At 43.5% G+C, this 72,089-nt stretch overlaps 2 protein-coding genes across 3 annotated transcripts; one reads left to right on the top strand and one right to left on the bottom strand.

The window, feature by feature from the left end:
- Positions 1–3,342: 3,342 nt before the first annotated feature.
- chrna4b (cholinergic receptor, nicotinic, alpha 4b) lies at positions 3,343–40,269 on the top strand (the record flags this gene model as incomplete). The annotated part of the gene is made up of 5 exons (XM_084332571.1): positions 3,343–3,474; positions 18,765–18,809; positions 18,949–19,058; positions 23,628–25,092; positions 40,144–40,269. Exons 2-5 carry the CDS (start codon positions 18,780–18,782, stop codon positions 40,267–40,269), a joined length of 1,731 nt encoding a protein of 576 aa, XP_084188697.1. The 5' UTR covers positions 3,343–3,474; positions 18,765–18,779.
- A 9,885-nt stretch (positions 40,270–50,154) lies between these two features.
- Positions 50,155–64,366, bottom strand: zgpat (zinc finger, CCCH-type with G patch domain). 2 transcript variants are annotated; one of them, XM_084333067.1, is made up of 8 exons: positions 64,231–64,366; positions 63,683–63,804; positions 62,913–63,560; positions 60,347–60,480; positions 55,460–55,621; positions 52,863–52,985; positions 51,445–51,880; positions 50,155–51,016 (listed from the first exon to the last, which is right to left on the bottom strand). In XM_084333067.1, exons 3-8 carry the CDS (start codon positions 63,500–63,502, stop codon positions 50,878–50,880), a joined length of 1,584 nt encoding a protein of 527 aa, XP_084189193.1. In that variant the 5' UTR covers positions 63,503–63,560; positions 63,683–63,804; positions 64,231–64,366; the 3' UTR covers positions 50,155–50,877. The 2 variants fall into 2 exon arrangements, with proteins under 2 accessions (XP_084189193.1, XP_084189194.1); XM_084333068.1 differs by lacking the exon at positions 63,683–63,804.
- Positions 64,367–72,089: the final 7,723 nt, after the last annotated feature.

Genomic DNA, 72,089 nt, shown 5'->3' on the forward strand with positions numbered 1-72,089 from the left:
TTTAGATATCTTCACACGCGCATACAAGGTCTTACTAACTATGGCGATTGTGGCTGCAATTATGAATGGCTTGTTTCAAAAGGGAGGGTTTTTGTCACAGCTGAACTGCAGAAAGGGCACAATGAACATATTTAAAGGTCCCATGCATTATAAATGGCCTTTTCCAGTGTTTAGCATTGTATCCTAGCAATTGGGAATTATATCAATGTGGTCTGTGTCGTTAATTATCATATTGACTCATCAGTCTAGTCTCGAGTTCACGAGATCTTCCCTCACTCAACTAAGCTGTTCTGATTTGACGTATTGCTGACGTGAATAAGGTACTGATTTGCAGTAACGCCCCCTCTATGGTTGTAGCGCATAGTGTAACCTGACACTTCCTCAAACAGAGCGAGGGAGAGAACGAACGAGTGAGCGAGAGAGAGAGAGAGAGAGAGAGAGAGGGAGAGAGAGAGAGAGAGAGAGGGAGAGAGAGAGGGAGAGAGAGAGAGAGAGAGGAGCTGTCTGTCGGGAAACAAACCGCGTGGCACACACGCATTTACACACACAACCTGGACTGCGTGGGGAAGCAGTGGCACACACACATTTACACACACAACCTGGACCCGCGGGGAAGCAGTGGCACACACGGATTTACACTCACAACCTGGACCGCGCAGGGAAAGCAGTGAAGAGATAACTTTATGCTCCGTGACCCTCTCCCTCTCTCTCTCTCTCTCTATCTCTCTCTCTCTCTCTATCTCTATCTCTCTCTCTGTCTGCCAGTCGCAGACTGTGGGTGACTGTCACCTAAAGCGCTTATGGGCGGAGCCCATCCAGAAATAGCCTGAAATCCTGAGGCTGAAAAATTATGCTTTTGAGTATTTTTTTTTAAGCCTTACAGAGGTGTTCCATAGACTCACAGGAATTGTGTAAAGTTGCCCAAATAGTGCAAGGAATAGCAATGCATGTCCCCTTTAAAATTTTCTCAGTGTTGGCGGCTGGGTGGCGCAGCGGACTAAGCGCTCGTCACCAGAGACACTGGTATCGAATCCAGCTGTCAGCATTGCCTCCGGCTTGGCCGGCCGTCATACTGGCTCAATTGGCAGAGTCAGCGGGAGGGAAGCCAGTGGGGTGGTATTCTGGTCGTTGTAAACAGCAACTCCTACAGGTCGGTCAGGGTGCCTGCACAGTGAGGAAGGGAGATGGTGAGGGTAGTGTGAGCCTCCCACACGTTACACCTCAACAATGAGAATCCGCGCTGGCAGGTGAAAAGAAGTGGCTGGCTGACTCCGCATGTATCGGAGGGGACATGAGATAGTATCTATCAACCCTCCCTAAACCGACCAGTGGGGGGCACACGCGAGCAACAACCAGGAAGGGGAGGGGGGAATTGGCATGACTAAATTGGGATGGGAGAAAAACACAGAAAAACAGGAGGAGAAAAGTGGATAAAAAAAAAAACATTTTCTCAGTGTTGAGACAACCCCTCATTCTGTTAAAAACAATGCAACACAACAAAACTCTGAGAGGTGTTTTTGGCCAACAGATAGGCTAGCTCAGGGGTGGCCAACCCGCATAAAAATGTAAATTTAAATTAAAAAAGATTTACTTTACTTTTTTTTTTTTTTTTTTATGTCACTCATTCCATAAGGACGTAGAATAAACATTTAAAATGGTCCATTTGCATGTTCTTGGTATCTGAATCTAGGGACATATATGGATCAGTGTCAGAAATAGTGTGTCTGTTACTAGGCTTGAGTAAATTGTAATGAACCAAAGGAGAATATCAATTCTATTTAAATATATATATATCTTTGACTGTGAATAACACCATGCTAAAATTTACCAGACCTGAAAAATCTAAGCAAATGAATAAAGGGAAGATGATTAAACAGATGGTTTTGTAGATACAGTACTGAATTCTGCCATCTTTTTTATAATGTAAATTTCTCCACCATTTTTCATCGTATTGCAACACCGTTTTTTGCAAGACGTTCACAGAAAGGTAGAGAAACTAACTGCGTTATGTTTTATGTCAATAATGTTCAGGTTTGTGGGAGATAATCCCAAAAAATAAGAGAAATAAAAAAGTTAATCCAGAAGTCAGATGATTGACAGGGGCTGGTGTGAGCTGGGTAAGGTAGTTTTTAAAAATTTGAAAGCCCTGAGTCTCTTCCTTCAAAAGACTACACTCGCTTTTGGCTGTGCCACTTCCTCTTGTCAATATGCGCCGGTTTCCGACTCAATGCCCTGAGATTTCTATAATCTTATATTTCACTAATAACAGTTAAAATAATTGGTAAACAAACGTAATGCTGAAAATATACACTTTTACTGTATTTCTCTGGCTTAAGAGGTTAACCCTGTGAGGCCCAAATTAAAAAGACATTAGCAACTTCAGAGGCCAGAGGGTGGGACATATAAACACATTTACTATCAAATAGCATTGTGAGGCTGAACAACAGGACCAATTGACTATACATGTGCTTAAATTTTTTTAAATAAACTTTTTTTTTTTAAATGGCTAAAAGTGATTTTGTAATTTTGCAACCGTGGGTCTCACAGGGTACTTTTAACCCTGTGAGGCCCAAATAAAAAAGACATTAGCAACTTCAGAGGCCAGAGGGTGAGACCTATAAACACATAAACACAGAGGGTGCCGTGACTGAAAAAAAAGGTTGAGAAACGCTGGTATATGGTGTGGCTCTTTGTGGTACCACAGTAATTTTTGTGGTTCTTAGTCTCTGACTGGTTGGCCACCCCTGGGCTAGCTGGTCTATATCCACTTCCATTAATTTGCGGTTAGTTAGGCTAGCTTGCAGAGTATTGTTTGTGTATATGTTGTGTTACGGTGTGTGTGTGTGTGTGTGTGTGTGTGTGTGTGTGTGTGTGTGTGTGTGTGTGTGTGTGTGTGTGTGTGTGTGTGTGTGTGTGTGTGTGTGTGTGTGTGTGTGTGTGTGTGTGTGTGTGTGTGTGGTAAATGGACTGCATTTACTGTATGTAGCTCTTTTATCCAAACGTTTGCCTCACATTCACCCATTCACACACCGATGGCAGAGGCAACCATTCTCAGTTAAGTGTCTTGCTCAGGGACACTGCCCGGGAGGAGCCGGAAATCTAACCAGGAACCTTCAGATTACTAGATGACAGCTCTACCTCCTGTGTGATGTAGCAGAGAGTGAGGGATTAGGGAGGATGCATGGCAGCGGGGAGAGTTCATGTGGACGCTCGGTGTGTGTGTGTGTGTGTGTGTGGGGGGGGGGGGGTATTGTTCCTCTTCATGTAATATTGGGAAAGTGTGAACAAAATACCTATAACAAACACATTCTTTTGTCCTCAGTCTGTCCTCAAGGTGCACCCCGTGCCCATGCCGAGGAGCGACTGCTCAGGGATCTGTTTGTCCGCTACAACAAGCTGTCCCGGCCCGCCGCCAATACCTCAGATGTGGTGCTGGTCCATTTTGGCCTCTCCATTGCCCAACTTATTGATGTGGTGAGTAGAGCTTCAGTTCTTTAGCTCCTCACAGCAGTACGTGTTGATCAGTTCTTTAGCTCCTCACAGCAGTACGTGTAACTGAGGGGTACAATTCCCTGACTGTATTACTAGATATGATACTTACTACCACTACCTTTGTACTTAATATTCGGCCACCCAGTACACGGCATAAATATATTATGATGAACACTGTCACGTAGATGAAACGGATCCAACACAAATGTACGAATTAGAAATAGGTCTTTATTTCTACACAGCGATGGTGTGTAGAGCAAGCACTTAATCAAATCAATCACATTTATGAATGGAATTAGTATGCACTTTTATGGCAAGAGTATTCGTCGGTATATCAATAGAGAATGTCCAATCTCTGAAGGCGCAGGTGGTACATATACGACCTGGAATAGTTAAGGAATAACAGCAATGATACTTTAATGATTATATACTGGATACACTAGAGGGGGTTAATCCGGTCGCTTGTAAGCCGACAGGAGTAGGAAGGGGGGGGGGGGTAGAATCCGACTGCCTCATCCGGCCAAGGGTATCCCAGGTGAACCCACTGTAGTGCCGTTCAATGCGCCGGCGATCCTTGGACCACAGATGAAAGCAGGTGGACTCTTTGTGGGCCGGCGTCATCCGGTCCACGGAGGAGAGACGTGAAGCGACCTCGTCTTGCAGAGCGTCTCCGCACCTTGCGTCCTCTCCAGGGGGGGGGGTTCCAACACACGGCAGTGTCGGGGGTCTTTATCCATGGAATAATCAATGTGTACAAAGCATAATCCGTGCCTGGGAAGGCGGGCTGTCGTCGGTAGAATAATCCGGTATACAGGTCCACTCGCTCGTCGGCTCTGGGGCTCCTCGGGTGCAGCTTCACGTGGGGTCAACCACCCTGGGTAAGCAGCCAGTTCTCTGCCCGAAACGATGGGGTACTGACTACGGTAGTATTCTCACCGCACGAAGCACTATATATTAACAGACTATTATTAGCTTAATAGACTACGTCCAACTCGACGATATAGTGCCAAATATGACTATTCAAATATTAATATACACGATGTCTCAATACCGATGGTAGGCGAACTTGGCCTTACTCCCACACGTGGCGTCGCGGGGAGGCTTTACGTCTGTGACTCTATTGGAGGGTAAGAAACTGGACTGAAAAGAAAGTCCTACTTTAGTAGCGCAGTATATATACGCACTATGAACAAATAGTCCCATTAGTGGTGCGGTAGCCAGATTCCTACGCGGAACTAGGACTTGTTCGTACATGTGGAGCGGTACGTTTGAACTGGGTCTGAGGGGTATGGCAGCCTGGCACCAAGGTCTCGACCAATAGTAGAATGGAGACTATTATGGGATGTTCAGTAGGCTAGAATGGATATTCAATGCATATTGTACAAGGAATATACAAGGGATATCAGGGAATATTAGAGAATATACAAATACAATTAAATATATATATATAAATAAATATATATATTCGGTTTAATCTGGCCCTTCACAACAGCCACCCCCTGATTGGTCCCAGACCTAATCAGTTAAACAGAGACAGATTAATCGCGTTGTCTATTTACACATAAGGGTTTGCTGTAGGGGTCAGTCAACTTCACAAAGTCATAGGGTTGTAGGGTCATGGTCATCATCGATTGTGTCTGGGAGTCGAGGCAGTCACGGGACGGGTGTAAGTGCGACCCTGGACGAGCACTTCAGCTGCTCGGACCTTGCCGTCGGCACCGGTGATCACTTTGCTTACGCGGCCGGCCGGCCACATAGCTCTGGGCAGTGATTGATCAATAATCATGACGACTGTTCCTTCTGTCAAATTGTCTCTCTCCTTTACCCACTTCTGGCGGGTCTGTAGAGACGGTAGGTAGTGCAGTAGGAAACTGTTCCAAAACTTGTCGGCTAATACTTGGCTGTACCTCCACATTCGTCGGCCGTTCGCTTCTTCAGGCCGGTACATTGTCTGTGGTAATGCAGGATCTAGCCGCCCCATCAGGAGTGTGTTGGGGGTAACTGGGTCGATATCCGCCACATCACTGGAGACATATCCGAGGGGCTTCGAGTTAAGTACTCCCTCAATCTCCGTGAGGACTGTCATTAGGACTTCTTCCGCCACAGTCTGGGCCCCAAGTACTGCGTACAGGGCTGTCTTTATGGAGCGCACTTCTCGTTCCCAAGTGCCACCGAAGTGGGGTGCGTTTGGGGGGTTGAATTGGAAATCAACCTGTGCTGGAGCGAGGTGGGTCTTAAGTTCTGGGCCCATAGCTTGGAAGCTCTCTCTCAGCTCTCTTTTGAAGTTTGTCCCATGATCGGACAATAGGGTAGACGGTCTTCCTTTCCGTGATGTGAATCTACGGAAGGCCATAAGGAATGAGTCTGTGCTCATGGTCGGGAGAAGCTCGATGTGTATCGCTCTGGTGGTCATGCATTTGAATACAATACCCCACCGCTTCTCGGTTCCTCTTCCTTTCTTTATGTGCAGCGGGCCAAAGCAGTCCATACCCGTTGAGTGGAATGGCTTGTCACCGATTCGGAGGCGACATGGAGGAAGGTCAGCCATCCTTGGTATGCTGGGCTGCGCGCGCCACTTGCGGCAGTCTAGACATGTTCGCTGGAAGCGTCGTACCGCCTCTCTTCCTTGTAGGATCCAGTAACGACGTCTGATTTCCGCGAAGACTCTTTCTGCTCCTGCGTGATGTACATCCTCATCGTATTTCTTTATAATCAGCTCTGTGACCTTGTGTCGGCTGTTCAATACGATCGGGTATTTAATGTCATCCGGTAGATTGGGGGCTCTGCGTAGGCGACCACCCACTCTGATGAGGGTATGAGCGTCGCTCTCGGGGGCCAGATGAATTAATCTGCTGTCGGATGGGACGGGCTTTCCTCCCTGTAGACAGGCCAATTCATCGGGGAACGAGTCTCTCTGGGCTCGCTGCAGTAGAAGCAATTCTGCTTCCTCGTAGTTAGCTGCTGACATATCAGCGGGGGACTTGCACTCCGGGTGGTACCGCAGGAATGTTCTTTGTTGTGCACTCTCTATGGACGTGCAATCGTCTATGTTAGGGTCGGTGGAGGCTACGGTGCTCAATCCACAGAACACAGACTTCTTATTTTCCACCTCCTCTGGACTTGCTTCCCTCGGGATAGGCATGGGCCACTGTCCTTCCGGGAGTCTTAGGAATGCGGGGCCGTCACTGTAGACATTGCGACGGGTGAGGTCATCCAGGGGCATCCCCCGGGTGATGACGTCAGCTGGGTTCTGTTTTGTATCAACGTAGCGCCACTCTGTTTCTCCGGTTAACTCTTCGGTTAAGTCTTGAATCTCGGTGACTCTGACTCCCACGAAGACTTTGTACTTGCATGAGTCCGATTTGATCCAGGCGAGTACCGTCGTGGAATCTGACCACAGGATTGTTCTAGACACCGGTATGGTGAGCTCACGTTGGATGAGCGTGGCTAGGTGCGCTCCGGCTAGGGCTGCGCAGAGCTCTAGACGTGGGATAGATTGTTGCTTGCGTGGGGCTATTCTCGAGCGGGCGAGGACAAATGCTGTGTAGATCTCTCCCCCCTTCTCTTGGGCCCGTAAGTAGGCTACTGATCCGTATGCGACCTCTGAGGCGTCACTGAAGACGTGTAAGTCCATTTTACATGTCTCTGGCCTCACCGTGGGTGGGAAGTAGCTTCGGCGCATATTAACGCCTGGGAGTGAGTGGAGCTCCATCTCCCACTCTCTCCAGGTGGATGCAAGGTGTGCGGGAATGGGGTCGTCCCAGCCCTGGTCCTTGTCCCACAATGCTCGTACAATCATTTTTGCCCTGGTGGTGTACGGTAGAATACATCCTAGCGGGTCATATTGTCGGGCGAGTGTTGTGTACACACTCCGTCTGGTGGTCGGCGCCGCCGCCGGCCTTCCCTGCTCCGTAGTCAGGGGCTTGTGTCTGTAGTGAAGCGAATCTGTTTTGAATCGCCACACCAATCCCAGGGTCATCTCCTGGGCTTCTCCCGGGATTGTAGCCATCCAGGTCTCGCTGCTGGCTGCCTTGTCCTCGGAGGAGAGGCTGCGCAGTACTTGCGGATCGCTGCTGGCCCACTGCCTGAGATCAAAGCCGCCTTTGATCAATGAGGCGCGGAGTTTAATCAGGAGAGCCTCGGCTTCTTCCTGGGTTGAAAGGCTTTGTAGACAGTTGTCTACGTAGAAGCTGTTCTTTACGCTGTGTCGGACCTCTTCGTCCGCTGCTGGGTCCTCTGCTACATGTTTCTGTAGTGCAAATGTAGCACAGCAGGGGCTGCACGTCGTTCCGAAGGGGAGGACTTCCCATTGGTAGATGGCTGGGTGCTCATCTCCTGGCTTCTCTCTCCATAGGAACCGTAGCAGGGGCTTGTCCGCCTCTACTAATCTCACCTGCAGGAACATTCCTTTAATGTCCCCGCTGATGGCCACCTTTTCCTGGCGGAAGCGGAGTAGAACGCCGAGTAGGGAGGGGCCGAGTGTGGGACCGGGCAGTAACTCTTTATTCAGATTTTGGGATCCGATCTGGTAGCTGCAGTTAAATACTATGCGGTCTTTACCGTTGTGATGGACCTTGTGGTGAGGCACGTACCACGATTCAGTGGTCTGGTCAGCCTCTTTAATGTCCATCTTTGTGACGTGTCCCGCTGTGATGAGCTTCTCAATCTCAGCGCGGTATACACTCTCTTGGGCGGGGTTCTTGGCTAAGCGCCGCTCCGTGTTCAGCAGGTACCGTTCTGTGGCGTCTGTCTTGGCGTGGAAAGTAGGCATTCCTTCTCGCCGCAGGAGTGGCGTGGCGTATCTCAACACGCCGTTGACCGGGACTCTCTTGGTCCCTGTCTCGAGGAGGTGAATGGCGTAAATGTCATCTTTAGAGCGAATGTCTTTCTTTCCGTTCTTAAAGGGCATTTGTTCCAAGGTCCATAGCCGCTCTACGTGTTGCAGGAGTGCGGTTTCTCCCTCTGTGACTCGGGAGTGGAGACATCTAGTGGCTGTACTTCGGTTGAGAGATTTGGCGAGCGGGCCTTGGAGAGTCCATCCCAAACGGGTCTCGACTGCTGCAGGACAGCCTCGGGGTCCGGTATGAACCCGGTCTATCGGGACAATGAGGTCTGCATGGTCGGAGCCTATCAACAGGGTCGGCATAGCATTGTCTATGAGCGGGATCGGTAACTTGCGCAGATGTACATATTTCTCCATCAGCTTGGCGACGGGGTATGTGTACCGCGACAGTCCTATTTCTTGGCTGGTGAAAGCGTCTGCAATCTGGTACCGTCGCTCAGGCTGGCCGCTTGCTGCGATAGAGAATGAGACATTCTCGCCCTTTATCGTCTTCAAATCTCGTCTTATTGTCCGAATTGTCATTTGGGTTTCGCTTCCCCGCAGCCCTAGCTGGGCCGCAGCGGAGGCGAGCAGCAGGGTCTTCTCTGACCCGTCATCGAGGACGGCGTAAGTGTCCAGGACTTTATTCTGGTAGCTTAGTGTCACACGCACTACTTTTAGGAGTACTCGGGCTCCACTGCTGCTGGCGGGATCGATGTACATGACGCTCGCTTTGCGGCTGGATGGTGCGGGTGAAGGGCGCCGTCTGTTACTGTCGTGAAGTATGTCCAGATGGGCTCCATCGCACTTGGTGCACCTTTTCTTTAAGCGGCATTCGGCTGCCATGTGTGAGCGCGCACAGCGAAAACAGCGCTTGTTGGACTTTATCCATTGACCTGCTTCCTCCGCGTTCAGCTTGGGGAAGGAGTCACATTGCGCTAGCCAGTGTTCTTTCTCACAGTAGGGGCACACTATCTTCCACTTCTCCGTTCTGGAGGGGGTACTGTGGCTCCTGCTGCTCGGTACTGACTCCGATTGGTGCATCACAGTCACCGATCTTCTTCCATCATTTAGTCGTCTGGTTCCTTCTCTGGAGCCAGGGGTGCTCCGTCCGAATGTATCTAGCCGTAGGCTGCTGACTTCTCTCGCCAGGAAGTCTGCTAGATCGAGGAGGTTCGGTTCGGGGCCATTCGGGTCTCTGTGGTCCCTCTGCCGCCTAAAGCGCTCCTGACGAGCGGGCGGCAGCTTCTCCAGAATCCTTTCCACATTTGAGTTGGCGTAAAGTTCATGCCTCCCCTTCTCTCTTTGCGCTCCCAACATCCCTACCAGGGACTGCACTCTGATGGACAGGTCGTCCAGTGCTCGATTGTCTATTGCTGGGGATAAGCGGTCGATGTGTCGGATCTCCTGGATCACGTAATCCCATATGCGCCCATACCTCTGGTCCAATGCTACCAGCGCTGCTGTGTATGGGGTGGTGGAAGTCGCGTAGGCGAGCGCTATATTATGTGCGCGGGGTACCTTTAAGTGCTTCAGTAGGATGGCGTATTTGTGGCGTTCATCCAATACATCCACCAACATGGTCTCCAGACACATGCGGAGTTCTGTATACTGGGCCCGGTTCTCTTGGGTGAAGTCGGGTACCATAGGCGTGCCAATGTATGACGCTGACTGTGGATACATCGGCGAGCGTTGGGGGAGAGGCCTCCTAGGCGAGTCTCCTCCCGCTCCTTGGTATGGGCTGGTACCGGCAGTGTACCATGGCCCGCTTGTCCAGGTGCTGTTCCTCGGTGCGGGTCGTGCGTCGTGCTCACCCGTGTATAGAGTCGGGGGTCTGTAGCGCAGCTCCGCGGGAGTATAGCCTGGGCTGTACCGGACCTCCTGGTCCGGTAGAGTACTGTGCTGTCTTCGGGCGTGGTTCTCCTCCTCTTCCTCTTCGTCTTCAGTTAGGTCATCCAGTGCTTGTAGTCTCTGGTTTAGCCTCTCCACAGGATATGCTGCTCCTTCCCGGTTGCTAGGTCTCGCTTGGACCGGTGGGGGGAGGTGGTCTGTGGGGGGTATAGACCTCGTCTGTTGGTCAAGTTCAGGGTTGTTTACTCGGCTAGGGGATGCCGCCCTGGAGGTGTGTCTAGACGAGTTCCTGGAGCCTCTGGCGGAGGGAGAGGGTGTTGTCCGTCTGATCAGCTGTTCCATTAGTTGCGACTGCTGTCTGTCGCGCGCTGCGTCCCGTTGAGCACCGGCTCGTTCTCGGGCCACATTCTCTTCCATCTGAATGCGTCTTATTTCTAGACGTATCTGCTCGTGTTCGCTTCGCTGCTGGATCTGCAGTCGGTCGCGTTCAGCAGCGGCGTTCAGGCTGATGAGGAAGGCCTGCTGTAGGGTCCTCTCTGCCTCGCTGGGAGAAGGCGGTTGTATAGGGGAGCCTTCCCTCGGGGTACTCCTTGCGGAGCCTTGGAGCTCTATCTCCACGGTGCTCTCCCCGTCTTCTTCCGTGCCGAGTTCTCTCTCGGTAGCGTTGTATTCCTCCCGGGACTCATCGGGGACTACTTCTTCAGTACTGGCGGGGTGTGAAGTCATGTCTGGTTCCCACTGGTCCCCACCGTGAACTTGGTCAGTTACATTAGAGCCCGTAGGGGCCTCTATGGTCGGGGTAGTCTGGGCGTTGGGGTTAGACATACTTTTACTTTCTAGTTTTACCGCGTTTACTGTTAGTAGAAGACTAGGTTGTTGACTGACAGCGTAAGCCTCTAAGTACTGAGGGAGCCGTCGTTCGCGCTGCAGGCGTTGGTTAGGAGGATCGTTTCGTGGAGTGTTCATCATAGGCCATTTCAATATTAATAACACTATATTAATATTACACTAATTACCCTCCGGCTCGAAGGACCAATTGTAACTGAGGGGTACAATTCCCTGACTGTATTACTAGATATGATACTTACTACCACTACCTTTGTACTTAATATTCGGCCACCCAGTACACGGCATAAATATATTATCATAAACACTCTCACGTAGATGAAACGGATCCAACACAAATGTACAAATTAGAAATAGGTCTTTATTTCTACACAGCGATGGTGTGTAGAGCAAGCACTTAATCAAATCAATCACATTTATGAATGGAATTAGTATGCACTTTTATGGCAAGAGTATTCGTCGGTATATCAATAGAGAATGTCCAATCTCTGAAGGCGCAGGTGGTACATATACGACCTGGAATAGTTAAGGAATAACAGCAATGATACTTTAATGATTATATACTGGATACACTAGAGGGGGTTAATCCGGTCGCTTGTAAGCCGACAGGAGTAGGAAGGGGGGGGGGGGGTAGAATCCGACTGCCTCATCCGGCCAAGGGTATCCCAGGTGAACCCACTGTAGTGCCGTTCAATGCGCCGGCGATCCTTGGACCACAGATGAAAGCAGGTGGACTCTTTGTGGGCCGGCGTCATCCGGTCCACGGAGGAGAGACGTGAAGCGACCTCGTCTTGCAGAGCGTCTCCTCACCTTGCGTCCTCTCCAGGGGGGGGGGGGTTCCAACACACGGCAGTGTCGGGGGTCTTTATCCATGGAATAATCAATGTGTACAAAGCATAATCCGTGCCTGGGAAGGCGGGCTGTCGTCGGTAGAATAATCCGGTATACAGGTCCACTCGCTCGTCGGCTCTGGGGCTCCTCGGGTGCAGCTTCACGTGGGGTCAACCACCCTGGGTAAGCAGCCAGTTCTCTGCCCGAAACGATGGGGTACTGACTACGGTAGTATTCTCACCGCACGAAGCACTATATATTAACAGACTATTATTAGCTTAATAGACTACGTCCAACTCGACGATATAGTGCCAAATATGACTATTCAAATATTAATATACACGATGTCTCAATACCGATGGTAGGCGAACTTGGCCTTACTCCCACACGTGGCGTCGCGGGGAGGCTTTACGTCTGTGACTCTATTGGAGGGTAAGAAACTGGACTGAAAAGAAAGTCCTACTTTAGTAGCGCAGTATATATACGCACTATGAACAAATAGTCCCATTAGTGGTGCGGTAGCCAGATTCCTACGCGGAACTAGGACTTGTTCGTACATGTGGAGCGGTACGTTTGAACTGGGTCTGAGGGGTATGGCAGCCTGGCACCAAGGTCTCGACCAATAGTAGAATGGAGACTATTATGGGATGTTCAGTAGGCTAGAATGGATATTCAATGCATATTGTACAAGGAATATACAAGGGATATCAGGGAATATTAGAGAATATACAAATACAATTAAATATATATAAATAAATATATATATTCGGTTTAATCTGGCCCTTCACAACAGTACGTGTTGATCAGTTATTTAGCTACTCACAGCAGTACGTGTTGATCAGTTATTTAGCTACTCACAGCAGTACGTGTTGATCAGTTATTTAGCTACTCACAGCAGTACGTGTTGATCAGTTATTTAGCTCCTCACAGCAGTACGTGTTGATCAGTTATTTAGCTCCTCACAGCAGTACGTGTTGATCAGTTATTTAGCTCCTCACAGCAGTACGTGTTGATCAGTTATTTAGCTCCTCACAGCCAGGGGCGGAGCTTCCTACAGGCGATATAGGCGGTTGCCTAGGGCAGTGGTTCCCAAAGTCGGGGTCGCGACCCAAAGGTGGGCCGCGAGCAGCCACGGGTGGGCCGCGAGATGATTTAAAAAAAAAAAAAAAAAAAAAAAAAACTTTTTATTATTATATTTTTTTGTCAGGCCACTGAACTTAGAAGCAGGCCAGGACAGTGTTTCTAGTTGTATTCTAAAATTCTATTCTATTGTATTCTAAAATGTGACTATATGGTTTTATATTAACTTAGTAAATAAACAAAAACGAAAAATCTACTTATTTCAACGAACATTTCAAACTAAATAACAGATTATGCACATAAAACGCTGAAAACAGCCGAAGCAACAATAGTATTTTAATGAGGCTATTATTATTATCATTATCATTTTGCAACAAGTTAGCCCTCTCATAAATAGCACATATAAATGAATAACTAACTTGAACTAACTTAATAGGATTGAAGTGATATTTGGCTTAAAAAATCGGTCGCCTGGCAAAAAAAAAAAAAAAAAAAGCCTGACGATGTGCATTGGGCCACGGCTCTCTGACGCCTTATTTTCTGGGCCCTGGCCTGAAAAGTTTGGGAACCCCTGGCCTAGGGTGCCACCCAGAGGGGGGCGCCAAAATAAAAATTAAAAATTAAATGTAATTTTTTTATTTCATTTTTAATTTCTTTATAATATTTTTTGTTTTGCTTGGCGCAGTTTTGGTGCCCCCCTCTATATCTGCAATCATTATTTTTACATAAAAAAAATTTCTAACATAAGGGAAAATGTGCCAAAAATCTAAAACAGTCAGTCGATCTGAGCCTCGGCTTCAGGTGTTCACAGTCAGAACATGCTAGAGCGCTGTGCATTGATGGGTATCAATCAAGTGTTTATAGAATTGAGCGTCGAGGAAAGAAATACTAACGTTAGAGACAAAAGCCATCCGGGTCGCAGTATAAAAAGAGAAGAAAAGAAGAAGAGAAACATGCCAATACCCCATCATATGTATATTTAGGCTGTCAAAGTTAACACGGTATTAACGCGTTATCGCCCGATTCTATTAACGCCACTATTTTTTTTTACTCACGATTAACTTTTAAGAAAAGAAAAAAAACGTTTAAATTTTTTTATTATTATTTTTTTACTAGACTTCACTCAGGTGTATTATTGATGCTCTCATTGATACTATTTTTGTTTCTGAAGTGTGTATGTGTGTGTGAGATATAGAGAGAGAGAGAGGGGGGTGAGAGAGATGAGGAAGGGGCAAGAGAGAGAGAGAGATGGGAGAGTGTGTGTGTGAGAGAGAGAGAGGGGGGGGGGGTGTGTGATTACTCAGCCCTTGTGTGGGTGAATGTAACAAGTTCCTAACGTTTTCTTTCCCCTATTATTTCATGCACACTTTATTCATTGTTTTAAATTATTATTTTATTTTAAGTTATTTTGTGCATCACTCTGTTTTGAATTTGATGGAAAATTGCAATGCATGAGGGTCATCCTTTTGTGTTAAATGGCTGCATAAAGCAAGCATTTGTTGACTCGCATGTTGATAAGAGTATTAAAACTTGGAACTTGAAAAAGATCTGTTTAAGGTAAAAAAAAATGTGATTAATTTGCGATTAATCGCGAGTTAACTATGGACAATCATACGATTAATCAAGTTAAATATTTTAATCGATTGACAGCACTAGTCACTGTTAGGATCTATGGGTAACAGTACTGTATATTTGCATATCGTATATGTCACAAATGTACTATATACCTGTATGTCCCTATGCCATAAATGTCATGATGTCATGTATGTTGTGTATGTCATAAATGTCACTATGAAATGAAAATGGGGGACCCTGATGTAAACAAGACAAACGTCTTTCTCTGGTCTGCATCCCCTTAACAATTGTGTGTATTGAGCCGTACTGTATTGTACCCATTCTGCAATCTGTTAAATAAAATGTTCATTCATTCATTCATTCATTCATTCATTCATTCATTCATTCATTCATTCATTCAAGCAGTATGCAATTTTGTACAACTTCCAAGACCTGCCACACCAAGAGCTGATGAAGCAAGCAGAGGCACTTGTACACACCTTAAACCATGGAGGGCAATCTGATTTGGATGGGAAGGAGCTGGCTCAGGAGTTGAAAAATGTACCTGACTTGCCATCAAAGAGCATGACAACTCTTGAGTTGTTGAAATTCATACACACAAAGCAGCTCACAGAAATATATCCCAACTTGTGTATTGCTCTGCGGATCAGTGCAACGCTACCAGTAACAGTAGGTTCAGCCGAGAGGAGTTTTTCCAAATTAAAACTCTTGAAAACATACCTGAGGTCAACCATGGCTCAAGAACGCCTCAGTGGTCTGGCTGTAATCAGTATTAAACATGAGGTTGGTGGTCAGATTTCATATGATGATGTGATTGATGACTTTGCAGCGAGGAAGGCCAGAAGGATTGCACTGTAAATGGAAACCAGTAGGAGCTACAGGCTAACCTTGAAGTGTGATGATAGGGAGTGGAATGTAAATAGTTCTTGAGACAAAGTGAATTTGTAATTTTTATTTATTTGTTTTTTTATTTAGCATTTTTTTACATAAAGATTATATATGTATAACATATTTTACAATACATAATTTTATTTTAAAGCAAATTTGCACATTATTTTATTGTTTGTTATTGTTATTATTATTATTGTGTGTTAGCTAAGTTGTTTATTTGTTTTAATTCTTTAGTGTGCACTTTACATTTATTCTTAGCTCTTGTTCTTGCTTGTAAAAAATAAAGGTGCAGTACTTTACTGTATAAGTTCAAGTTCTTTAATAGTTGTCATACAGAAGTACAGAATACTTTCATACAAAATGCTTCTTACTGTTACGCTCCAGAGACTGTGCTAGACAAGATAGTATCAAATAACATAATAACATAATATAGCATGAATTTAGAAGAAGAAAATGAGGTCACAGTGTTCGGTATAGACATATGTACAATGTTCTGAGTTACCATATAATATACAATACACAATACTATGCAGTGTACTAATGTACAGTACTATCTAGTGCAAAGCAGAAATGGGATGAGGTACAATTTTAGGTACAATTTACAGTAAGGTGTACGAGTTGTAGTGCAATCCTTCATCCATAAATATAAAGTGTGGGGAGTGGGTGCTACAGTGTGTTTGTTTAAAGTGGGTGTGTGCTATAAAGTGTGTGGAGTGGGTGCTACAGTGTGTTTGTTTAAAGTGAGTGTGTGCGTGTGGATGTGTGTGCTATGTGTGTTTGGTGGTTGTTGTTGTGTAGTGTTCATTCATTGTTCGTTTAGCAGCCTGATGGCCTGGGGATAGAAGCTACTTCCGAGTCTTTCTGTGCTCGCCTTGAGACTCCTGTATCGCTTGCCTGATGGCAGCAGTTCAAAGAGGCAGTTGTTCGGGTGGCTCGAGTCCTTAATAATTCTCTTAGCCTTCCCCTTGCAACGCTTGTAGTAAATGTTCTGGAGGGTGGGGAGCCCCCCTCCAATTGTGCGTTCGGCTGAACGTGTCACTCTTTGTAGTCTGCTTTGGTCTTTTGCAGTGCTATTCCCAAACCAGGAGGTGATGTTGCCGGTCAAGATGCTCTCTATTGTACATGAGTAGAAGTTCTTAAGGATCTTCTGGCTGACTTGGAACTTCCTTAGGCGCCTGAGGAAGTAGAGGCGTTGTCGTGCCTTCTTCACCACACTGTTAATGTGTGTGGTCCATGTCAAGTCCTCGGATATGTAGGCTCCGAGGTACTTGAAGCTGTTGACTCTCTCAACCGGTGCCCCGTCGATGCTGAGGGGGCTGTAGTCCTTGACCCCCGACCTCCTGAAGTCCACAATCATCTCCTTTGTTTTGCTGACGTTCAGGGAGAGGCTGTTTTCCTGGCACCATCCCGCCAGGACCTTGACCTCTTCCAGGTAGGCCCTCTCGTCGTTGGCAGAGATCAGGCCCACCACCACTGTGTCGTCAGCAAATTTGACGATTGTATTGCTACTCCGCTGAGCCACACAGTCGTGTGTGTACAGGGAGTAGAGGAGGGGACTCAGAACACAGCCCTGGGGGGCCCCTATGTTGAGGGTGATGGATGAGGAGGTGCAGTTGCCTGCTCTCACCACCTGGGGTCTGCCAGTCAGGAAGTCCAAGACCCACTGGCAGAGGTCATAGCCCAAGCCCAGGTCCCTGAGCTTGGCTATGAGTATGGAGGGGACTATGGTATTGAATGCCGAGCTGTAGTCGATGAATAGCATTCTCACATAGTTCCCCTGCCTCTTGTCCAGGTGTGATGCTGCTGTGTGCAGCGCATGGGATATGGCGTCCTCCGTGGACCTGTTGGGGCGGTATGCAAATTGCAGGGGGTCCATGTTGATGGGGAGGGAGGAGCAGATGTAGCCCTTTACTAGCTTCTCGAAGCACTTCATGGCTATGGAGGTGAGAGCTACAGGGCGGTAGTCGTTGAGGCAAGCAGGCTTGGATAACTGTTAAGATGTTTTGATTTTGGGGGGGGGGGGGGGGGGGCGCAGTGGTGAAGCTCGCCCAGGGCGCCAAATGTGCTAGGTCCGCCCCTGCTCACAGCAGTACGTGTTGATCAGTTATTTAGCTCCTCACAGCAGTATGTGTTGATCAGTTCTTTAGCTCCTCACAGCAGTATGTGTTGATCAGTTATTTAGCTCCTCACAGCAGTACGTGTTGATCAGTTATTTAGCTCCTCACAGCAGTACGTGTTGATCAGTTATTTAGCTCCTCACAGCAGTACGTGTTGATCAGTTATTTAGCTCCTCACAGCAGTACGTGTTGATCAGTTATTTAGCTCCTCACAGCAGTACGTGTTGATCAGTTATTTAGCTCCTCACAGCAGTACGTGTTGATCAGTTATTTAGCTCCTCACAGCAGTACGTGTTGATCAGTTATTTAGCTACTCACAGCAGTACGTGTTGATCAGTTATTTAGCTCCTCACAGCAGTACGTGTTGATCAGTTATTTAGCTCCTCACAGCAGTACGTGTTGATCAGTTATTTAGCTACTCACAGCAGTACGTGTTGATCAGTTATTTAGCTACTCACAGCAGTACGTGTTGATCAGTTATTTAGCTCCTCACAGCAGTACGTGTTGATCAGTTATTTAGCTCCTCACAGCAGTACGTGTTGATCAGTTATTTAGCTCCTCACAGCAGTACGTGTTGATCAGTTATTTAGCTACTCACAGCGGTACATGTTGAACACAGTTCGCTTCATCAATGTAGAGCAGCATAGCATAGCATATATATCCCTCCTGTGAATAAACTTTTGAAATGTTTTATGGCTACAAGGTCAAATGGGCACAAAGCAGCAGTGAAACTGTATGTAATGTAAATGAGCACCGCTGGTTTAATAGCCCCTTACTCATTAAGTTCAGTGTTCAACATGCTTGCTCTGCATCCCTATGGGGGTCAGCCTCAACGTTCTGACACACAAGTAGATGCCTTTCCCCAGCACCAAATGTCTGCTTGTGGTTTCCAGAACCACTCAACTCTGGCCGGACATAGCAGCCTATTGCTCCCGAGGGCTTCCCAGACTGTAGTGTGTCTGACTGGCCCATGTTGGCTGCTGGAGAGTTGGTCGGGGAGAGTGAGCTGTGGCAGATTCAGCAGGGACTGTTGTGCACGGAGCGCAGCACGTGTAATTACACAATGAATCAATCTTTGTAAATGGAGGATATGTGTGTTGATTTGTCCGATACATTATTCATGAATGGAGTTGGCATGTTTAAAGTTATTGGGACGTGATTTGCTGGGATGCTATCGTGTATTTTATTGCTGTGACAAATGAAGGGAAGACTTTCTGTCTTTATCATGATGACTTTCCTCTCTGCTTTTATGAAAACAGGATGAGAAGAACCAGATGATGACAACAAATGTCTGGGTCAAACAGGTATGTAATGATCAAAATGAATACAGCACACAATAGACACTATCCAGCATAAATAAAGATTGGATTTTGTTGTTGTTGCTGTTACTGCTGCTGCTGCTGTTGTTGTGACTCATTCCACAACATGAATGTTCTCCTACAGGAATGGAACGATTACAAACTTCGCTGGAACCCAGAGGACTATGAGAACGTCACCTCCATTCGCATTCCCTCTGAGATCATCTGGAGGCCTGACATAGTGCTCTACAACAAGTGAGGACTTGAGTCATATCAAGTACTGTGATTCATGCACCGCTACTGGCCATATTCCAGTTAAAGGGTAACGTCACCCATTTTAAGAGTTCATATAACAGGGCAGCGGTCTAAGCGCTCGTCACCAACGCATGAGACACCGGTATAGAATCCGGCTGTCAGCGTTGCCTCCGGCTTGGGCCGGCCATCATACTGACTCAATTGGCAGAGTCAGCGGGAGGGGAGTTGATGGGTGGTAATCTGGTCATTGTAAACAGCGACTCCTACAGGTCGGTCAGGGTGCCTGCACAGCAAGGACAAGAGATGTCGAGGGTAGTGTGAGCCTCCCACACGTTACACCTCGCCAATGAGAGTCCGTGCCGGCAGGTAAAACGAAGTGGCTGGCTGACTCCGCATGTATCGGAGGGGACATGCGATAGATTCTTCAACCCTCCCTACGACCGACCAGTGGGGGGCACATGCGAGCAACGATCAAGACAGGGGAGGGGGGAATTGGCACGACTAAATTGGGATGGGAGAAAAACAGAAAAAGAAGGAGAAAAAGTGGATAAAAAAAAGAGTTCATATAACATTCTTCCAGTTCAATCAGTATTTGTGAACACCACTCTCCTCTAAAGGAAAAAGAGAGAACCTTCCAATCGGTGATGTAACTGGGATGTAAAATCTGGGTTTCTGAAAATGAAACGAGAGCTCTGACTTTAGGAGGCCATAAAATGTGAAGGCCATAAAGAGTGGTACGTGTTCACAAATATGTACTAAACTGTACTGGGGCACAGGAAGAATTCTTAAAATGGGTGGCATTCCCCTTTAAAGTCTTACACTGTATGGGTAAAGCTGTTCACGTGTACCTTCGATACTCTGCCCAGTATAGTATCCATGAGAAAACCCATTAACAGAATATTTCCATCCACTTGAAGCTGGTCTGGTGTGCTCGTCAGCTAACCTCTCTCTCTTTGACTGACCAATAGTATGTTACTTTTTAAAAGTTTGCACAGATTCAGAAAACGAAATATGAGAGTATGGGTACAGAGTGGCTGCGCTCGCCACTGGGTTCATGGCACATCTGACTTGATGTCACGGAGGAGGAAACTTGGGTGGCTGGTTTTCAGAAGAAGAGCAGTACAATTGATAATACGATCATCTACATTGCATTGGCAACACACCTGGGATTATGTGGGAAATCGTGCCATAATCAACTTTTCTTCCTTTGCCTGACCGGCTGCCTTTTGTTTCTATTGGGGGTGTGGTGATTAGTCACGCAGCTAGTCCAACCTTGGGTATGACTACGAGCTCGCAGAGTGGCAGGCTTTGTTCTGCGCAGAAGGAAGCGATCTGAACTGCTCACATCTGACAAGATATGACAGAGGAGAGAGCAAAATGGGCAGGGTTTTCAGGAGAGTAAGAGATCGATAGATAACATAATCTAATGGGCAGGGTTTTCAGGATAGTAGAACGATAGATGACATAATCTAATCAAATGGGCAGGGTTTTCAGGATTGATTGATTGATTGATTGATTGAAAACTTTATTAACAGATTGCAGAATGGGTACAATACAGTACAGCTCAATACACACAATTGCAGGTGCAGACCAGAGAAAGACTTTCGTCTTGTTTACATCAGGGTCCCCCATTTTCAATTAATCAGGACATACAGTATATGACATACATGACATACAGATAGACAGTACTGCTACATCTATACATTTATGACATACCAGATTTGCAAATACAGTACTGTTTGTGATACAAAAAGAGTCCAGAAAAGAGAGTATATACATTTGACGTAAAAACTGTACATTGGGGGAGGTTGGATAGGTGGGGTGGGGTTTGGCGGGTGGGGGCTGGGGGGCTGTACATTGGAGGTGGTTGGGTGGGTGGGGTGGGGTGGGGTTGTTGGGTAGGAGGGGTGGGGTGGGGGAAGGGGGCTGTACATTGGAGGTGGTTGCCTGGGTGGGGTGGGGGGGTAGGAGGGGTGGGTGGGGAACACTGTACAACTGTACAAACAAAACTGTACATTGGAATATTGACAAACCATACTTGGTCATTTACTGTACATTGGAGGGGGTTGGGTTAGGACATTTACAGGGGCCAGTTTCTAAATGCAGTCCTCCGTAGGTGTTCTTTGAGAGTGGTTTTGAAAGTGGTTTTGAAAGTGGGTAGTGATTCACATTCCTTTACAGCTTTGGGTAGGGCGTTCCACATTGACGTGGCATAATTGCTAAACGTGTTTAGTCCCTTGTTTGAGCCGAATCTGGGTTTAACATGATTTGTGGAACGTAGAACGATATAACATAATCGAATGGGCAGGGTTTTCAGGACAGTAGGAGAATGATAGATAACATAATCTAATGGCCGGGTTTTCAGGACAGTAGGAGAATGATAGATAACATTGACATTGCCGATGCCATGTCCTTTTTTTTTTTATTATTATTGATCTTTTTCCTCCGATTTTCTCCCATCCCAATGTTAGTCGTATGCCAATTCCCAATCCCCTTCCTGGTCGCTGCGCACTTACCCCCCACAGTCAGATCATCTGGGAGAGTGGAGGCTATCACGTGCTTCCTCCGACACACGTCCAGCCAATCAACCGCTTCTTTTCACCTGGCAGCGCGGATCCTCCCTGAGAGGGCGTAGCGTGTGGAAGGATCACACTATCCCACTCAGGTCCTATCCGCGCTTAGCAGGCGCCCCGACCGAACTGTAGGAGTCGCTGTTTACAACGACCCGGACCCACCCCGCCAGCTTCTCCCACCCTCTAATACAGCCAATTGTATTAGTGTGAACGGACAGCTCCGGGGTTGGTGACGAACGCAATCTCCGCTACGCCACCTAACCGCCCCACCGATGCCATGTCCTATGTGAAAGGCACAATAAGCTGTCGTCATGTGGCACAAGCCATGGGAAATAATGGGTTTCAGAGCGCAGCAGTGCCCTTGCCACATCATATCTGTAAGGGCTATGAGTCAGGTCATTTTATCCACGTTTCTCATAATTGAAATGCAAGCCAGGTAACCAATTGTATTCATTAATAGTGATTTGAAAATGATTACATGGTGTGTCATTGTCATTCAAATGACAGATGACAAGTCATTCAAACCATTAACATCCCAAGTTTGATGGTTTAATTCCAACAAAAGGGGTGCCTGAAGATTCTGCAGTTGTGCCAAATATATTCTGTCCTTTGACAATGTCATAAAGTAATTTAGCTGAGATTAATGGGAACATTGTCAGCTGTAATGTGCTTAGTCATAAACAAAACCTACCACAAAGTACAAAGCAATACATTAGGCAGGGAATTAAAGGTATATTTCACTTTAGTAGAACTTGTCAAACATTGGCAGTCTAACCTCTGTCTGGTTGCTAGCTTCCTTATAGATGACTCTAGAGTCACTGCTGTCCCTGTCGTCCACTGACAACACCACCATTCATCCCAGGTGCCAGGCTCCTCATTCACTTCCATTCATTTTGAGGACCAAGTCTAAAATATCATTCTTCTGAAGTAAAAACAATCTGTATCAATATCATTTTGGAATTGAATGAGGAACCTGATACCTGGGAGGAATGGTGGTGTTGACAGCAGACAACAGGCACAGCAGTGGTCGCTAGCTTACTTGTAGAGGGCCTTACATAGACTGCTGAAATATGACAAGCTCTACCAAAGGGAAATATCCCTTTAAGAGGATGAACTATAATTAGATGTATTTGTAGTGTCCAGGACAAACATGTATTATGTTTGACTGATTCAAAATGGGTAGGCCTATATATTACATCCTCAGTAAGGAAAGTATGCCGATAAGCCAGACAAACATAAAACTGGATTTTCCATCATGAATAATTGAAATGTTCCGTTCCCCTTTTCATCACCATTCATGAAACATCACACACATGATTGTGTTCGCTCATCGTGATGAAATACACAACATTGAGGTTGAGTGCAAAACTCTGTCAATTATTTGTGTAGACTAATTAGAATTGTAGCCGCAGATTGGCACAGTACTATAGGGAAACGTTTCTTATTGACCACTGAGCTGAGGGAAATATAAATACACGCATTGTTAATTCGATGATAAGCTGCTGCTCATTAAAATGGCATTATTTATGCATATCAGATTATGTATTGAACTGAAATACTGACCTGAGAAATGCACACTCATCTTTTACAGTGATTGATTTTTTTAAACACCTTGTGTCTCAGGACTAAAGCCTTAAAGTAATTTAATGTTTGTAGAAAATTGTCACTTTTGAGCACATACACCTTTCATTTGAGTTCATGGACATCACACCATTTGCATTGGCTGCCCCAGTAATAACTCGTTACCGAGAATTAAAAACAGGCAAAATTGTGAATTGAAAATTGTGGCCATGGACACAAAATATAACCAAGGCCAACATTGCTGTAGTTCATATAAATGTATGTATTAGGAGACAAAATAAATCCCATTCTTCTTGACTGCCAATTCCATCAAGAAAGTTTTAAAATGTGCAAACATTCTTGCAAAAGCACCTTCTGCCATGAACAGGTTTCCCCTCATGTCCTCCTCCCCTTATATCCTGTGTGTCCTCTGCAGTGCTGATGGGGACTTTGCAGTAACCCACCTGACCAAGGCCCACCTGTTCCACGACGGTCGGATCAAGTGGATGCCCCCAGCAATCTACAAGTCCTCATGCAGCATTGATGTCACCTTCTTCCCCTTCGACCAGCAGAACTGCAAGATGAAGTTCGGCTCGTGGACGTATGACCGTGCCAAGATCGACCTGATCAGCATGGCCAGTGATGTGGACCAGATGGACTACTGGGAGAGTGGGGAGTGGGTCATCATCAACGCTGTGGGCAAGTACAACACCAAGAAGTACGAGTGCTGCACGGAGATCTACCCGGACATCACCTACTACTTCATCATCCGAAGACTTCCCCTCTTCTACACCATCAACCTCATCATCCCCTGTCTCCTCATCTCCTGTTTGACTGTGCTGGTTTTCTATTTGCCGTCACAGTGCGGTGAGAAGATCACCCTTTGTATCTCAGTGTTGCTGTCGCTGACAGTGTTCCTCCTTCTGATCACAGAGATTATACCGTCCACGTCGCTGGTGATTCCACTCATCGGCGAGTATCTGCTCTTCACCATGATCTTTGTCACACTTTCCATTATAATTACTGTCTTTGTGCTGAATGTACATCACCGGTCGCCACGTACCCACGGTATGCCACAGTGGGTGCGTAGAGTTTTTCTGGACTTGGTGCCCAGAGTCCTCTTCATGAAGCGGCCACCAGCCACAGCCAAGGAGAACTGCAGGAAGCTAATCGAGATGATGCACCGGCCTACCACAGTATCTGCAATGGGCCACTCGCAGGCTTTTTGGACAGGGTTGGAAGCAGGACTGGGGCAAATGAGCCAGGTAGTTGGAACACTCCCAGCCACACTGTCCAACAGCCCCAACAATGTAGTGTGTTCCACCTCCCCATCTTCCTCACCACTCGTGGGCCTTAACCCAGAAGAACAACCGTTGAAGGCCCAGCTCTTCTGCAGGACCCTCTCGAGCCAGTACTCAATTCTCCCAGAGGAGCCTCCACAGCTGGGGCACACCTCCTCAGCCTCGTCCTCCTCCGCGCTGACCAACTCTCCCCCAGCCCTGCCACTGGGACTCCTTCGCACCATCCCTAGGGATGAACTACAGACACTGGCCCCAAATGGCTGTTCGCTCAGTGTGGAGCATGTGCCTGACAACCAGAAGGATCTCCCCCTGAGACTGGAGCATTGCTGTCGCTCCAGCAGCTTCCAGTACTGCTGTCTGCACAACGAGGGCGGTGGCTCCAAGGGAGGGGGAGCAGGCAGGGGACAACTGATGGTGGGGAAGCTCAAGAAAAACATCCTCACAGACCATCCAGTGAGAACGTGCTCCACAGAGCCCACTAAAGTCCCTGTGACCCGGCAGGACGTCATGGTCCCCGCTATTTCCCCTGCCATGCAACGGGCTATAGATGGAGTTCAGTACATCGCTGATCACCTCAAGGCGGAGGATGCCGACATCTCAGTGAGTTTACAGTCATGACCTTTTCTGTCAATGCTGATGAAATACATTATCAGCCTTATGTCAGCACAATATTCTTTAAACTTGGAAGCAATACTTAAAATCTAAAAGGTCTATGAGTTACTTCAAAGTAGCTCAGGCCTCCTTATTGCTTGAAACCATGTTGGTTCATTGATACCAGACATTTTTGTTATCTGCAAGCTGCTAGCACTGGTATCCCCTTCAAAACCTCTGTATGTTGTAATGGGCAATACAACTGAATTTGAACATAGACAGTTCCATACAGGGTAGATGTATTTGGTTCAGAACAAAGAGCACTATTATATAAAGAGCAGTAGTAACGTGTATAGATATGTATACATTCTATGAATTCACAAATTCAATCTACAAATATGAGGGGTTCGCTCCTCGGGTTTCTTATTTTGGAAGATCTGTTCATATTCACAAATACTGACTGGACTGTATGAATGTCACCAGAGGGGTCAGAGCGCAAGGTCAGCCATTTGCAGCACCTCTGGAGCAGGTAGGGGATCAAAGCTTAAGGACACTTTGACCGAGATGGGTACATTGCCTGTTGCAGGTATCAAACCTGTGACCTTCTGGTTAAGGGACGGTCTGTAGTCACCATGACACCCTGCCACCAGAAAATGTGGGCATTTGTAAACTGAATTCCAGTTCAAGTATAATATTAATGTGTAATTTATAGGGGTGTAATGGTACACAAAAACCACGGTACGGTACGTACCTCGGTTTTGAAGTCAAGGTTCGGTACGGGTTTTCGGTACAGTGGGGGAAAGTTTGGCTTTCCATGTTCCACTCAGGGGTGATGTAGTGTGCAGTAACTAATTGTACTTGTAGGGCTGTCAACGAATATTCTATATTGAAATTAATAATTAATCATTAATAATCGAAAAAATAATAATAATTATATTAGATTGTGAAAAAAACAGCCCCCAGTGGGCGGTCGTTAGTGGTTAACATATACCGTTGTATTCGTTCGGTACACTACACAGCCATTCGGTACGGTACGGTACACACTGAACCGGTTCGGTTCGGTACGGATACGTGTACTTTTACGCCCCTAGTAATTTACCATAACATATGAGGCATATAGTAGTGAAAAATAAAGGCTAACAACTTGACTTCAGCTGATCGCTTTTAACTAACTATTTTAAGCATTGATAATGAGGACTGTGTAGACTCAACTACATAAGCACATCATTAAGTGATTTGGGGGGAATTAACTTTCAGGAACTAAATATGGTATCACTTTACTATGGTTCTATTTTTGACATTACTGAGCAAAGGCAAAACGATTGTTGCTTGATTGTTAATTGACTTTAATGGGGTTACATCATGGTACATTCTTTAAAATTACAGGCTATATATGTGAGGCATGTTGTGCGCACCCACATATTACGCAGAGATGCAGTGAGTAACAAGTGCACCAACTGTACACAAGGACTAAAACTATAAAATCAACCTTAACTTGGCATCAATTTCTTTACCATAATAAAGCAGACATTGGTCCTCATTCTCGAACGTGTTCGTAAGTGCCTTGGTAAATATCTTGGTAAAAAATTCGTACCAACAGATTTACGGAAATCCTCCTCCGGATTCCTGAATGCGGGAAATGGTGCGAAATATGCGTTCTTTTAACTTTTCCACAGCAGCCAACCAAATCGCTATATTAGATTAATTCACCCCTATAACACGTGCAGTGGATATCTCCAGATAGATCACATCAAGATAGGTGAGAAAAGAATCCATACCTTCGGACAGAGTTTATCTGGGTGAATCCAACGTGAGGCAATACATTTTTGGCGGCTGTGAGGCCGGCTAAAAGGAGTCTTTTCACATGTGTAGAGGTCGGTAATTGAGAGACATCATTCAATAACAATACAGCAGTAGAGACAGGTATGGTCAGAGAGAAAATATCTGAGAGCTGAGAGGTAACATTTTCCCAAAAAATCTCAACAGGAAGGCATTCCCAGTACATATGCATACATTTTCCTATGGCACCGTTTGGACACAAGGTACATCGAGAGTCAGGTCTGAGACCCATTAGATTCAATCGTCTAGGGGTTAAATAAGTTCTGTGAACAAAATGTTTATGAATCTGTTGGTGATCTGGGTTGCGTAAGGATAACCGAACATTTTCCCAGACTGCATCCCAATCAAAATCTACATCCAACTCCGGGACATCCTTTCTCCAAATCGTATCCAGGGGGAGGTCTTTATACGAGGACATAAGTAAATGGCGATAAAAGTCAGAAACGAAGCCTCTCGATGTCTCTTTGTCATAAAATAATTTGTGAAAACGGTGATGCATTAGTGGAACGTCCCATGGAACGCCATGAGCCTTCAGAGCTGCTCTTATTTGTAAATAAAAGAAAAAGGAGGTACCGGGGAGATCATATCCGTTGGATAGATCCTGGAAAGATCGGAGACCAGAGTTATCGAAGATATCCCCCAACGTGTGGATGTCTTTCTTTTCCCATCTAGGGTACCTAATAGGTTGTTGTCCAATAAGGAGGAGATTGTTATTGAATAGAGGGGAATGCGTGTGCCAATGATGGCGGTTAGTACCCACTTTCTGGGTGTCACGCCAAGTCTGGATCACATGTGTGATAAGAGGGCCAAATCGTAATTTGCATTGCTTGATTGATATGTTGGTGTACACAATATCCTGAAGTCTATATGGGGACACCATCTTCTCCTCCAATGGTCGCCAAGACACGGCTGCTTGAGCGTCAAACCAAGTGATCAGAGGTCTCAGAGAGAAAGCTTGAAAATAATATTTAAAGTCTGGAAATGCTAAGCCCCCATCGAGTTTACTCCTTTGGGCAGTTGATCTCTTCAAGTGCGGACGTTTATTGTTCCAAACGAATTTATATGAGGCAGAGTGCAATTTCTGCCAGTAACCAACAGGAGGAGGTAACGGGAGCATGGAGCTGATAAAGTAAATTCTGGGTAAAATATTCATTTTAATTATTGACGCACAGGCCTGTAATGAATTCTTTTATTTGGACCATCTGTTGAAGTCATTCGTAATCCTGTCACCCAAGCTGGAGTAATTATACCTTACCGTCTGGCTAATAGTGGGGAATATTTCAATCCCGAGACACTTAAAGTGCTCCACCATAAGTATGTTTGCAGGTAGGATGGTAGCCTTCGCAGGCTCATTAAGTGGAAGAAAAGCTGATTTTGGCCAGTTGATCTTAAAGCCGGATAGGCTGCCAAATTCATCTATCATGCTGAGCAGATGAGGCAGAGAGATGGAGGGATTCTGCATAAACAGGAGTACATCATCTGCGTATAAGCTGATATGGTGATGTGTGCCCTGAATTGAAACAGGAGATATAATTTGGGATTGTCTTATGTATTGAGCTAGAGGTTCGAGGGATAAGGCGAAAAGTCCGGGACTAAGAGGACAACCCTGTCTAGAAGAGCGCGAGACAGAGAAGAGTGGCGAGCAGAACTTCCCCGTTAAGATCATGGCCGAAGGCCCTGTGTAGAGAACTTTGATCATATGAATGAAACCCTCACCCAACCCCATCCTTCTAAGAACTGCCCACAAGTAAGACCACTCCAATCTGTCAAATGCCTTCATTGCATCCAAGGACATGACCGCTGTAGGGACTGCAACATCCTTGCTGGCATCAATCACATGCAGTAACCGTCTGATGTTGTCAGTAACCAGGCGTCCCCTCATGAAGCCGGTCTGATCAGGGTGAACTAGAGATGTCATATGCTTTTGAAGTCGGGTGGCTAGAACCTTGGCATATAGCTTTAGGTCGGCTCCGAGGAGACTTAGGGGCCTGTAGCTGCCACATTCAGTGGGGTCCTTATCCTTCTCGAGTAAAACAGATATAAGCGCCATATTGACGTCTCTGGAAAAATTGCCCTCTTTGATTGAGTATAAAATCATTGAGAGTAATAAGGGACCAAGTACATCCCAGAATGCGAGATAGAGTTCCGGTGGAATGCCGTCCCATCCAGGAGCCTTGCCCCGTTGCATATCCGCAATCGCTTCTCTAAGTTCAACCAGTGTGATAGGTGCAGCTAACAGCTTAGCACTATCTTCCGAGATCTGTGATAGGTTGATTTGATCAAGAAAATCCTCCAGCTTGGTATGATCAAAGACCATGAAGTAACCAAGGGGTCTATAATTCTGTTCTGATGAGATCAGAACCAGCTTGAATACTCTGCGTTGTGAATTGTCCGTCCTAATTCCCTTGTACTTTCAAAAGACCATAAATCTGGCCTTGTTCGACGGCAGCTATGCAGGAGAATGAAAGAGGAGAAATTGTACCAGCATCTGTTTTTAATTCAAAGTTAAAAGTGCAATCACAATGGTTCTGGTTCAATTAAAATGCTATAGTATTGATATACGAGACCCTATGCCGTCTGTAATCAACACTAGACTAAGAAAGTAGATTAAGGAATGGTAGTTGTTGAGTTGTGGATGGTCTTTGTTTGTCTGGTGACAAACAAAGAGGTTCTGTTCTCGTTCCAAAAGTTTCTCCTCCGTGTGTTCCTTTGTTCCTGCTGCCGCTCCTCTGTGTGAAGGTGGGGTGTGTTCCTGTGTTGGTTCCGTTTCAGTGTGTCTCCTCCCCGCTCAGCCTGTCCCCTTTTATCAATGAGCCGGGAGTGTCTGCGTGATGTCACAGAAGTGACGTCAAGAAGATGTTTTCCTCCAATCACGGCTCTTCTAAGTTTAGATTTGAAATAAGGGCTGTCCTTTGGAGCCTAATGGCTGTTCTCCTTTGTTTCAAATCAGAGAATAGCTTTACTGTCTAAATTTACTTTATAGTTTTGTTTTACAATTCAAGATGTATATTTTTGAATCGGGAATAACCAGATGAACACATAGCTACCATTTTAAACTCAAAACAGCTTTATACTTGACCAGAATCACAGTCTTTTATCATTAATTCCACTTATATAGTTTTCTAATCATATTCTTTTACAGTTATTATACAGCACTTTGAGTATTTTCCAATGTAGTTTCAGAAGTGGCTTAATTTCAAACTCTGTGATTCTTAAACATAAACATTGCATATTTCATATCATTAGATTCATATTTATTACCACAACCTAACAGGAATATTTGCAGTTCATTGTAAGCTCATTTAAGTATAGAAACAGACATTTGAAAGTGTACTTATGTTACTGAAATAGTGAATCCTAGTCCCTCCTCTGCAGCTGTTCCCACATGTCGTGCCACAGGGCCAGTTTAACAGATACCACCGATATGTGACTCTTGACCTATTGTCTGCAGCTGTTGCCAACACTTTGTATGCAAATCTACCTTGTTGTGAGCCCAAGTCTCTGTAACCACACATAATCTATAGTTTTGTTACTCTAGTCAAATCAGGTTTATTTGATCTCCAACTGTTACTCTTTGACTGTTCTATAAGACTAAACACATGATAATGATTAGTTACTGAATTCCTTAACCCAAGGTAACAGACATCCTTTTCTCTTATCTATTTGAACACACGTTTCAGGCAGAATGTAGCTTTGAGGGTTTTTGCAACCTAGTGATCTTTCACGACTTGCAGAGGACAGCTGTCTTCTGACCTTCTGTGCTTAAACCTTTTCTTTTAGGAACATTTTAGGATTTATGGTTATCAATAATACTACAACCACCTCTGACTTGTACAGGTTGGAATAAAAAGAGCGAAATGTATCGTTAATCTCTTTTTTCACTACCTTAATTTGAAGCTCCAGTCGACTAGAGTAGTTGTGCTGCAATGAAGAGATCAATGTGGCATGAAGCTTTTCCAATTCCACCAGCTTAGAGAGACGTCCCTTGCGTAGATTAGATGCAAAGAGAGTAGTGTTACTTCTGATAAAACCCTTAACCGAATCCCATATAATTCTGCGGTCCTGTACAGAGCCAGCATTACATTGCAGGAATTCAGTGAGCTTCTCTTTAAATTGCAAGTTAAACTCTCCGTTTTTCAGTAGTGTTGAGTTAAAGCGCCATCTAGGGGCGCGGGACGTTATTTTACTGAGTGAACCCTTGGGGAGGATACCTTTGTGGTCTGAAAGTGCTATGGGCAATAAGTCAACATCAAAGCTATCAAATAGACGTGGGGAAGAAAAAACATAATCAATCCTGGAAAAGGTCTTATGTCTCGACGAGAAGGAGTAATCTCTCGCAGATGGGTTGAGCGATCGCCACATATCGATTACCCCTGTGTCCTTAGACCAGGCCTGTAGGGCTGTGGTAGCTTGCTTCTGATCAGAGGTGTCAGCGTGATTGGACCTATCAATCAATGGATCCCAAACTGCATTAAAATCAGCTCCTACTATTAATGAGTAATCAGGTAGTTTCAACATAGCTGCAGTGAGTACAGCATAAAAGTTAGCGTCATACAAATTAGGGGCGTATTCAGATTTAGATTCAGATTCCTTTATTAAGCCATTTGTGTAAAAACACATTGGTAATTGTTGCTGCATTACAGTGTATGCATTTTTCATTTCTTTTTTCACAGTAACAACAACACCAACACAGACACAGGACAAAAAACAGTGCAGTGGAGGATTAATAATTTAAATACATATATATAAAGTGTAAAGTGCAGAGTTCCGGTAAAGACTAGTGCAGTGCAGTGTCATTGTGCCAGTGTCACTTGGGGGCGGGGGGGGGGGGGGGGGACCTGAGGCATTGATCAGCCTGGCGGCTGAGGGGAAGAAGCTCAGTCTGTGACGAGCTTTCACGGCCTTTGGGATCCTCAGCCTTCTCCCAGAGGGGAGCAGGGTGAAGAGGCTGTGTCCGGGGTGGGAGGGGTCGGCCATGATCTTCCTCGCCCTCTTCAGCGCCCTGGAGTCGTGCAGGGAGCTGAGGGAGGGCAGGGGACAGCCGATCACCCTCTCCGCGGAGCGAATCACCCGCTGCAGCTTGGCGAGATCTTTTGCCGCTGCAGCGGAGAACCAGGAGATGATGGAGTGGGTGAGGATGGACTCAATGATGGCCGTGTAAAATTGGGTATGCAGAAATCAGCGCAATTCTCCGGTTAGAACATTCTATTTTAGCAATAGTAATTCGACCATCTGCATCAGACCACACATCTAACAGTTTAATATTCAAATTTCGCTTCGCTATTATGGCTACCCCACGGGCCTTGGTGCTAAAAGAAGAAGAACTTATGTTATGGTCGAATTTATTTGCCAGTCTTGCGTTATCCGCCAATAAAATGTGCGTTTCACTCAGTAAAGCAAGGTCCACTTCCTTCCTTTTTAGCCACGTTAGTAATCAATATTAAAGTGAAGTGGTCACGGAGCTCGGAAAAGTTACGCTGCCATCTGATCTGAGCGTAAACCGGAAGCCGTTCTTATTTAGTTTTATATTTTTTTCGGACATGGTTCGTTGAGTTATGACTACTGTATACATGTAAAACGTGATTGTTAGTGTCGCAATTGATCATTAATCATTATAATTATTTAATTCCGCTGATGTCTGAAGTGACGGCAATCCCCAATAATAATAATAATAATAACTTTATTTGTATAGCACTTTTCATACAGAGGTTGCAGTTCAAAGTGCTTCACAACAGCAAAAAATACAGGCATAAGCGAGCATAAAAAGATAGACAGGTAGAATCACAGTGTTTCACATTAGGATCTAGCATCCCAATAGGCTCTCCGCTTACAGTTTTCAGTAACACAAATAGTAAAAATAGTTTAAAATGATTCAGTTTAAAAATAGTCAAAAAATTATAAAATAGAACGGACATAAAAAATACAGGCATGAGCGAGCATGGCAAATCACAGTGTTTCACATTAGGATCTAGCATCCTAATAGGCTCTCTATTCAGTAATACTCCTGTAATTCATGAACAAATAATCACAGTGTTTCACATTTGGATCTAGCAAATAATAAGAATAGTTTAAAATGATTCAGTTTAAAAATAGTCATCAGTAAGAAGTAAAAAGTGCAATAACCGACACATGAATTTGATAGGCAGTGTATAAGAGTAGGCAGGGTAAGAATAGTGCAGGTAAATACAAGTTGTGTCAGGATATCCCTGATGTTTCCTCTTGCCACTAGGTGGTAGCAGATATCTATCAGTGAAATGCCTGAGCAAAGAGATAGGTTTTAAGCTGTCTTTTAAAGATGTCTAGCGAGTTGGCTTCCCTGATGTTTTGGGGTAGTTTGTTCCATAGTTTTGGGGCATAGTTGATAAAGGCTGCATTACCGATCCTCTTATGACTGCTTCTGGGAGCCTCTAGTAGTCCAGCAGCTGATGATCGCAGTGTTCTTGCTGGTGTGTAATTTATTAGAGTGTTGGCGATGTAGCTAGGTCCCTGTCCATTTAGAGCTTTGTATGTAAGGAGAAGGACCTTAAAGTCAATTCTAAATGTTACAGGAAGCCAGTGTAAAGCGGCTAAGACTGGACTAATGTGCTCTCTCCTTTTGGTTCTAGTTAGCAGTCGGGCTGCAGAGTTTTGGATTAGCTGAAGCCTCTCTGTGGTTTTCTTAGGGAGACCTGTGAAAAGTGCATTACAGTAGTCTAACCTATGAATGCATGAATTAGCTTCTCAGCATCGTTCTGATTAATAAATGGTCGTACTTTTGCTATATTTCTGAGATGGAAGAACGATGTTTTCGTCACTTTGCTAATATGAGAATTGAAGTTCAGTTCTGAATCTATGATAACCCCAAGACTAGTGACCTCAGATTTGATCCAAGGGGTTAGTCCCCCCAGGTTCTTTATTAATGTTTCTTTTTTAGTTTTGGAGCCGATAATTAGAATTTCAGTTTTGTTCTCGTTTAGTTTCAGGAAGTTCTTACTCATCCATTTATTTATTGCCAGTAAGCAGTCTGTAATGGAGCTAATCGCTGTATCATTTGGTTCAGCAGATATGTACAGTTGTGTATCATCCGCATAGCTATGGAAATCTACATTATGTTCTCTGATGATATCACCCAGCGGTAACATGTAAAGGGAGAAGAGTAAAGGACCTAAGCAACTCCCTTGTGCAACTCCATAGTTGTTGTCGTATATATCAGACATGTGATCTCCTAGTTTAACATAGAATTTCCTCCCTCTGATGTATGTTTTAAACCAGCCCAGCACATGTTCTGAGAAACCGACATGGTTTTCAAGACGATCGATTAGAATATCGTGATCGATTGTATCAAATGCTGCACTGAGATCTAACAGGATAAGGATGGAGATCTTATTCTCGTCAGAGTTTAGTCTGAGGTCACTGATTATTTTGGTGAGGGCAGTTTCAGTGCTATGATATTTTCCAATGACTATTTGTCCCAGAGAAAGCTGTTGAAACTGTCCGGTGCACGCCAATACATTGAGACATAGTCGTATTTATTATCATTGTAATTTAATTCCACGGATATCTGTCATATTGAAGTGATGGCAATCCCCAAGGGCTTGTCCCAAAGAAGGCTCTTCCAAACTTGGGTGCACGCCAATAAATCGAGACATAGTCGTATTTATTATCATTATAATTATTTAATTGCACGGATATCTGTCATATTGAAGTGATGGCAATCCCCAAGGACTTGTCCCAAAGAAGGCTCTTCCAAACTCGGGTGCACGCCAATACATCGAGACATAGTCGTATTTATTATCATTATAATTATTTAATTCCACGGATGTCTGTGATTGATTGATTGATTGAAAACTTTAATTAACAGATTGCAGAATGGGTACAGTACAGTACAACTCAATACACACAATTGTTAAGGGGATGAAGACCAGAGAAAGACTTTCGTCTTGTTTACATCAGGGTCCCCCATTTTCAATTCATAATGACATTTATGACATACACAACATACAGATATAAAAATCTAATCTACTCATCTAATCTAATCATGACATTTATGACATACATGACATACAGATATACAGTACTGTTACATTTGTGACATACAAGATATGCAAATATACAGTACTGTTAAACAGAGATCCTAACAGTAAATATATACCGGTACATACGAGGGGGAGGGAAATGTACATGAGGGGGTGGGTGGGTGGGTGGGAGGGTGTTCGGACATTTACGGGGGCCAGTTTCGAATTGCAGCCTCCCGTAGGTGCTCTTTGCTCTGTATGCCATTTCAAGAGCCAATCGCACAGTCATTCAGTATTTACATTACTAAATGAGATGTCATGCTAATATGTCATGTTCTACAGTAGGACTTACTACTATAATACCTAATAAAACAAGTCATTCGAATAATAGAAGCCTACTGCTGGAACGATTCATTTTGCACGTATATATACAGTGAGTGTGTGTGTGTGTGTGTGTGTGTGTGTGTGTGTGTGTGTGTGTGTGTGTGTGTGTGTGTGTGTGTGTGCATGTGCGTGTGCGTGTGTGTGTGTGTGTGTGTGTGCTCGTGCACTGAGGCTGCCTCACTAACGCATTTATTTAGTTTAGCAATAGTATAGGAATACATCAAACCAACAATAAATTATATCATAGATAAGAAGACAGTATATGGCATATTAATAGAGTATATTCCACTATACAGTAGCTATATCCGTGGCGATCGGTTTAGTTTTCACTGCGACAATTCACAGAAGGTTAACCCTTTCACTGCCACACAACAGCTGGCGACCGTTGGTTGTGTGATAGTAAAGGGTTAACCTTCTGTCGTGTGGCAGTGAAAGGGTTAATGATAATGAAATATTGTCATATTAATTATCATTATATTTATTTAATTCCACGGATGTCTGTAGTATCGGCAATCCCCAATGACTTGTCCCAGAGAAAGCTGTTGAAACAACGGGCGCACACCGGTCTGTCCGACTTACGACTGCCTTTTCGAGTACGTAAATCCTACAAAGAGTTTACAATACGAAGCCGTTCGAGAATGCAGAATAAGTACTAAATCGAGTTACAAAGGAATTCCGAAGTTTTACGTATGTCCGTTCGAGAATGAGGACCATTGGACGTATAGGTATAGGCTACCAACATGCAACTATGGTATGTCTTACTGTAAGTACAGTATACCCACCGTGCTTAACAATGCACACAACTCATTCAACAACACTGTTAGCCCTAAATAGCAATCCTGTGCCAGCTGTTACAAGTTACAAGTTGATCATGTTCAAGCATTAACCATGGTGCATTACTCTAATATTTGCATTGTTTTTAACTAGCCATCATATGCCTTACATGGAATAACATGGAGTCAGGGCAGTAGGTTGGCATAAGCTGCGATTGTCAAGTTGTCAAAAACAACCGTTGTGCCTCGTTACGCATGGTGAACAGACTGTTGTGCCTCGTTACGCATGGTGAACAGACTGTTGTGCCTCGTTATGCATGGTGAACAGACTGTTGTGCCTCGTTATGCATGGTGAACAGACTGTTGTGCCTCGTTACGCATGGTGAACAGACTGTTGTGCCTCGTTATGCATGGTGAACAGACTGTTGTGCCTCGTTATGCATGGTGAACAGACTGTTGTGCCTCGTTATGCATGGTGAACAGACTGTTGTGCCTCGTTATGCATGGTGAACAGACTGTTGTGCCTCGTTATGCATGGTGAACAGACTGTTGTGCCTCGTTATGCATGGTGAACAGACTGTTGTGCCTCGTTATGCATGGTGAACAGACTGTTGTGCCTCGTTATGCATGGTGAACAGACTGTTGTGCCTCGTTACGCATGGTGAACAGACTGTTGTGCCTCGTTATGCATGGTGAACAGACTGTTGTGCCTCGTTACGCATGGTGAACAGACTGTTGTGCCTCGTTATGCATGGTGAACAGCAGGGGCGTTTTTAGGGTTAGAAAACATTGGGGGCTTCAGTCCGGGGGGGTGGAGGGGGGACACACAGAAATACGCAATTTTTTAATTAGAGACGAATACTGAAGAACTAGATTCGAGTTTTTTTAAGTGAGGTCCAGGTCCATGAGAGGGATCTGGGCAGTCCCCATAGAAAATTCAAAGTTAACAGGACCAAATCATCAGTTTCTTATTTATTTATTTAACCTTTATTTAGCCAGATAAAACATTGATATGGTCCAAGAGGCCCCAACGAGGGTACAAATATACATACATACATACATACATACATACATACATACATACATACATACATACATACATACATACATACATACATACATACATACACACATATACACCAATAACAAAATAAAAACACAGTTAAGAATCATACACATAAGCAAATAAACAAACAAACATTATGCACAGCCTATGTAGATTTGCAAAACACTAAACACACTTGCATTACATTAGACACAGAATGTCAAATTACCACACATATGAGCCAATTGGTTAAACACAGCAATCAGATGCACAAACACACCATTGCTTAATTGTAGATACACCAATCAGGTGTAAGCACTATAAAAATGCAGCAGGTGAGTTCACCTGCCTTCAACCAAAATGGAAGGAGAGTGAAGTACTGTACACAGAGAACGTGAAAATATACAATACATTCACCAAACACTACACAAGATGACAAATGATGCAGACTGATGAAAATATAAATGTTCTCTCCATATACCCAAATCAGTCAACATGGAGAATCACAACAAAATAATCTCTTGCCAGATCCAGCTAGGCAAAGAGATAATGTCTAGTATTTTCTGTACTCTATTTAAATGTTTTCTATTTTTGTTTTTGTTTGACTGTAATTTTAACCTGTACTGGATACAGTATTTTATGTTTGTCTGATATTTGTTGAGCTTACTGTGTTATGCACACTTTAGTAGCATGAAAACTGGGACATGTTTTGTTGTGATTCTCCATGTTGAAATGTTGACTGATTTGGTTATATGGAGAGAACATTTATATTTTCATCAGTCTGCATCATTGATTTTGGTATAGAGAATATTTTTTTCATCAGTCTGCATCATTGATTTGGGTATATGGAGATAAATAAATTATATTTTCATCAGTCTACAGCATTGGTCTTGTGTAGTGTTTGGTGAATGTATTGTATATTTGCACATTCTCTGTGTACTTCACTTACAGTACTCTATTCACTGAGAAGTAAAATTGCTAAATGTGTTTTAGGTTAAGCACAGCAGTGTGTAACTAGTTCAAACTGAATTAAGTCATATGAAACGTGTGTTTCATATGGTAACAAAATGTAGTTTTTATAAATTAGTGTATAGTTTGTGTTTAATTTAGCAAAGGATCTGAGGTGTTCTGATAATTGTGTGTGTGGTTGTGCTAATTGTGTGTAGTGTTTTGAAACACCGGGCCCTGTTTTCAAAATCGTGCTTAAGCAATCGAAAAAATTATATACATAATGTTTCAGTCTTCTCATGAAAAAAGATTAGATTTTGGGGTCTTTTCCTGCCTTTGGTCCGCTTTGCATTCACATCTCAAATGAACTGCAGCAGGGTTCACTTGCAAGAGTGAATGAGCTTTCACACCACCCCAAACCAACCGGACTATCCGAGGAAATGAACCAGGGTTCGATTAAAGCTTATTATAGTTTATCACAGTATCATGAGCATGTCTTTGTCAGTGGACACTGGACATGGGTATGGATGGCTCCAGGTGCTGCTGCGTTAAAGTGCACATCTTCAATACCTATCTGTACTATTTAAAAGCACAGTGCAGGACACACTCAAAGGTTATCGCACCTCAGAGATGGCAGTGGACATGTATGACAGGACAAAGGCCATATGTAATGGCCTTGGGATTGAGGAACATACTACCAGCCAAAGGAGGAAGCAGAAAAGGATGGACGAGTAGTTGAGTCATCTTGTGGCACAAGCTCAGACCTCATGGAGATCAGCTGAGACAGAGACTGTTCTATCCAGTCCTCGACAAAATGCTGCAAGAGCTTGAGAGCAGGTTCTCATGAGTTGGAGAACAACGTATGAGAGGCATACAGGCATGTTATGCAGCCTCAGACAGTTTCGCTCAGTGGAATTGCTGCAACCCCTCCCCACACATTACAATATCCAACTACTGCCAGAGGAGATCACAGTTGCAAAGTGTTTCCTGGCCAGGACAGGCAGAGATGCAGTCCCTACTATCCAAAGTGTCTTTTCCCTCCTGGATGATAATAATAATAATGCATTTGATTTATAATGCGCCTTTCAAGACACAAAAAAAAAAGTCCACAAATCTGTGAATGAAAAAATTATATAGGATCAAATGAAAACTACTACTTGCTAAAAATCGATGTTTAAAAGTACTAAAAACCAAAGAAAAATACCAAACACTAACAAACATTCAGCACAGACAATGGGGATGCTTCCACCAAAAAATAAAAATAAAAATTTAAACAATTTTTATTTTATTTTTAGATCCGGGTCTAGGAGAAAAACATCCGGGGCTAAAGCCCCGGAAGCCCAGGGCTAACGAAGCCACTGGTGAACAGACTGTTGTGCCTCGTTACGCATGGTGAACAGACTGTTGTGCCTCGTTATGCATGCTCGTTATGCACAGACTGTTTTCAACATAGGTTCAATTTATGTCAGGTTGATTTGATCAGTTAGTCCTACAGTGGGTGCACTTGGCAGCTCATTGCCATCAATATGTAAAATTATGTGGATGGATGCATAGAACATGATTGACTCTCATAATTTGTTATGTGATTTTAAAGTGTGTACATTTTCCAATATTTACTGTATAATTTACATTGCAATCCTTATCACAATCCTTCCTGCTCCGTATCGAAGCAGGTGCTGCACTTCATGGTTTGGGGAGCAAGGTTGGTCTGTTGTGCTGCTCTCTGTATATAATGTTACACTTACCTTGTGCTCACTAATTAATCAAAACGTGGGAATGAATTGTGTCTCGTGTATACGAAATAGCATTTCAAGCACTCAATGCAGTAAAACGTGGCCTATATTTTTTCTTTTTTATCTCTCTCTATGGCCACTCTGGGAAATTGGGAAACATTTTGGCCTTCAATTTTTCATAAGCAAGACAAGCTAGGGATGACTGACATTTAGGAGATTCTAATGAAAAGAAATCAGTCAATCGAGATCAATCAATCAAGGGTGGAAATTGACAGCTTGTAAAAAAGAGAGGTGGTGTGAAATGTCCATCTCATCTGTGTTCTCTCTTTTCTCCTCTCCCCTAGGTGAAGGAGGACTGGAAGTATGTGGCCATGGTCATTGACAGGATATTCCTTTGGATGTTTGTACTGGTGTGCATACTGGGAACCGTGGGGCTCTTCCTTCCACCGTGGATGGCTGGAATGATCTAGAACCTTGCCGGTGTGAGAGTGATGACTTCAAGAATGTTGAAGAAGAAGAAGATGCTTTGTGTCGTAAAGAAAATAAGTAATTTTTAATGACGATAATTTATTATCTTTTTTCTTTTTAAAAAGAACTCGCAAACCCCATGTATTTATCCAGTTTACCCTGATTATCAAAAGGTTTCTTGCTGAGAAATGGATCGAAATGCCTTTCATTGATTCCACTGGACGTATAAATTCTTTATGAGGGCAAAAGGCCGACTGTGAAAACATCCTTCCTCGCCGCTTCATTTTGACATTGAGCTTTACAGCTCAAGCTGTCACACTCACAATGTTAAATGGTCGAGGGATACCCAGCACTAATTTATAGCTGCTGAAAACCAACCTATAGACATGAGTAATGGGCAGGGACAACAACACAGACCTTTATTTGTTTCCTGGGGTGAAATTGTCAGCTTTCAATGTGTTTATACAGAATGTAAGAATATGTTCAACATTTCTGAAACAGATAGGTTGTCAATGATACTATCTTGACAACGGCATCGTCGATAGTGCCGTAGCTTGTGAGTGTATTAAAATCACTACTTCATTGTCTACCACAACCTGATTTATCATCTTACCAGGGTTTGAGAAATGAGTAGAACTGAATTAATTCTTCATTTTGTATTGATTTTCCAAGTTAAAGAAATGGTCATTCACAAAGGAGTATTGTGCCCACCATTCAAGTACACCTTTACCATCAGATATGAAACAGATTAGACATGCAATTTCCTCTCTTATTAATCATTTCATATTGTAACACTTCGATACAGACCTGGCTATTTTAAATGCAAATGTTCTTCTTCTGCAACAGCTAGATTCAGGGGATGACCACTATAACATTACAAAGGCTTTGTTAAAGCCCAGGAGTAAAGATGTATGATGCTGTATGATACTGTAAACTATTTGGTGGAAGGTGACTGCTTGCAGGTGATACATAACATTTGGAGTGCACAATACACCCCTCCCTCTCCATTGTCAAATATCCACGAGAGATATTAACAGTTAACATTAAATCTTGGTCAGAAAGCGTCACAAATCAAGGACATTATGAAATAATTACAACTGTGTGAGATGTTAACAGAAAGCATGATAATGAATGGTGATGTTGTTATATCTGTGTTGATGGCTATGAGCTACATATTTACCAATTGGCTCAGTGTTTCTCTTCTGGCTAATTTTGCAATGAAGGTACATTTTGAAAATGAATCTAAAATACTAGAAACATTTTGAGGTACATTGTGAGCGAAACCTTTGGGACCATTGTGTGCAGTGGTTATATTTTGCTGTACACGTGAGCAATTAGTATTTCTTATCAAAGGATGAATATAAGGCAAGCGTACAGACTGCCGGTTATTGAGTTTGATTAGATATTTACAAATATGTGAAATAACAGAAAATTGAGACGTTTTTGTGAGCGGTCAACCCCAAATTTAAGAATTGAGCGCAGGTGTTGCGACAAATTAACTTCAAGGAATCACACTTTACAAGATTGAATGAGGTTTGTGCCCATATGTTCTTGATCTTCCTTTAAAAGGCTTTGCTAAGAACAAAATGCATTAATTTGCATAATAATGCATCAACAGGATTTCAGCTGTATGCACTTTGTCTTGTAGTGCTTCAGAAAAGTGTAGCAGCTTTCTAACCGACTAAATGGCACAATGGTTTTCTGGCTGGTACGCATGAATATTTTCCCTAACGGGGTTGCACTTCCGCGTTCGGTTTGCACGATCTGATTGGCCACTGACGTTTCTGGTCATGTGACATGTGCGCCAATCGTATGACGCCTGTTTCTATCACCGGTTAAGCTTAGGCACTCTTTCGAAGTTGGTTAAGGTTAGAGTTTGTCTTAGAGCAGGGCGATAGAACACAGCCCTGATTCCAAACTCTAACCTTAACCAACTTCGAAAGAGTCGCCTAAGCTTAATCAGTGATAAACTAGGCGTTAGGTAGTTTGCAGGCTGTTCGAGGCGGAAATAGGTGCAGAAACAGGCGTCACGCGATTGGCGCACATGTCACATGACCAGAAACGTCAGTGGCCAATCAGATTGCGCAAACCGAACACGGAAGTGCAACCCCGTTAGGGAAAATATTCACGTGGCTGGCACAGCTGGTACAGCAAGTCAGGAGTGGGAAATTGAGATGGTCATATCGAGTGATCCATGTATTCCACACTAAAACAAGTTTATCTCGTAAACTGAATAGAAATTCATTGAGATGCAACAGGCTGCACTTAGGGCTCCCCAACGTATTGAAGGGGTGATATGAAGAGTCGGATGATGTTTAAGAGTCACAAACCTAAGTTAAGTTATCCCAATATTTCTGCTGATAATAACAGCCTACACCATCGTCTTTTTAATAGACATGCATATAAAGAAACAATCCAATTTAAAATGTGTCCCAACACCTTTATTAGCAAACAAGACAGTATTTGAATGATTTTTAAAGCTTAAAAAGTGTTCTTATTAAAGCCAAAAGATGAAGCATGACTTCCCCATGAAATTGTGACTATTTTATTTTCCTCTGGGGAAATTTAACAGTATACAGTACAAGGGGCTTGGCATCTTTTTGAATGAGATACATTATATCAGGGGACTTTTTTCATTCTTAAAATTAGCTCTTGATAAAAAGGCTGTCAGTATGCATCAGCTAAAGTTCGTTTTCCAATTAATTTTTATTTATTTTTTATCCTCTTTTTCTCCGCCTGATTTTCTGTGCTTTTCCTCCCATCCCAATTTAGTCGTTGTGCGCATGTGCCCCATACTGGTCGGTCAAGGGAGCCCTGAAGTCTACCACATGCTTCCTCCGACACATGCGGAGACAGCCAGTGGCTCTCTTTTCACCTGACAGCGCGGACTCTCATTGGTGAAGTGTAACGCGTGGGAGGTCACACTGCCTTCACCACTTCCTGTCTTTTGCTGTGCAGGCGCCCTGACCTGACCTGTAGGAGTCGCTGTCCACAATGCCAGATTACCACCCCATCGACTTCCCTCCCGCTAACTCAGCCAAACGAGTTAGTATGACGGCTGGCCCAAGCCGGAGGCAATGCTGACACCCGGATTCGAGACCGGAGTCTCTCGCATTGGTGACGAGCGCAATCTCCACTGCGCCACCCAGCCGCCACTCCAATTCATTTTTAAAAGGTTTTCTCACAACATGTTGTGCAATGTTTTGCCATTTACAAGTCAAACAAAAAGATGTGCACATGCACAAGACTGATATGGTCCACCAATCCCCAATTTTACCTTCAAATCTTAAGAATGTCAAGAATATTAGGAGTAGGCTACTTGGAATTAAAACACAAGGTATTTAAATAGGTTTTTGTGCAAAAGGTCAGGGATTTTAGGTTGTAATTCTGCAAAAGTAGACATTTTCTTAAAAATGGCCAAGATTATTTTCTGTTATTTTATGCATTTTGAGTTACAAGCTCCCAAAGTAAGGAAAATGCCATCCTATGACATCATCGTATTGGTTGAAATTACATCAATCGAGATGGTTGAAAGGATTAGTCATGTAAGGATGCAACAATTAACCAATTTCACCATTAACCACAAGTATACATTTCATTAACCATGAGCATTTTAGAAACTAAGTCTTTGTCTACAGTCCTCAATGATATTTTAGCCTGTTTTTAAGCTAAGCTCAGCTATTCAATTGTTTGCCTAAAACTAGGCATACCATTTTTCTTTGCATATACTGTACAGGATCTGAAATGTTCTTTCAACTATTTCAGTCAGTGCAATATGATGATGTCATAGGACTTTTAGACAGAAATGTATAGCTTGACTGTCTAGAAATGTAATGCACAACTATTAAATTGGATTGCGTAATTTTTTCTATTGTGATTATAATGCTCTCATAATATAACCCACACAAATATGAACAACATCACAAATAACAAACTCATGTTCAAAGTAATACAATATTTGTTCTTAAAAGGTCCACTCAAAAACAAATTTTTTGGAGGCATGACTTTGACTGTACAGAACCTGTCACCAGAGCACCTTTTCTACATTCTTCCCCTGGAGAAGGAGAGCTTCTCTGTACTTCCCTGAAATCTGAGTTGTATGTGTGATGTCACTAATATGTCAAACAAATCGTGGTCCAATAAGTGGTAACTTGACACCTTTAGCTGCAGGCAGCAGCACAGAAAGCTGAGTAGATACTGACATGTCTTGAAAGAATATAAGCTGCCAACTTGGAATTCCTGGTAAATGTCAATGGGTGCTTGTTGCCAATTTGTATATTAATATAATCTCAATCTGTATCAAGGTGTGATGCTGCTAAGCCAGTAGTTGATTGAACAATGTCGTGGAAAAAACATATTTACAAAAAGTGTTATTCAATATAGAAATGTTGTTTAAGATACATCTGAAGGGGATATTTATGTTGTCTGTGAATGTCAATTCAAGTCTACATACTGTAGATCCATATAAATCTGTGCTCTCAGCGGTTTTAAAAAACACAATTTCACAACTGATAATGGTAGGGCGATATGGCCAAATTTTTTATCACGATAACATTTTTCATATCGTTATTTTTATTAGTATTAAAAAAAAGATTTAAAAAAAGTTAATTATTATTTAAACAACAAATGTATGTTTATTTTGCAGCAATTCTTTGTCGTTGCCACCATCTTTATAGTGTTACAGCCCCTCACACTCCAGTTCTCAGGCTGCAGCTGGTTTGAAAGCGAAAGTACCAAAAAAAAAGTGTCTGTGGCTCCAGGGGAGTTGAACAGTTCTGGCTCTGCTAGTTTCTTTTCTATCTTTTGCCGCTTCTTTGGTGGACAAACCACCGCACACATGCACCGTGACTCGCGACTGGAGACTAGCTCTGCTAGCACACATAGCCTACTGTGTACAGACGGTTTCAAACTGTATTTTAAATTAGAAAGAAAACAAAATAAATGGACAAGAGAAAAATAAATCTCAATTTGGTCAGTATATCATTTGGACAAGCAAAGCCATTACTTTAAGTTGCAGGCAAGAAAGACAAGTCTGTCCACTGTCTCTGGTTTTAAAGCTGCCCTGTTGCAGGTCACAATACAAAAAAGAAATATTTTCTTTTTTTTATTATCGATATTATTTTTATTAAAATATATCGCGATAATTATCGTTATCGTTTTATCGCCCAGCCCTAAGTGATGATGAGCGTTACCGTTTCACTTCTGCCCATTCACACTGCTATTTAACCTCAGTAAACGCATGTAATGTTATACCCGAAAATTCCCAAACAGATGACCTCAATCTTGACCTCAACCAACAAACTATTGTATTTCCACCAGCTCAGCAGAGGAGCAGCCATTGATCTGTGTGGAAAACACAGACAGGAGAAAATGACAATTAAGCACAATATGGAAACGCAGCACTTTCAACAAGGTGAAATACTTGCATATTACTGGCAATTCATTGATTTCGATGCAGTATACAAATAAATGGCTTTGGTACAGTATATGCAAAATAAAAGTAACCGGATTGTATTAAATCCCAAGATTTAAGAATGAATAATACAAAAGAGAATGCACTTTAATAATACAATGTTAAATCCAGTGATGCCACAGATTACTTGTAAAAAATTATCTGATTACTCCTTTAAAAAGTAATCTAGTTACTTTACTGATTACTTGATTATCAAAGTAACTTAGTTACTTTGAAAGTAACTAGGTTACGAAGTCGTCGCCGTCCCCCCTGCTGCTGCCACAACATAAGAATGACAACAGTTTTTTTTTAATAATGCTTTATTGAAAGTGCATAATGTCATAAATCATGATTGGCTGCTCAGACAGGTCATCATGAGATGTCATCAGCCATCAGGCCATATAAGGTCACAGCTGTCCACTGCTCAGGCACTCTAGGACAGTGGTTCCCAAACTAAATAAAATAGAAAATGTATATAATATAATTTTAATTAAAAATAAAATTGTAAAACCGTTGTGTAATATAAAACATGGTATTATAGTTTGTTATTCTCTCAAATTAGGCTTATCATTATGGGTAAATAGTGGTGCTTGTGCGTGATGACAGTTTTACTGACGCACCTGCTCCTCTGCTCTGCACTTACCAGCGTAAAAGCAGTGGCTCAGCAAGCAAAATATATTCACTGCTGCACTTATCCACAGGAAGGCCCTATAGCTGCCAAAAAATGCCTGCTGATCTCAAAAAAGGTTTTGGACGAAGCGGTAAGAACTGTCAATTTTATCAAGGCCCGTCCATTGAATTCACGGTTGTTTGCAGCTTTATGCAATGAGATGGGCAGTGATCACCGGCAATTACTTCTCCACACCGAGGTCCGCTGGCTATCGAGAGGAAAGCTTGCTCTACGAGTTGCGTGATGATGTTTTTACTTGACTCAAAATGTGATCTTTCACATCGTTTCTGTGATGCTCAGTGGCTTGCCAAATTGGCATACATGGCAGATATTTTTGAGCATTTGAATGGACTCAATCGGAGTCTTCAGGGGACTTTTTTGCTTCTGTGAAGCAACATCACCCGTCTGATTGTGATAACGTTATCCAGTCTCTCTCTCTCTCTACCAAATCCATTCTGAGACAACGAGCTCAGTGCGTACTCCGCAAGTCGCGCGTAACATGAATCTCTCTCTCATTCTCTCTCAAGTAGCCAAATTACACTATAAAACGAACTGCATAGTTGATTTAACTTCATGCTGAAGCCATTCTAAAATCAGCTATAAACATAAACATGTGTGTGGCTGTGTGCGTGCGTGCACGAGCGCACGTCCCATCTCCGGTCTAGCTGACTGTAGGCCTACCCTTGGCTCTCTTATCATCAGCATTATGAGATAGTAACTAAATAGTAACGCACAATTGGAAAAGTAACTGTAATCAGATTACTGGCTTGTAAAAAGTAACAAGTTAGATTACTATTTACTGAAAAAAGTTATCCGATTAGAGTAACTAGTTACTTAGTAACTAGTTACTGGCATCACTGGTTAAATCACAGTCCTTTGTCCTTAGATAATTATTCCATGTTTAAACGGATATTCATTTTGATGTCCTTTCAGTTTTATGTGTATATACAATAGAGCAGTTCACTGAAAATAAATGAATCCCAAAAGGAGAAGAGGATGGTCTTTGTGAATAGAATTATGTTAATTTCCATTACAGATGTCTTTGGGTAGTTTGCATAATTTTCATGGTATACTCATACAAACGCAAATTACTAATAACATTAAGTAGAGCTTCATCGGACTACTCTATTGGTTTGCACCATTCTCATGGTGAAGACATGGAAGGCCACAAAGGTCAATTAACTTGATAATTAACAAGTAAATGTCACATTATTCTATACATATTTGGGAATAATTGTCAATGGTCTTTTAAATTGAGTGATTCTCTTTCCAGCTGGATATGCCAACCCTTTGATAATCAATCTGGACATTGCCTGGCCCAAGACTGACCTCCATATATCTGAGGGTGCATTGGAAAGTTAAACACCAAAGACCTCAACTTTTTCACAGTGGCAAAAGATCAGGGATCCCATTACAAATTAATAGGAGGTTTATCTTTCCCATTAATTCAAGCTAGCAGTTGGACTCTTATGGTAATGTTGCTAGATGCTGACGATAGTAATTCGGGGTACTGAGCTCCATCTTCCCCTATAATTGGCAAAAAAATATATATTTGAAAATTATTTGCAAACCAAGGTTAATAGAATTGGGGGGGGGGGGGTACACATTTCCACAACAATATTATTTTGGTAAAAAGGGTCAATAAAGGCCTTGTACTGAATGTTTGTGTAGTTCTCAGTCTTCCAAAATGGCTGCAACCATTCTTTTGACAATGGAAGAGACAATGATTGCTATGTACAAAACAAAGGCTACTATGTGTTGATGTAAAATAAATATATCAACAAAAGCTTAATCATTTTGTGTATATTGTAAACAAGTCATAGTGGAACAGTAATATCATCCTTTTCCAGTGTTTTACCTACTCTACCACAGCAGGGAAATTAGGCATTTTCTTTTTTTGAAACTGGTTACCAATGCTTACAGGCAGCCATGTTGGAAGAGAAACAATTACACTAACATTGCATACAAGGCCTCTATTATTAGCCCTAAATGAGTCACTGCTTTAATTATCTGTGTGTGATTAAGAAAAGCTCATTTGATAAGGGGAATACCCAATGCAATATAATTAGTGTCCTAAACTAAGGCTGTCCCACTGGTAGCAGCCCTGTGGTTAGTTGAAAGGTTAGCTTGAATCCCTATGTAAAACAGCTGTCAAGGTGGTCTCCAAATCAATTTCCCCATCGCACATCCTTAATCACATAAGCCTGGCTGTGATGAGTGCCGCTTTAGAGGGGACAACCCCCTAATTGGCTAGACAGACACTATACAACCCGACGAGAACAGAACACGGGGCACATACTCCACTCACACACACGTAGACCTGAACACACACATACACAAGTACTGCTAGCCAAGGCCAGTTGGCAATGCAAGGCCCTGGAGGTGCAACACTCAGTAAAGAGGAAACGTGTAGCATCATATCCCCAGCAGATCCTATTAAATAACCATAAATATCTCCATTTGTCCCACAATCAGCACATTCAATATGATCCCTCCACCATAAAGTGTGCTACCAGTCCACTGGGAGTGAGTCACAAGCATATAATTATGAGCTGGTGTCATTGGGTAGTAGCTCAGGGGACTAGGACCACTGCTTCCCCAAGAGACATACCGAGGCCAGTGTTCATCAACTCTACATCTTCAGCTGCTCTCTGTGGCCGTCTTTCCAGGAAGACGCATTTCAACAGTATCTCTTACTGCAGCTCTCTTCACTTTAACAATATGTATCCGTATCAATATCCCCCTCAGGACAAAAAACTACAATTACCTGAGACTTTCTGATGGTCAGCTCTTTTTGTGGATTAGTGCATCTGCACTATATTTCAGTCGGCCTTAAGGCAGCAATCTTTCATGAATCTGAAAAATACAGAATGACAAGTATTGTTGCAGGTGTTGTTGCAGTGCTTGGGAGCACTAAAATGTCATAATGGATTGCCCACTACGGGACCAAACCCTACCCATGGTCTACCCGGGCGATTCAGCTCTCCATCCACGAAGGCACTCTCTCATCGGTCGTTCATGTTGCATCATTGGAAAGAAATATCTTACAGTAAGCGTCCCCTGGATTTTTCAGGCAGAAATTCAGCACCATGTATGTGCTGAGTGGAGTATACAATAGGAACACCTGAGGAATCAGATCATAAAATGACTTACACTGCCAGGTAGAGCTATGAAACTGATGCTAGAAATGCCTATATTGCTAGAAATTGTGTTTGAAGCATCAACATCTACTGGGTAAGAATAGTCTTGATTCGCTTGTGAAAGTCTGTCGCATCTCTTCTGTGCCACATCGGCTTTGAATTCCCCCCAAAAGGCCCCCCTTTATACTTTATTTGGTCAAGTATTCATCAGAAAGCTGGAAATGATTAACGCAGTAATTCTAAACATACTCACTGGTCTTATTTATGGTGTTTGCTGGGATTACAGGCTACACCACAGTATGCAGTATCCTAATTGCACTGTGCTACCTTCAAATTAGGTACTGCTCATAACTGTAAGGCAATTGTGTCAGTCCTCACAGGACCTTATGATAACCACACCAATCACACCCATACTCGCACAGAGCCCAAATACACAACTTCAACCTTTCCCGTTAAGGAACTGAAAAGAGCAGCGGAAAGATCAAACCTTCCATCTGGTTCTGGAGATGGAATCACTCGACACCCACTACCCATGGACAACAACGGTGTTTACTCAGACACACCCCTCCCGTGTTCATTATTTAATAGAGAAGACTATAGCTGTGACTCCAAAGACACTGCATGAGGTGGAGGGAGGCGGGGGTGAAGGTAAGGGCCTAATTTCAAATCTCTCCTAACTCCTGAGGAGACTATTCTAAACTGTCAGGAAATAAAAGTCAAGGTGGCCCACAGTCGCATCAAAGCACATTCTGACATAAAAACCTGTACAAGTTTCACTAAGAAAACAAACTATGAAAATATCAGAGCTGGAGGGGAAAACATTGTTCCATTTTTACACTGGAGGCTTTAGTTGTACATGGTGTGTATTTACAAAAGGAAAATATACAGTATGATCTGAAAACAGTTAAAACGATGCAAATGACAATCAACTGGGGGTAAACAACTACATTACAGAGGAAAAAGGTTAATGGCACTGTTGAGAACTCCAGGACAAGCACTTGAAACAGAACAAAAATAATTTAAGAAGTAGCTCTTGTGGAAAATATCAGAAACATAGTGGGAGAATAATCCGACTTGCACAAATTCATCTATAGCCCCAAAATCACAATGACAATATACAGCATATTGCCAGAAGAGGCGAATCATAAAAAGTAATGTGTAAAAAGAAAAATATATAAATGTACAGCATATTGCCAGAAGAGGCGAATCATAAAAGATAATGTGTAAAAAGAAATATATATAAATGTACAGCAAACTTTCCAACGACAGGCAAAGGGTGAAGAGTTTATTTCAGGCAACAGTGTCTCCCCCTACGCCCCCCATTGTCTCTGTTGGGAGAGCAACAGGTTTAGAATTCTGTCATCTTCTTGTGTGTGTCGGCCTTCCTGTGCTCCTTCAGGACGGAGAGCTCCTGGGCCTTCTGCTGAACCAGCAACATGCGCGCGGCAGACAACTTCTCCTCCAGGTGGTTCACCATGGTTACATCCCTGCAGACGCCCAGGACAGAGGTTAGGGCCTTAAACACACACATGGGGGAAATGTTCCTTTAGCTAAGTTTGCTGAAATAAACCCACAAAGGGCCGGGGCTCTTCTTAAAGGGATAGTGCCCTTTTTTCTTTTTGTAACAAGACTAATTCTGACGAAATACAAACTGAAAAAGCGCTCGCGTCATTGTATTCGTTTTTGTCCCCACAGCTTCCTGTTTCACAACATAGTTGACAATATACTTTTTCAGTTATTGCTTTGATATTATTTTTCAGAGACACACTTCACGTCCCCATTGACGTCCACCCAAGCAGTGCTAACCTCTGAAAGATGATAATAACATTTTAACTGTTCCCTTCCGTTCTATCCTGTTAAAGATTAGACGACATATAGGCAAAGGCGACAATAACACCTCCTCTCCAGTACTGACCTCCCCGAGCGTCTGCTGAGTGACTCCGTCAGCCTCTGGATCTCTCTCTCCGTCTGGGCCACCCTCTCCGCGGCCTGGAACAGCTTCACGTTCAGGGTCCTCTTGGTGCCCCCGCCCCCCTTGTACGCCTCCGCCCCGGCCCCTCGCGACGACGCGGCAGGGGAGGGGTTTCCCGCGGCACCCCCTGCCTCGCGCTCGCCCGCTCGCCCATCTCCAAGCTTACGGTTTAGGAAGTCGAAGATGTTATGGCGCCCCCCGGAGGCGTTGGCCCGAGGCTTTCTGCTCCTCTTTTTCCGAGCCACCTGGGCGCCGTCTTTGGACATCTTGCTCTGTGTCCGTCTTGGGATGAGCTCTGCACACTCGTCCAGAGACTTACCTTTGGGAAGCACCACCGCCATCACTGGCTCTACGCGGCCCGACTGGGTCTTGCCCAGACCTGGAACAACAAAAGGGGTTGAATGAGGTTACTGGTAAGAGATATGAACATTTTAAGATGCATTCGCTTATGTCCATCCTTTTAGAGTGCAATAGCCCTTATTGTTTCAGGTTATTTCCTGCTGCGCGCCTCAATAAACTTGAGCACAGTCTGGAATGATTTACAAAGAGACTAACAGTTAAATGACAATAACACTATGTAACAAACCATCAAATACACTCACAGCACACACATCCACACGCACACACTCACTTTAAACAAACAACTCACTGCAGCACCCACTTTAGACACTTAACACACTTTATATTTATTGGTAAAGAATTTGCACTACAACTCATACCGCATCACACCTTACTGTAAATTGTACCAAAATTGTACCTCATCCCCTTTCTGCATTGTACTGTATATTGTATTGTAACTCAGTTACTTTTCTACTCTGCATTGTATATTGTATATATGTACATTGAACACTTTTGTCTACGTACTTGACTTCTATTTTATACTTATCTATTTTTATCTAGCACAATCTCTGGAGCAAAACAGAAAGAAGCATTTTATATAAAAGTAGTCTGTATTTTTGTATGACAACTAATAAAGAAACTTGAACTCCTTTTTCTACCTTCTATGTAGGGAAAAGCGCTGCGACTCGGCACTGGTGTTCTAGCTCTCAAAACTCTGTGACTAAAATTAAATAATAAATACCATATAAATACGTTACTATACTATGACCTCCTCGGGATGTCATTCAATCTCTGTGGGTGTTTCATAGTAACAAAATGTAATAATTTTTTTGGAAGCAAGAATACCAGCATTCCAAGTCTTCATTCTTATGGGCAGCCTCTCCTTGTTGCACCAGCAGCATAATATGTACCTTTTTAGCATGTATTTAATGAGGAATGGAAATAATAATTGCATGCTGAGAGGATATCATGTAATTGACTGGACGGCCTAACATGTGTTCATGCTTCATACTTGCACTTACCTTTCCCATATTCATAACCCATTTTGAGCATGAGTTTGGAGCCGATGCCTCTGGTATGCATTTCCCAGCCACCAAACTCACTCTTCAGTAGAGCCGTGGACTCCTCAGTGACAGAGTCCAGAACTGTAGGGCAAGAGGGGAGAAGAAATTGACAAATCAGCATTTACAGACCACAGATAATGTTTTCCCACACCAAGCAGGACTGCCTCCATGGGCTATGCAAGTTGTGGTCGGTCCTCCCTCCCTCCCTCCCTCCCTCCCTCCCTCACGATCTGACAGGGATGCTCACTCACTCACTGACGATCTGACAGGGACACTCACTCACTCACTGACGATCTGACAGGGACACTCACTCAGTCACAGACTATCTGACAGGGACGCTCACTCACTCACTCACAGACTATCTGACAGGGACGCTCACTCACTCACTCAGACTATCTGACAGGGATGCTCACTCACTCACTCACTCACTCACAGACTATCTGACAGGAACGCTCACTCACTCAGACTATCTGACAGGGATGCTCACTCACTCACTCACTCACTCAGTCACAGACTATCTGACAGGGATGCTCACTCAATCACTCAGTCACAGACTATCTGACAGGGATGCTCACTCACTCACTCACTCACTCACTCACTCACTCACTCTCTGACAGGGACGCTCACTCACTCACAGACTATCTGACAGGGATGCTCACTCACTCACTCACTCACTCAGTCACAGACTATCTGACAGGGATGCTCACTCAATCACTCACTCACAGACTATCTGACAGGGATGCTCACTCACTCACTCACTCACTCACTCACTCTCTGACAGGGACACTCACTCACTATCTGACAGAGACGCTCACTCAATCACTTTTGTCAGACACACATGCAGGTACCGCTGTCACAGTGGGTCTGTCTGCACAGTTTCATGCTTGTTTTGTTTGTTTTTCACATTTTAGAGCAGAATCTACTAAATGATGCATCTTACACTTAAATTGCTAAACAAGAATTAGGACGCTGTGGTTCAGATTAAATCAGGAGAGTTAAATGAGGATGCTATGGTTCTGGTTAAATAAGGAGGGTTACAATTAGGACGCTGTGGTTCTGGTTAAATCAGGAGGGTTAAAATGAGGACACTGTGGTTTCTTGAATGATGCTACACTGTGAAGTTTGTAGTTTTGAAAAGCAGAAGCAGGAGGTTATTATCCCATAAAATAGCTCGCGAACAAAGCCTAGGATTATGATTATGTGAATAAATAGCGGTGGGCAGAAAATAGAAATCATCCCCCTCCGGTCACTATAAGTGAAAGTACAGATAGGGTCTATGTCAGTGACTTTTTCCTGTCCGATTTCTCCATTGACTTCTGTAGAAAAATGAAACAGTCACTGAAATGGAGGGTACAGGGTAGTGATAGACTGATTAACCGGGCTGATATTTGACATTTTGAGATAATCGGCATAGGACAATTCCTGAGCTCACAAGACCAATAAACCAAAACATGTCTGCAGACGCATCTTGCACTTGTGTGCTTGCTTCTCTCTCCCTCTGTGTGTGTGTCTGCTTCAACACACCAAGCTAACTTAGCACAGTGTTTAATGAGATAATAGTGAATGCGTGGGACAGAATCTCGGTCACATTGCTGTCACCTCTAATGTTAATCACCTGGTAGATGCTGTGAGTAGGCTGTGAAATTAGTCATTTAAAATATGTGTCCTGCAGAGACAGAGTGCAGATCTACTTAAGCAAACAGAGACAAGGTAGACAACGTAACACTCAGAGGTCAACTACATAATACTGTGTTTGAGTATTCTGATGGGAGAGTCCACCTGGCTTTGTTAGCAGGAACCCACTACCACCACACTACCAAGGGTTAACTGTGTCTAATGTGGTAGTGAAAGGTTAACCTTCTGTAGTGTGGTAGTGGTGTTAAGGGTCGCAGACTTCAGATATTAAATATAACCAAAATACAACCAAATATTAAACATAACTTTATTTAAGTTTATGTTCATTTATCCAGTTACATTTTGTCCCCTAAAATGAGGGGTTATGTATAAAAAGGGCTACAATTACTACACGGTTCTGCAGATATGGATGTGAACACCAAGTTAAAGCTGAGAGTCTGCACTTTAACCTCATAGTCATTGTTCCATTTCAAATCCAACGTGCTGGAGAACAGAACCACAACAACAACACAAGGTTTCACTAGATTCAGACTTACTGTATATATCTAAATAACTATAAAATCACAATATTTTGGCCATATCACTCAGCCAAGCTAAAAACGATCTGTCTCAAGAAATGTCTTGGTGACTGAGCACATGTCACATATTGCCCGTCGTTCCGTGATACAAATTTAGCATGTCTGAGATCAATCAAAACATGACTCCAAGTATTAATATCCGCACTCGGATAGATAATCATCTAACAAATATGAATGTACACATTCATCACGTTCGGAAGCACAGAGTAGTTCCTTGTTCATCAAAAGTGTGGCTACTTGTTCCGAATCCAATTCGGGACTGCAAACCCACTGTGACAAACAGACCATCGTGACACCTACCTCTGACTAAACCCACTGTGACAAACAGACTGTGACACCTACCTCTGGCGTAAGCCATATCCCCGTCTTCTAAGTCGTCGTCGTCCTCATCAGAGGAGGGAAGGGGGTCTTCTCTCATGGGGGGGATGACTCCATCGGCCTCCACCACAGCGTCTTTCAGCAGGACTGAGTCGAACTTCACTGTGTAGAAGCCACTGTCAATATCTACATGGGGAGAAAACAACTGAGATTGTTATGACCACCAAATTACAGTGTAATACAAGTATAACTGATCTGCATACAGTGTTTAGCCAATACAGAATGGAAAAACGTACAGTGTATTGAAATTCAAAACTGTATAAACTATTCTCCTTCTCTTCCCTGGGTCTTTTTCTCTTTTTCTCTCGGTTTAACTGGTGGTGTGGTATGGCTACTGCTATTAGCATGATTAAGGCTCATTTTCATTGTTTATGACCAAGTTGTATAGTGTACATATACATATATATATAATTTTTATACTAACTACAATTGAAATTAAGAAATGTAGTCATAATTTGGAGATTTATAAAAGATACATTTCAATAAAGCTCTTGATGTTTTCGAGTAGCAGTTACCGTCCTCTCACCAGACTGCAACATACACAGTATTGTGTTTACATGGTATTGTCATATACATAGTAATATTGTAATGAAATACAGGCTTGTGTTCTTGTGGCTGCATGGTCTATGTCTGACTGTTATGTTTATGTTTGATGAATGGTCATACTCCTGTTCTTAAAGGAGCGACTGCTGATGCTGCGATATCTTGGAACTAGCTAGCTAATCAGTGTAGTAATACACATTCGTTCTTCAAGAACCAAAATAGTTCCAAGATATTGTGTCGGGACTATTGTATTTTGTTGAATGGTTAAAACCGTTGTTTGCATGCACTTTAAATCATAAATCAGTATCCATTAGTGAGTTTAAATATTTAATAGCCAACCATTTCACCACAGTCTGCAGTAGTTTTGAATTATTTCAAATAGTTTTAATTTATTGACTTTTCCGTTTCCTATATTGTTTTTGTATTTATTATGTATTGTATTTCTCAATGTCATGGTGAATGATCTTTCCAGATTTCTTGTTACCGGTCCCTATCTGAAGCTGCCCGGCTTGCTCTGAACACGACCTGAACTTCCACTACGGGACTCAGGAAAGACAACTAATGGCTAGCTACACGTCTGCTACACGTCTGTTACACGTCTGTTACACCACTGGCAGGTATTTCATACCATTTATTGATCTGAACTATCCCTGGTAGTGTGGTCTCCTTCTGTGTTTACTTAGTGTACAGGCTGGGGAAACAAATTTCCTCTGAGGACAAGGAAGGATAAGTCTTGATCAATCAGGCAATCTGTGGTATCTATAATAGCCAGCATAAGCTCATACCCTGACAACGAGAAACATGAATGTGATCGCTGGTATATGCCAACATTTGTTGTTGGGTTTTTGCGTCACATCTATTTCCCACAGTAATAATAACAATGTACACAGGAATATCTGTGATGGGGATATGAAGATACCTTATCCTGACTACGACCTCAACCACAATATTAGCTAGCATCCATCCTGTCCCTGTCTCTCTGTGAGTGGATGTCTCGAGTGATAGTGTGTTGATATATACAGGTATACAGCCAGCCATGGTCCTGCCCCCGTTGGGCCCGTCAAGGTGGTGTGATGGTCAAGGTGGTGTGATCTTCCCTGCACCGTCCTTGATGTGGCAAACAGCGTCGACAGCATTTCTAGCTCAAACCGGATCCAACTACCACAGGCCGCAGGCGCGATGGATCTTCTCTACGTCACCCTCAGTTACCGGCATCTAACCTGCCCGCTCTACTTCAACTGGATCCATCTAACCTGCCCGCTCTACTTCAACTGGATCCATCTAACCTGCCCACTCTACTTCAACTGGATCCATCTAACCAGGCCCGCTCTACTTCAACTGGATCCATCTAACCTGCCCGCTCTACTTCAACTGGATCCATCTAACCTGCCCGCTCTACTTCAACTGGATCCATCTAACCATGCCCGCTCTACTTCAACTGGATCCATCTAACCAGGCCCGCTCTACTTCAACTGGATCCATCTAACCTGCCCGCTCTACTTCAACTGGATCCATCTAACCTGCCCGCTCTACTTCAACTGGATCCATCTAACCTGCCCACTCTACTTCAACTGGATCCATCTAACCTGCCCACTCTACTTCAACTGGATCCATCTAACCTGCCCGCTCTACTTCAACTGGATCCATCTAACCTGCCCACTCTACTTCAACTGGATCCATCTAACCTGCCCGCTCTACTTCAACTGGATCCATCTAACCTGCCCGCTCTACTTCAACTGGATCCATCTAACCTGCCTGCTCTACTTCAACTGGATCCATCTAACCACGCCCGCTCTACTTCAACTGGATCCATCTAACCATGCCCGCTCTACTTCAACTGGATCCATCTAACCTGCCCGCTCTACTTCAACTGGATCCATCTAACCAGGCCCGCTCTACTTCAACTGGATCCATCTAACCTGCCTGCTCTACTTCAACTGGATCCATCTAACCAGGCCCGCTCTACTTCAACTGGATCCATCTAACCTGCCTGCTCTACTTCAACTGGATCCATCCAACCATGCCCGCTCTACTTCAACTGGATCCATCTAACCAGGCCCGCTCTACTTCAACTGGATCCATCTAACCTGCCTGCTCTACTTCAACTGGATCCATCTAACCTGCCCGCTCTACTTCAACTGGATCCATCTAACCAGGCCTGCTCTACTTCAACTGGATGCATCTAACCACGCCCGCTCTACTTCAACTGGATCCATCTAACCTGCCCGCTCTACTTCAACTGGATCCATCTAACCACGCCTGCTCTACTTAAACTGGATCCATCTAACCATGCCGCGTGAATGCCTTCTACAACGCTGTTCCAGTTCTGCGTTGCCGTTTTGCACTCTGATTGGCCGAGCGCGCGCATGCTAGGGGTGGACGGTATAAACGGTATACGGTATAAACGGTATGAATTTGCTCTACGGTATGGATTTTGACTATACCGTGTAACCGGTAGAGCAGCTCTAAAATAGCAATGACGTCATGTAACCACAGCGAGACTATTTCACTCGCATTTGCCCCTAAAAATAGATAGAATTAGTCATAGATAATAGATATGTGCGAACTGTAAAAAGTTATTTAGGAGGCTTCGCACAGTGGGCGTGCCAGCCCCTACCGCACTCATGTAAACACGGGTCTAGTGGGACGGGACACGGGAGGACGGCGGCGTCTCCCTGAGCTAGCGTTAGCTTAGCTACCGTTACAAAATGACCCAGTCAACTATTCACTTTTAGTTTAATACATGATGAGGCATTGTCTAACCGAACGGTATCTAGTCGGCCAGCTACCGATAGCTCCTGACATCAACAAACGCTCCACAAAGTCTAGTAGAGACGTGTATGCTACCTGTTAGCTCACGTTAGCGCAAGTTAGTTCACCGTTCAAAACGAAATGTCCCATTGAACTAAATAATTCACTGAGGCGTTGTATTAACGTTATATATCCGGCTAGCAGTAGCTACAGATAGCTCCTGATATCAATGTCTTATAACACTGATTCGATGCGTATTCGAGCTGAGGGCTTGTTGAGCACAGTTAAGTAACGTTATACCAATAGGGTCCAGGTGCAGCGCCGGAGAATCCTGGCCGTAGCTGGAGGCTACTAGAGTACACACAGACAGTGGAGCTTGTTGCGTGGTGGCGATGTCTCGCAGATAATACAAGTCTAATTATATAATATATATATTTTATAAAAAAATATATATATATATATAAAATAAAATAAAAAATGTTTTTATCAAAAACGATGATACCGTGATATATACCGTTACCGCCTATGCTTCAAATTATACCGTGATATAAATTTTAGACCATACCGTCCACCCCTAGCGCATGCGCATGAGCCGCAACGCGCTCCTCAGCCAGCTCCTCAGCCAGGCTCCGCTTAAGGCAATTTATACAAATGGAAGTATTGATTACGCCGTAACGAATCATTAAAAAAATATACCCTTAACTGGAATATGTTGTACCTTTACACATATGTTGGATTATGTAATTGGTTTGTCATGACAAACCAATAAAAAAATCGTGAATTAACCGGTGGCTACAACAACACACAGTAACTACATGCATCATTGTTTACAACTGGACACGGACGCGTTAAACTAACCTAAAGTTAGTTGTTCACCAACAATCTACAGACAAACAAACACAGAACCGGACTGTTATATTAAAATAATTGATTGCTGTTTAACGCGTCCGTGTCCAGTCCGGATCCATCTAACCACGCCCGCTCTACTTCAACTGGATCAATCTAACCAGGCCCGCTCTACTTCAACTGGATCCGAGCGGTTCTCCTCCCCCTGGGGAATATGACTGAGACTTTTAGCCTTTATGTTATTTTCATACCAGCGCTCGTATTCCTATGCTTTTTTTCAAATGTACTTTAGATACTATTGCTACCATGTATGTATGTATATGTGTTTCATTACATGTATATAAACATACATACTAATTATTTGCCTGTTCTATTCTCCATCCATCTATCATCCATAGCAACACTATATTATCACCAACATCCTGTTGAACAGCCCATCTGAGGTTTCTCTCCTCCACTGTGGTGCTTTTCCCCCCTATTGCTAGATTTTAGTCGTTCCTCATCTTCATTGGGGAAAGTCTGGGAGTGTTGCATATATGGATTTTATGGTGTTTTTTGTTCTGGATCTACTGTGATGTTTCTTCTTGACTTGAAAAGCCCATGGGGGCAATTCCATGCGATCTTGGGCTATACAAATAAATTAGATTTGATTAAAGTCAATGTGCCTGTAAGAAATACATTCAATGTGCAGCTACATATCAGATTAGGAACCTTTTATTTTGGCTGGGTACCAGATGCCGTCCTCGTGTCGGGCCAAGCAGGACGAGCCATCTTGCAGATTAGTGAGGTCTGCCTCCAGGAACTCTCTCAGCTCTGAGACGTACACCACCTCACCGTGGGAGAACCTGTGAGGAATGGCCAATATCTCATAAAATGCTCTATAAAAAAAGGAATTAAGATTCCAAGTATGTTGAAAACACTCAAGGAAATAAGGTGTTTGACATGTTTCCCATTGTTCCATAAGTTTGACATGAAAAACGATGTGGAATCCATGTAACTTGCCTATGCAGATGTGTTTGCATTGATTAAATGAGGAAACATCCATAGCCTACAATAACGAAGATCAAAATGTCAGGGAATTTAAACGTTGGGATTCAAATAATTTCCCAGCCTTGTGCTTATGGTGTCACACTGTCTTCCAACTTTTTGTCCTCTGCTGCGTGTCCTCACTGACTTCATTGACTATTGCCCTCCAGCCCCTGGAGCTGGTCAGGAAGGCCAGTAACGTGGTAGGGCGTAGGGGTGGAGCTGGACTCTCTAGCGGTGGTGGTGGAGAGGAGGAGCCTTGCTAAGCTCCATGCCATCAGGGACAACCCCTCCCACGCACGATACACAGACTTGGCTGACAGGAGGAGCATGTTCAGTGCTAGACTAACACTCTCTAGATGTAGCACTGAACGGCACAGGAAGTCCTTCATTCCAACAGCCATCAGACTATACAATGCATCACTGTGCCTCACTGCATCACTGAGCACGGGGTGACAGTTACCATCTTCCTGGACTTTTACTTTTAAAACTACATTGTTCAATATTACACTTACTGTACACTTACTGTAGACTTCTGTATATTTTATACTAGAATGTATATACATAATGTTGTGAAGGATCAGATTAAACCGAATATATATATTTATTTATGGATATATATTTAATAGTATTTGTATATCGTTTGATATCCCCTGTATATTCCTTGTACAATATGCACTGAATATCCCTTTAGTCTACTAAACAGCCCATAATAGTTTCATTCTACCATTGGACGAGAACCTGGCGCCAGCAGCCATACCCCTAGGTTCAAGTTCAATCGTGCCGCCCAACATGTCGTGGCAAGCCCGGTTCCGCGTAGGAATACGTCTGGCGAAATACGAATGGTACTATTTGTTCACAGCGCATATATATATGGCGCAAGTAAAGTAGAACTTTCTTTTAGTCCATTAGTTCTTTACCCTCCAACCGAGTAACAGACGCGAAGCCTCACCCACGACGCACGTGTGGTGCAGTAAGGCCTACTTGGCCTCAGAATAGGCATCGAGATATCGTGTGGATTAATAGTTGAATTGTCATAGTTTGGCACTATACCGTCGAGTTGGACGTATTTCTATTAAGCTAATAATAGTCTATTATGTATGGTGCATCGTCGGTTACGGTTAGAGTTATAAAGTGAGCAGCACCCCCATCGTTCCTGACGTTATCTGGAGTCTTAACCAGGCTGGGCAGACCACTAGTGGTGCTTGCATCCGAGGAGCTCCGGGCCAGGACGAGGAGACCTGTACATTGGATTACTTTACCCGGACGACGGCGAGCCTTCCACGGCTTGGATTATGCTTTGGGTGCTTTGATTATTCCATGGATAACGGCCAACACTGCTGAGTGTTGGAACTACCCCCCGGAGAGGAGTCCAGGTGAGACGGCGCTCTACACCAGTGAGGTCGCCTCACGTCTCTCCGTTGTGGACCGGCAGCTACCGTCCACCAGAGGGTCCAGCTGTATTCATCTGCGGACCGAGGTTCTGTGGGCACCGTGTTCAAGACTTTGAATTCTCCCAAGAAATCGTCGGCCAGATGGGATACCGCCAGCGGCTCTTCTAACCCCCCCTCCTACTGTCTTACAACCAGCGGGACCCCCCCCCCCCCCCTTAGTGTATCCAGCTATAATCATTTAAGTACCATCGCTATAGTTCCCTAAAGAACCGGGTTGTATACTTACTCCCTGCGTAACCAGAGATTGGACATTCAATGTTGATTTACCTACGAATACTCATTTGCCATACAAGTGCATTTCAAATCATAAGTGTCAACAAGTGAACGTTGTATATACCTTTTGCTATATTAAATATTCGATTTGTACATTTGTGTGGACTTCGTTTCATCAGGTGGGAAAGTGTTCATCATATCTATATCATGTACTGGATGGCCAGAAGTTAAAGTACAAGAGGTAGTGGTTTAATAATACCATACTTAACAATACAGTCAGGGAATTGTACCCCTCAGTTACACATAACATAGGAAATGTGAATACCGGACCGTATTTTATTATTATCATCTTATTCTTAGGCTTATTTTATTCTTTGGCAATTTTTTTGTTATTCTTATTCGTGATTTTGTTCTGTCTACCGAAATGTTTACTGTGAGCGATTTGTAGTGCCAAATTGCCCTCGGGATGATTATAGTATTTCTATTCTATTTCTATTCTATTCTAACCCCTTCATCAAACCACGGCTTACAAGGCCCTAACGTTGGCAGACTTTTCAGAACAGAGAGGGAACAAGACACTTTACCTGCAGTTATCCAGGAAGCGACATTTGTCCTCCAGGAAGTACGGGCAGGGCTTCATGGACTTATGGGTGGGGTAGACGTACAGGACCCTCGCTTGTGCCTCATCCCCATCTGGAGGCTCAGTCCCCACAACCATGGCATTGTGATACGCTAGTGTCCCCCAATTTGTCCGGTAGGGTGCTCTCACTTTGGTACCACTGAGTGAGTCATCTCTTTCTTCCTCCTCCTCCTCCTCCTCCTCAAACTTCTCATTCTCCTCTTCTCTCGTGCTGCTCCCAGAAAACTCCCCCAGCTCAGAGTAGAAAGCAGCAAGATCGTTGTCCAAGCTACCGTTCACTGCGCTTGTGGCAGGTGGTGTTTCTGAGGCTTCTGGCAGAAGCCCGTTGCTCTCCTCGAGGCTCGCGAGGAGCTGGCTCTTTTTGACCGACATCAAGCTGCCCTCTGTGAGCTCTATCAGCTGACAAAGGTCCTCTTTCAGTTTGACCAGGTCCGCCTGCTGAGAGGGGTCCAGGCCCGCAGACAGGGCCAACTCCACCTGCTGCAGCTGGGCGCTGTAGGCCGCTATGGCCGCCTCTAGTGGTTCTACATCCATGGGAGACTGTGTGGTCAGGTCAGCAAGTCACTGCTTGTCAATCTCTTAAGAGTTAGAGCTAGAGGGACAAGGGACAAGAGATTAGTTGTGGCATGTAGAAGAGGAAATAATATACCAGCCAGTAGCCAATTTCTTTATGTAGTCAAATTGACTGATAGCAGGATGAATTCATGTTTGTACCTGGCGATGTCACTAGCATGCTGTCGTTATATCTCTGTGGTTTAGTCAGTCAAGTCAAGTCAGATGTAGTATTTGTAGAACCCATTACATGTCTCAATGGGCTCACAAAGGTACAACACCCCCTGGATTAACACACAAAAGAAGATGAGGAAAACATGTATATAAAATGTTTAAATAAAACATTTTAAAACCACCGAAAATGGGAGAAACCTTACAGAGGCATATCAATGACCCTCCCCCCAACTAACGTTGAAGTAGACCAACAGCTGGTAGGTATATTTAGTGTTAGTCTAGCTAACTAAGTTAGCCAAGTCAGCTCAAAAAGTAAATTAAGTAACGTTAAAAAAAAGGGCTCTCAGAGTACATGCCAGCCAACTAACAGTTAGTATCAGTATAATATCGCAAACAGCTAAGGTTAACTTGACTAGTTATACTAGACTACCAATTCCTTACTAGCCACCCAGCTAATCTATTGTAGCCTTCCGTTAGCTAGCGTTAGCTATCCAATTGATTGATTGTGCAAAACAACACTTTATTATGTTAGCTACCTTCATGGCTGCTTGGGTTACTGCCTGATCAACGCATCGTCGAAAAAATACATTACAGACCCAAACAGGTTTGATATGAAATCAAAGGTGTAACATTAACGTTGGCTAGGTTAGCAAAGAGCTGTCTGACTTCTGTGTGAACTGTAACCTGGATGTAGTTCCTTATCCTCTCGCTCTGTGTGATAACATTTACACCGCCAGATGGGGGTGTTTCTCTATCCACGCATGGCCCATCTCTCTCTCTCTCTCTCTCTCTCTCTCTCTCTCTGTATTTCTCTGAGGCATCAGAATCAGAAATCAGAAAGGTCTTTAATGCCAAATAGTTTTCACATACAAGGAATTTTGCTTTGGTCGTTTTCGGTGCGACATTAACGGACATACATTAACAGACAGACAATACAATAAAGAGGTGAAGTTAAATGTAATTAAATATTCAACTAAGAATATAATATAATATTTATGAAATAAAATATAGGCCAGGGCTGTACTGTAAATAAAGAGGTAGAATAAAATAAAATGGGATGTAAACTAAATTAAATATGGCACAATAAAATATAGTACAATTATATAGTAAAAAAAAGAATAATAATAAGAATAGGCCAGGGCTGTACAACTGTGGTCAAGTATATACACTAATTAGAATGAAATAACAATATGGGGTGGGATAATTAGCAGGGCTGTGCAATTGGGCAGTTATGTGCAAAGAGTATGAATCAGCGAAGTATGAACAAGTATGTTTTGATTGGTTATGCAAGTATATAGTCCAGTAGGGGTGTGTTAATGTACACAGTGGGGGGTGTCAGTGAGGGTCCCGAGCCTTGTTGATGAGGCTCACTGCAGAGGAGAAGAAACTGTTCTTGTGGCGTGAGGTTTTGGCCCTGATGGACCGCAGCCTCCTGCCAGAGGGGAGTGTCTCAAACAGGTTGTGACCGGGGTGGTAGCGGTTGGCCATATAATCTTACCTGCACGCTTCAGGGTTCTGGAGGCGTACAGGTCCTGGAGAGATGGCAGATTGCAGCTGATCACCTTCTCAGCAGAGTGGATGAGCACTGGAGCACCACAGCCAGCTCTCTGTATTTCTCAGTTTTTCACCCAATCCCCATTCTCATGCCTTGTGAAAGAGATTTGTGAGAATTGCTACTTTTTCTGATCACCTTACCACTGTCTCCAAATCCAAACATTATGACATTAACATTCTTCAGACCCGTCACGTTGTATCTAAATCTGGAATGATGTTTATTCCAAATGATCATATAGCTACTAGACCAGCTGGCAATCTCCATGCTTTCTTTAGAACCACCCAAGGTAAATGTTCTATTCAATATCAAGGACTGATACTATGGAATAGTCTGCCAAACCTTGTGAAAAATAGCTCACCTGCTCACCTGTTTCTAATAATTTTCTGTGTTTCTATTTTCAAAATGTTCAATTTTATAGTAACTAAATGTACAGTTCCATTTTCTTATTTTTATTCTATTTTGATAATCAGATTACATTAAATATGTACTCGACAACCTTTTGTAACAATGTACAATGTTTTGTAACACTTGCAAAACATCCCACTCATGTGGAATGTCTTTTGTCTAGCTGTTTGCCTCTGACAGGGCTTCGGTGCTGATAGCGTGAGAACATGCCAGGTGCGAGTGAATGGATTTAATCATGTTTGTTGTGGCTAGCACATTGTGTTACCTGCTACTGTGTATCATGAGAACAATTGAGATAATTACAATGTTTTATTATAGTCTCATTCATTCATTCAGTAATGACACTACAGTAGGCATATGAGTCACAAGCAGTGACAGCTTAAGTTCAACCTGACAATTGACATGATTGCAATGTTTTATTATAGTCTCATTCATTCAGTAAGGACACTATACAGTAGGCATATATAAAGGTTAGATGGATAACTAGTCTGTATAGTATGGGCTCATGGAATATGAGTCACAAGCAGTCCAGTTTCAGTCCCTCTTGCTATCATCACTTGTATAGCAGGTGATGTTATCCTGCAGGAATGGTCAGAGCAGGTTATTATAGTTTGGTATTTTAAATTTCCTTTTCCATTTTCAATTCAGTTTAGTTTTAGTTAAGGGTTTTCTTTTTACAGTTTGTTTTAATTATGGTGGTATTGGGGGTATTTGTCTGGGGCAAGAGAAGTCCCCACTCTCAATAAACATTATGCACCAATGCCTCCTCATACATGCCGTGGTGACAAATTTGACCAAATCGACAAAGACTAAAGACATGTTCTGTATATCTTCTATTTTATTTTAGTTAGATTTGTATTTGTATTTTTTTCTCCTAAGTCTGGTTTTTATTTGTATTTCTGTTAAGTGTTTTTTCACACTTAGCTTTAGTTTAGCTCTAGTTAGCCTAACTATAATAACATTGGTTCAGAGTTGTTTATCTACAGGGTAAAAACAGCCGAGCAGTTTCCCAGAAATGTCAGCAGTGTTTGAGAAATGGACTTTATTCAGACCTTTACCTTTACCAAGAGAAAGTACAGCAGCTGAAGCGATAGTGAAACAAAGAATGTGAATTATTTGGGAAACCTCCTGATAAGATAAGATATTCCTTTATTGATCCCCTTGGGGTAATTCAGGTGTCATAGCAGCATGGGGAGGGGAGGTACAGGTACTGTATGGGCAAGGTAATAGTAGAAGATATAAATATAGGCAATAGAAATATAGTAAAGCTAAAAATAAGCAGTGTAAATAATATAATTTACTCTGAATATAAGAATATGAGGAAGTAAACTGTAATCAAAGGTGCGGATGAGGGTCTGTATGCCCTATCAGTTATAAATATGGGCAATAAAACACTTAAAATCTGAATGTTTTATTGTCAATATTTATTGTAACGTATAATATAACTGTAATATACATGAACGTATAATATAACCGTTTCAGACTGCTATTAGTCAGAAGGAATGTTAGCCTAAGTAATTTACGGAAAGAGTTTCCCTGCCACCTACATTATATTGTTGTTGCCTTTTGTTCTCCATTGGTCCATAGAGAAAACACCCCCTGAAAAGACCAGGCCCATGTTATAATGTCTTTCTCTCACTACATACCCAATGTCTCAAAATGCTAGTTATTTTTAATTTTTTTATATAACTTTCTTAATTGCAGGAAAAGGTTGAATCAAACATTACAGTTGCAAACATTATACATTTTCCTTCTTGTTTTCCCTCTATTCCCCATTCCTATCGCTCATTCCCACCCCATCCAGGGAGGTCAACAACAAACATCTCTGCAATACGCATAAATAAATAGAAAAATACTTTTAACATAGATGTGGGTGGGAAAGAAAAACAATAATAATATTATTTCACATTTTATCCCCGCCCCTTCCTGTAGTATCCTTCCTACTAATTGTTGAACATTTCGATTTCCTGCAGTTATATCCTTTGTTCCTCCCCAAACTGAGGAAAACAAAAACAAACCCTGCAAACTTTGGAAATTACTCACCAACCAACTAGGCTGCAGCAAAAAACTAAAAACCAGATTTACAAACATAAACATAAAGACAGAAAACACTCTCATCACAGACAAACTAGATGTGGCCAAATACCTAAACATATTCTTTACAAACATAGCCACAACACTGGTTATTAAACTACCCTCCCAGAGGCTCCCACTCAGGGCATTATGGGGTAGAACACATAGTAGCATACTACAAAAACCTAGGGGTCCGCAAAGACGACTTCAAACTGGAAATGGTAACAACAGATGAGGTACTCAAAAAACTGAGCGCCCTCCAACCTAACAAGGCCACTGGCCATGACAATATCCCCTCCAAATTCCTCAGAGACTCAGCAGCCGCCATCACCCCAGTCATCACACACATAATAAACCTCTCCATAAAACAGGGACACGTCCCCAAGGACTTCAAAATTGCGAGAGTGACCCCCCTGCACAAAAAGGGCAGCAAATTAGACCCAGGCAACTACCGCCCTGTTTCTATTCTTACCTCCATCTCGAAAATCATGGAAAAAATAGTCTACGAACAGGTCGAAAAGTACCTAGCGAAAAAAAAATCGAATCTACGAATTCCAATCTGGATTCAGAACATCCCACTCCACTGACACATGCCTTCTCTATTTGAACGACCACATCAAACAAGAGGTGGACGCGGGCAAATACTGCGGCATGGTCATGCTGGACCTACAAAAGGCCTTCGACACTGTCAATCACTCCATTCTGATTGACAAGCTAAAAGCAATTGGTTTTGATAGTCTATCAGTGAGCTGGATGCAATCCTACCTTGAGGGGAGAGAACAGATGGTGGAGGTAAACAGTACTGTGCTGAAGGGTCTGCAATTAGGTAAAATTAGACCTAAGATTACCCCCCTTTAAGTTCACCAACCTGTTTAATATGTGGGAGTTAAGTTATTTATTTACCACATAATGTTTACTGTCTGCCTACTGCTGGCATCTCAGGTTATATGACGGTGCTGCCATCTAGTGGGCCAGAGGTGGTAGTGTTTAGCGCAAGTGCGTCACTTCCTCTAGGAGATGTTGTATTGACGTTGAACTTGCCCGGACTTGTTAGAGAACCAGACGGGAGAAATGCATCCAGCGTTGGTCACGTAACGTTATAGTTTGATGGTGACCAAGGATGTAAAGTTGCTTACCAAGCGGACATTATACCACCAAGAGAGAGTGAGTTTCTAGTAACCAGCTAATTCGATGTTTAGTAAACGTCTGGGATTAGCACATTACAGCGGACTATAGTATTCCCCATTTATCGTTAACAGTTAGCCGAAGCTAGCTAGCTCGGAGCTAATACCTAACATAGCTCCAGCTTATGCGTTGATAGCTGCTCTATACTGGACATATCAGACGATAATAGCACAGACCAGAGGACATTTAGATAGGGTCTGTGTCGGAGGGACGCTGTAAAAGGACACAACCAGTCCTATGTAGTAGCCACTAGCAGTAGCCTGTTGTACAGAGGGACCAGCGTGTCTTCAGTAGCTGTCGGCGTGCGTCGTGCAGCACTACGGAGCGGAGCGAGACACTCGGATCCACCACAGCGGAGCATCTGGTCTGCAGGAGCAGACTGGTGGCGCCAATCGGACCGGGCAGCGTCTTCCCGCCCTCATCACCACGCAGCGGTCTACTACTCCTCGTTACAGAACCCATCCGGGTTCTTTCTCACCACCAGGATTACTAACTCTCTCCACCTCTCTCATACTGCAGAGGGAATTGTTTCTCTGCTGCAGTGGTAACCGTGGCAACGTTTGGCCAGAACACTTTAATAGAACCAATTGGGCGCCCATCTAAATTTAGTTATAGTATTTAATTAGGCATTGTGTAAAGTGATAATAATATTTGTATGTATGTTTTTTCCCCCCTTTTGCGTATATAAAAATGGCATTATGATTCAAACAGTTTCCTCGCTCTTTCTAGTTTAGGTGACTCCATTTTAAGTTATTCACTCAGTTGTGTATTTGGTACAATTAGTTTAAGAGTTAAGGCATCCTACCACACCCCCTAAGGTGACAATTATATACAGTCCTCTAAGCTCCCGCACAAGTACCCTACCCCCCCCCCCCCCCCCCCCTCCTCACAGTGAGCTGTGGTGTTCCACAGGGAAGCATACTAGGACCGCTACTGTTCCTAATTTATGCAAATGACATGTCGTCAGCTTGTGACTGCAACTTGTTCTTGTTCGCGGACGACTCAGCCCTGCTGGTCTCTGACAAGAACAAGTTACAGGTTGAAAAAACCCTCAGCTCAGAACTCGGCAGAATCTGCACCTGATAACAAACTATCATTACACCTGGGTAAAACAGAGTCCATTCTCTTCAGATCAAATAACAAACTCAGCAAGACCGACGGCTTCTCAGTTACAGTGGGTGACAATATTGTCACAAGGAAAGATGAAATTACATACCTGGGTTCCATCCTAGAGGCAAATCTTTCCTGTGACAAAATGGCATCCAATGTAATCAAAAAAGTCAACCAACGAACTCGATTCTTGTACCGGATCTCCTCTCTGGTAAACAAGAATACCCTGAAGACTCTGGCAGGAGCACTCATTCAAGGGTACTACGACTATGCTTGCGCCTCATGGTACCAAAGCACCTCAAAGGCGCTAAAAACAAGATTACAAACATCACAAAACAAACTGGTCAGACTACTACTTGACCTTGCTCCTAGAACCTACCTCACCCCTGCCCACTTTGACTACCTAGGATGGCTTAGAGTAGACGACAGAGTACAGCAACTTGGAATGGGCCTGGTCTACAAGATACACTACACGACTAAGGTACCCATGTACATGTCAAAATACTTCTCAAAGGTCAGTGAATACCACGACCACAACACCAGAGGGAGCTCAACAAATCATGTTAAACCCAGATTCGGCTCAAACAAGGGACTAAACACGTTTCGCAATTATGCCACATCAATGTGGAACGCCCTACCCAAAGCTGTAAAGGAATGTGAATCCCTACCCACATTCAAAAGTCAAAACCACTCTCAAAGAGCACCTACGGGAGACTGCAATTCGAAACTGGCCCCTGTAAATGTACAGTAAATGTCCTATCCCGATAATACACGAGACCCTCTTCTTGGGACCAAGTAAGGTTTCGTCGATATTCCAATGTACAGTTTTGCTTGTACAGTTGTACCGTCCACCCCCCCCAACCCCCCCCCCCCACCCCCCCCCCCCACCTAGGGTTGTTTCTCAACTTCTCCATTGATAGTCAGGGTATCGATGTGTTGCAAAAATGGTTGCCAGGTCGCATGGAGTGTTTTTAGGGAGCCCTTTAGAGAGAATCTGATTCGTTCAAGCCTAATGCAGTACAGAGTTTACACTGAACATGTCCAGATGCTACTGTTCTTTGACTGCTACCAGTACCACCTATTTCTTTTTCTTTTTACACAAGCCCAGGAGCTATTTCCTGGGGTATTAGAACACTTCATTCTGGGCGTATACTTACATGTAGTAGTGCATATGACTCTATAACATTAACCTGGTGTCCCGGTGCACCCAGAACAACCTTTAGCCAATGCACTGAAGACAGTGGAGATGATAGTGGACTTAAGGAAGAATGCCTTCCTTAAAGGTTGAATCTGTAATGCCGCCAAACAGCAACCTCTAGGCAAAAGAGCCCCACTTTGTTTCGGTCTGATATTTGAACTTATTTTTACAGTGAATTTCTCCACCTCTATTAGTCAGAGCCTGGGGTGTGGCCAGCAGTAGCAAGCCCCTACCCTATCCCCACTCAACTACCGTGGAGTCATCCAAGTTCCCGGGAACCACAATATCCGAGGACCTCAGGTGGAAGGCCGACATTGACTGAACAGCAAAAAAGGCTCACCAAACGATGTACTTCCTGCGACAGCTTAAGGTCAACCTGTCACAGACAATTGACATGATTGCAATGTTTTATTATAGTCTCATTCATTCTGGATCAGCCAGCAGGCGAGGCAAGGCCAGACTGAGATGCATCATCTGGTCAACAGAGAGGATCATCGGCTGCAACCTGCCAACCCTTCAGGACCTCTACAACCTGAGGACCAGGAGGCGTGCCAGCGCGTGTCAACGAGCCCTCAAGCTGTGGCCCTCATTAACAACTGACAAACCCCCTGTCCTTCCATCACACATCAGCCCTTACATCCTACGACTGCAACTCCTCCTCTGTATAGAACTCCCGCATCACTGCATCCTCAAATGCAAGAGTTAAAGGGACAGATCAGATTCTTTGACATTAAGTGGTATTGTTAGGGATTAGCCTATCCCTGGTCGTGAGTTCTTAATTGATATAGTTGTGGACCAGTCGGCCGAAAGACGAAGCGGAAGACAGAGTATTTCTCAAACTGAGCTTTTATTCATTAGAGAAGAAGACA

This window comes from Notolepis coatsorum, assembly GCF_963971535.1.
Source record: "Notolepis coatsorum genome assembly, chromosome: 17".
Lineage (NCBI taxonomy): Eukaryota > Metazoa > Chordata > Actinopteri > Aulopiformes > Paralepididae > Notolepis > Notolepis coatsorum.

Coding starts and splice junctions, on each gene's coding strand:
- zgpat (XM_084333068.1), bottom strand. CDS start 63,502: ATGGATGTAGAACCACTAGAGGCGGCCATAGCGGCCTACAGCGCCCAG. Junction 55,622..60,346: donor GTACCCAGCCAAAATAAAAG/GTTCCTAATCTG, acceptor CTCCCCATGTAG/ATATTGACAGTGGCTTCTAC. Junction 52,986..55,459: donor GGATATGGCTTACGCCAGAG/GTAGGTGTCACA, acceptor CTTGCCCTACAG/TTCTGGACTCTGTCACTGAG.